At 40.4% G+C, this 72,089-nt stretch overlaps 2 protein-coding genes across 2 annotated transcripts; both read right to left on the bottom strand.

The window, feature by feature from the left end:
• Nucleotides 1-12,513: 12,513 nt before the first annotated feature.
• IL22 (interleukin 22) lies at nucleotides 12,514-14,636 on the bottom strand (the record flags this gene model as incomplete). Its single annotated transcript, XM_082489535.1, has 5 exons — nucleotides 12,514-12,638; nucleotides 13,057-13,122; nucleotides 13,341-13,484; nucleotides 13,569-13,634; nucleotides 14,433-14,636. 5 exons carry the CDS (start codon nucleotides 14,634-14,636, stop codon nucleotides 12,525-12,527), a joined length of 594 nt encoding a protein of 197 aa, XP_082345661.1. The 3' UTR covers nucleotides 12,514-12,524.
• An 11,212-nt stretch (nucleotides 14,637-25,848) lies between these two features.
• MDM1 (Mdm1 nuclear protein) lies at nucleotides 25,849-52,802 on the bottom strand. Its single transcript, XM_082479804.1, has 15 exons — nucleotides 52,638-52,802; nucleotides 51,242-51,347; nucleotides 48,370-48,731; nucleotides 47,777-47,911; nucleotides 45,524-45,679; nucleotides 43,372-43,505; nucleotides 41,089-41,188; nucleotides 36,113-36,151; nucleotides 35,576-35,751; nucleotides 33,883-34,161; nucleotides 32,006-32,154; nucleotides 31,759-31,889; nucleotides 30,556-30,814; nucleotides 29,365-29,433; nucleotides 25,849-27,143 (listed from the first exon to the last, which is right to left on the bottom strand). The coding sequence occupies exons 1-15, from the start codon at nucleotides 52,791-52,793 to the stop codon at nucleotides 27,037-27,039; spliced, it is 2,358 nt and encodes a 785-aa protein (XP_082335930.1). The 5' UTR covers nucleotides 52,794-52,802; the 3' UTR covers nucleotides 25,849-27,036.
• Between the last annotated feature and the right edge of the window lie 19,287 nt (nucleotides 52,803-72,089).

A 72,089-nucleotide genomic window follows, 5' to 3' on the forward strand; every position in this document is an offset into this window, starting at 1 on the left:
GGCACATAGATAAGCACAAAATACCCACTGGTGTTTAAACACTGTTTCTTGTAACTTTCTATTATTATAATAGGAACCTTTGGAGCTGCTATAGCTTTTGGACAATCACTGAACTATTATGAGCCAATTTTTCAGACACGGGTACCTAAATTACACATTCAAACTCAGCACACAGGGCACACGACATTTCACTGCCATCAGCTTCGATAGTCATAAAAGGCAGGGAACAACAGAATAACATGAACAGATGGTACTAGCAGCTCCTGCTTAAATATTGTACACACACTGTTCTGGTTGGGAAAAAATCCTACATAACTGAAATTAGGACAGCGTAAAGAAAGCTAAAAACATCGGATGCCTAGGATTGGATGTCAGTCTGGTGTCTTTCTCATCCCTAACTACAAAATCCCCACACTTGTTCCCATGACACACCCACACTACGTGGTCCCTGTCCAGGTGCTCCCTAACTGCATTTGTTGAGGAGCAGCAAAGGTTGAGTTTGAAAGGGACCTCTGAGGTTATTGTGTCCAACACTTCTGCTCAAGCAGGGCAACCTGGAGGCAGTTGCCCAGGGTTGTGACCAGTCAGGTTTTGAATATCTCCAAAGATGGGACTCCACAACCTCTCTGGGCAACCTGTGCCAATGTTTGGTCACTCTCACAGTAAAAAACTGTCTTATTGTGTTCAGATGGAATTTAATGCGTTTTAATGTATGTCTATTGCCTCTTGTCCTGTCACTGGGTGCCACTGAGAGGAGCCTGGCTCTCTTCTTTACTCCCATACCCTCAGGTATTTATACATTGATAAGATCTCCCTGACCCTTCTCTTCTCCAGGCTGAACAGTTCCAACTCTTGCTGCCTCTCCTCAGATGAAAGATGCTCCAGTCCCTTAATTATCTCTGTGGCCCTCCACCACCAGGGCCACATATCCATCACACTCAGAATTTTTTCACTCTATGCCTTAGACCAACTTCATGAAAATTTTAAGGCATTAAGTAAAGCAGAAATCAGACTCAAACCTAGATGAAGAAGACAAAACAAACAAAACAAACAAAAAAAAAACCCAAACCAAACCCAATTACATTTCCTCTGGGCATTTGCATCTCTTTGCTCTTTATGAGTAACATCTTTTGAGTAAGCCTAAAACGTGAATTGCTATAAAACATACTGTTAATCTGCTCTCATCTTCAAGAAACAGCACAGACTGGTTCAAGCGGTGGATCTCCCTGTTCTGCTGTCCTGGTTCTATGTTTGAGTTTAGTGACAGATGGCTGATAATTGTCTGTGAAGCCAGTTTTACTTCAGCCACCTGATAGGAAGGTCTCAGCACATTCAGTCTTTTCAGAGACAGATTACAGAGTATATTCAGGGTCCAGTTTGAAACCACCAAGGTACTAGAACTGAAATATTTCCTCTGTGCACAGAAAATAGACAACAGTTTAAGTTTTCAAAGCAGTAGTAATTTTTATGGCCAAGGATTAGCTGCTTTGAAAGAATGCTCAGCATTCCCTGAATATCTCAAGATGCCTTTCAAATGTCTCCAGCAGTGTAATTAAAAATCAATAATTACTTCTTGGCTAGACAAGGAGCCAAATTTGACATAAACCCTTTATGTATATAGCCTTTACTAGTCACATTCTTGTAGTCTTGTATTTGAGAAAAGAGACTATGAAAGGAAGAGATGTGAAAAAGTGTTAGAGCATGTTCACATCGTTCCCGTGAACCAGACAAGTGATCTCACTTAATGACAGTGATTCAGTCCCCAAACTCTTTAGAAAACATTCATCTGCTACCACCAAACTCACACTAGGAAATCCCTGTACAGCGGTGTAACTGCGGAGTGTACAGATGTGCTCAGCAATAACAGACAGCTCAGCTTGCCCACGTAGGCCGGCGGCTATTCCAAACGCTTCATTTTCTCTTGCGACGTAAAGGAGTATTCAAGAGTCTGTGACCTGCTTTTTCTTGTAATTTCATCATGGCTTTATAAAAAAGTTGCGCTAAAATTATGAAAGGAAAAAGCAAACCAAATGGAAACCCTGGCCCGGTTCTGGGGGAGGAGGATGCCCACAGCTCCGAGGCTGGTAGAAGTGGGTCAGTTTGCATGGCACCACTCTTCTACTGCAAAGCTTCTCTCTCTTTCTACCTTTGTGCAGCATTTTCTCTGTCCCCCTGATTTTTTTTTAGCCTTCCTTCTGGCTTCTCTTTTTAAATTTAATTTTTAAAAGTTTTTCCCCTCTTTTCTCTTAACCCAGGACATCCCTGAGCATCTTGGCAATGCCGACACAGGGTGCCCATACCGATCTATGAGTAACATCTCCTGGGAACTGGGATAAAATATTGTGAGGCTGCAGAAACTACAGCCTCCATCCTGGAAGGATTTCTTGGTGCTGGAAAAGAACATTATTTAAGACGACATGAATTGAACAGACAGCTCGGAGGCGGCTGTGTCCTGTGAGAAACAAATTTTGAAATGTAATTTTAAATAGTAATTAAATTGAATTTCTGGACAATATTCAGAAACTACAATGATAAGTTAGGACATATGGAGGTATAAGTAACCTCACCAGACACTGGTGAACAATACTGGGATTGAATCTTTCAGCTGGCATGGCCGTGTTAATGGCAGGCAGTAAAACAAACCACATTTCTTAATATCATTGTAGTTGATCTTTACTGGCAAGAATAGTCTTTCATTTTAAAAACAAACAAACAACAACAAAAAATATGTAGGAAATGTGTTCTTGCAGTGTTTTTCCATAGTTTCAGTAAAGAACTGAAGTTGTCCAATTGATTTGGAGCTAGAAGTTTTCTGTTTGCTGAATCAGTTTTAGCCCACCAGTTTTCAAACACCAACAAAAACTCATGCACAGTAAAATGGGAAATACTTGCTAAGCCATCTCTCAGGACACCTCTCTCTCTCAAGCAAGATTTGTGCCAAAATCCTGGCTGCTGTTGGACTCACTGCTGCAGAACGGCTGCAACCTTGATTCTCCAATGGTAGTACCAGAGAAGAAAAGCAAGGGAAGCAACAGCACAGTAGGGAACAAGATGGTATCCCAGAGCATTTTTCCATTGGAGTTGCCATTCTCCCGCTGGTAAACTTAAACCTGTTGGTAATTAATGTGCTTCTCTTTGTTACCTTTCCCTTGGAAGTAGTCCTCGAGCCCTGAGAAGTCTGTGACCATCAGTCAGAGATTGCTGGCATGGTGACATCTCCCCAGCTTTCATTCAACAACCCCTTCACGTCCCCGGACTTCTCCGCTTCCCACTATGTACGTGCCTTCTTTGTGAAGTGCTGCTTTCAATGAAACAGTAAGGGCATTTTTATTTTCTTTTAAATTTACTTATTTAATTATCAGAGAGGATAACATCTGGCACTTTTTTTGTGAGAGGAGATATAGCAGCCAAATAACGAATTACTTTTGAGACGTTCATTTTCCAAAGCATGCAAAATCCTGTGGCACAGGCCACTAGAGAAGTACCTGAGGGTGCAGTAAAATCTGAGTTTCTTTTTGGCAGTATTTATAAAAAAGAGATTGTATTGTAAAGACTCCTAAAAGTTCTAGAAAAATAAAATTTTACAAAATAAAAGTAGCACTTAGAGAGAAAGAACAGCTGCCAGATGTCAAAATATACATTGAGATTATCACTTTAGATCAAGAAATTTTTGAGGTTTTTCCAATTAAAACTACGGGGAAACTTTGTGTTACCATCTGAAAGACAGCATTCCTTATTGCAATTAAAATAATTAAATCTAATTCAGTAGATATTAATTATGATAGTGGTTAGATCTAGGAAACAAGGAGATAATAATGAAGATCACATTTCCTACATTATGTGTAATTTAGAAACTAAGAAAAAAGTAAAATACTGGTTATATCTAACTTGGGATAGCTTGCTTGTCTGCAGTTTCACTCTTTAGCCTATTTTTAGGATTTACTCTTTACTTTGTAGCACAATACACAAAAACATGCACAATGTTTTAAATTATGGAAGAGATGTTTTAACAAAGACCTTCTTTAAGAGCTTCTTAAACAAATCAGAAGTATTACATCTCTTACTATTTGTAGATTTAGTAAAGTTTTTAGGGAATTCTTATGTGCAAAATTGCAATTAGAGACCTGAGCAGTGACTTTACAAACTACCATACATCCGATTAATTTTTTAACTGTGACTGAAGTTTAAATCATCTAATATGCTTGTAGGACTGAAGCGAAAGTAATTAGAAATTTGTTGGGTTTTTTCTGTATGAAAATAGCTAGTTTTCATTTTTAAAAATATAGACCCATAGTTTCCAGTGAACAACCAATAAAATTTGTATTTGGTTTGGGTTTTGTTTACAATTTAATATCAGTACTGGGCTTTCCAGGTTTTGAGTTTCCAGGAGAAAATCAACACTTACGTAGGAAAGCAGTAAAAACATTGATTTCTTCACAAAACCCATTATCTACCAGCAGAAAAAAAAAAAAAATCCAATGGAAAAAGGCATCCAGTCTTAATCAAAGTTTCAGAGCTACCATTTGCTACAAAAAAAAAAAAGGAAAAAAAATTCCTTTGCCACCGTTCTTAGGATTATTTGTATTTGTTACATCAGCAGAAAGAGGTTATATCTATACCCCTCTGTATGGGCTGGGAAAAGCACATGGCAGCCTTGATTTTAATGTCTTTTTTCCCATCTCTAATAAAAGCTTTCAGTACTTGTGCCCGTTTGAGAAGTAGCTCACTGCAAAATTAAGTGAATTTTGACCCAATACAATACCAAATAGACTTTTCACGGGTTTTAAAATGTTTCCTCATGTTTCCAGGTTTAGGTTGGATTTTTTGAAAGCAAATTTTTCCACATAAGAATTCCTTTCCTTGGGAAGGAGCATTTTTCTAGTAGATTTCCCTTCATTCAGACTAGCAGTTCCATAAAAATTGTTGGAATTGTTGCCTTGATATTCAGCCTACTTCTTTCAAAACTCGCAGGCAAGCCCTGAATAATATCCCAGGTCTGAAACGTCTGCCCAAACCTCTGAACATATTGAGGTTTATTTTCACTAATCTGTGACTTCTGAAAAGCAAAGCTTTTATTTATCATATGCTCCCGTAACCACACAGCAAAGAACAAGAGATAATTTATCAATCTGCAACCTCTCTCTTATCTCGGTTCTGATAATGAGGTTATGGCATAAACCTAACCCTCCCAGCCAAAACTTCACACTGCAGCTCTAAGAAATTCTCTGTTTTACTTTTCAGAAGTGGAGAAAAGACGAGTTGTTCCCTTCTTCCTATTTTCAGAGAAACTTCACATTCGTCTCACCTAAAACACATTCTTTAGTATTTATTCATTTCCATTGTTACTGGGTTACCAACAAAAAATGAAGTACCTAACTGCAAGTGGTGTAAAAAGTAGCAATGGAAAACAGTTAAGAAATGAAAAAAGAAATCTAAATTTACATTCTTACTGCCAAAAGCTTTCCAAAGTAGAATGGAACAGACAACGCTGGTTTTTCCTGGTTTTTTTTTTCTTACCAATGTCTTGACTCATGGGCAATGTAACACCCTGAGGTCCAGACCTGGGATTTTTCACGCTCAACCATAGACAACTGGAGGATGGATGTCTGAGTCTGTGCTCATCAGACGGGGCTGATGGAAGGGACCAAACCCTCAGAGGACACCTCCCCTCATCTCCCTAACGTCTTTGCTCCTGACAGAGCTAGAGGCAGGCTCTGCAGAGACCTGTGGGCAGCACCTCAGAATTTGCTAGCTAGTTTTCTGGCACCAAAGCTAGGGCAGATGACTCATACAGGGCAATTCTCAAAATGAGGAAAATTTATGGTGCTTTATCAATTTGCAGGGTCGGAGTTTTGGTCACTGATTTATTTTGTGTTCCCAGTCACTACCCAGAAGTCCTTGGCATGTAACAGCCGAATCATTGACAGATTAAAAATGAGAGCACGATGCCAAGGCTAAGCAGGTCCCTGTTTCGGAGGCTTCAACCTCACCTGTCGAGTTAAAACAGACATTTCAGGTGCAAATAACTGTCTTGCATTTTCTGGGACACTCATGGGTCCTGTTAAACCAAGATGCTTTTCTAAACTTAATAAACCTCTGTTACATGCAGTAGCAATGATCACTCTATTGAAGTTGACAAGCTAATGCCTACAAAATAATCATATTGTTTGCCAAATGCTGTGCTCAACAGACAAATATTTTCCTTTTTTGAGTTACCAGAGTAAAAATGAGCATCAGAGTTGATAATCCCTAGATCTGGGATTATCTACCTAAAATCTTGGTTACGTTTTCTTTTTTTTTTTTTTTGTGATAAAAGAGAGAGAATCTGAATTTTCTTCTGCTGTTCAAGACTGGAAGGAGTCACATTATAAAGGGTAACTACTAAAGGAGAAAGGTTGGTCAAAGGAGGAATTTGAGAGACATGTTTGATAAGAGGTATTAACCTAAGACAAAGCCTGGATAGTTTAAGATAGAAAAAAAAAAAAAAAAAGGTCACTGCAATGACAAGCAGTGTCTAATCTAATCTCTGCTTCCCAAATAACTGTCAATACTTTGGACTTTCTGGAACAAGCCTTTCATCGGAGCAGTGTAATTCATCACTTCCATCTTAACAGCTGTGTTGAAATCTTTCATCTTTTTTTTGTAATGTAATTAACTTGATACATGCACAAACTACCAGCCTGATCTTATACACTTTGAAGTCAATAGGAGTTTTCTCTCTGTCTTCTGTGGAGCAGGACCAGACGCATGATGAGCTAATCCATTGGTGAGACCTTATATGTCAAGGCCTAATGTAAAAGACAAATCAGAAAGTCAATCTTCACTATTGCATAGCTTTTAGACTTTACCACAGATATATGATCGCCCCATTCTTTTCACAGTTTCATGAACATCATCACCACGCTTTAAATGTGCAGTAGGAGTTGGAAGTTACCCTCTTCTGGAAAAATATAGCACAAAATAAACTTGTAATTTTGCAGTTTTTGGAAAACAGTATCATTTTGCATTCAGTCGTTTGAAACTAGGGCTACAACTTCCATTGAAGAACCTTACTGATTCTTGCAGAAACAATCATACCACAGTTTCAAGTCAGCTAGTCAAAGACACATTTTTCAGTCTATTTTTTCAAAATATTTCTGTTCATGTTGCCCTGAGCAAAACAGAAAACATTTTTAGTTTAGAAGATTTGTCTTTCCTCTTCATTCAGTCCTAGAGAAGAAAAATAGCCTGATCTTGGAAATATTTAATGCTGTGCCTTAATCCTTCATACTCAAAAAATGTTTACATTTGGGTCTCATTAGTTAATTTGCTGAAGATAAATGGACAGTTCTTCTCAAAATATTTTTTTTAATTTCTCCTTAGAGGAGGAAAGATGTAGGAATATCTTCTTTTCTCAACCATCTACCTGTGACTTCCAGATTAAATTATACCAATTTTTATCTATGAATTTGGCCAGGGGGTTGGAATTTAAAGGTAAAACAGAGAGAGTGATTTCCTAGACTTCAAAAAACCTCTTTTCACTTACATAGCTATTTAACACTTTTGCTAGTGGTGAAATTCATATAGTTCATCTGATAAGGTCTGCAGCTGTGTGTTAACCAAGCAAAAGGTATTACAAATGGATACGTGTTAAGAAGCATGTGTAGCCCCAGAAATGCCACCAGCCTTAGCATAGCATGCATTTTGTAACTTACCTCACCCAAACTTCCTAACAATTCTTGAATGGAATGGGATCCTGGTCTGGATCCCCTGAGATGTTGCATTACTTTCCATCCTAAACATGTTACGTAACATGTCATTGGGTAGTGGACTCCCCAGGTCTCACAGAACTGCACTGTAGGTTTTCCTTCTTTCCATGGTCATTGTCCTGGCAGCATCACCATAAGCCTGAGATTGACTGTAATGTCTCCGACACCCCTGCTTTCCATTAGCAGGCCAGTTCTGCTCCAGATTACACCAATTTTACAAACATCCATTGGGTACTGACGATGGCTGTGGCTGAAAAGGTTATAAGGCATTTACTGTTGTTCAATGCAGTCCATACCTTCTTCAACCAGCTAATCATTTAGCTAATTGTGCTTTAAATCACAGGCTGACATAATCACATGCTGCTGGTTTACCATCAGGACAGCTTCATCTCTTTGCATTGCCTAGAATATACTTCCAGCAGCAAATTGGAAATATCAAGCCTCTATTATTCTAGGTCACTTAAGGAGTATATAGTCAGACATTGAATATGTAAATCTCATTACCGAGCAACACTCCATGCAATGTATTTAAGAGACCTTTCTTAAACTGTCACCAATACTTACTCAGCAGGATGTGGAAACTTCTATTCATGCTTTGGGTTCCTCTGTCTTCACAATATGAAGTTTCAGAGGTAGTTTAAATGTTTTATAATTATGCAGCAAAAAAAGTGCCTGTTCTGTTTCGCTCACCTAATGTAAGCGAAAGGGAGGAAGAGCCAACAAAATACAAATTTGGCAGTAAGAAGCTTTATCAATTTTTGCTCAGGAAGGGGTCCTCCAGCTTTTACAATGGAAGTGTCTTCAATGAAGGATGTGGAGCAGGTGCCTTCCCTAACAGGCCGAGGACCTCTGGGAACGACAAATAGTCCATGACTTGGAGGTGGGGTGAGGAAAGGAAAATAGGGCAACGGAAATCAGAATTGCGTGAACAACAGAGTTTCTCTTTGGTGACCCAACCGAAAAATTAAACCAAAAAAATTAATTTTGGGTCAGCCCAAAGCTCTTGTCCAACTCAAAATGAAACAGCTCATTTTGCTTTCATATCTGTTTTCAACTTTTGAAAGAAAATGTACATAAAATTCTAAACCAAAACACTAATTTGAAGTGTAAAACTGAAATATTTTATTTCAAAAATGTCAGAACGAAACATCTCAGCATGATTTCCCTTTTTGGAGCTGTAACTGCTGACTGAATTGAAACCCAGCTTGCCTGGCTGAAAGTACATCTTTATTTTCCTTTGGTCAGTAATTGTTTGTCCCAGACATTTCCCCTGGTTGTAAGGGAAACCTCCTCTGACTTCTACTTCCTTTGTCTGTTCAAAACTGACCATCACCCACCATCCTTCACACACAAGTCGCACGTGCCCTGCAAGAAAACCTATGAAGGAAATTCTGCAAAATTTGCTGTGTGTCATTTCCAGGGCTCCAGCTCTTGAGGTTTCCATAGTAGAGTCTTCCAGCTGGTGGTTTTCAAGGTTGGAGAAGTTAGTAAATAGTTGACCTCTTTTTTACATTTTTGTGGACAAATAGGGTTTCATCTGCGTTTAGCCCCAGCGTGGAAAGCTTGAGAGATTGATTTGACATTTCTGGGTAGGGCAACTCAACAAGGACAATGTGGAAGGAGCCTAAAGGAAGTAGAAGAAGGAAACAAGTTAATTATCTGTTTGTGAAGAGATGGTATCAACAAGGAACAGCATGTGTGGTTCATGGTCTAGTTTCTATTTATAATCAAGGAAGAAAACAGGTACTTTTAGGGCAAAGTCATGTTATTCTGTCCAAAGGCACAAGCTTTAGAAACCTCTAATGTAGATCAGATGAATGACACCTGGATAATTCTTATTCCCTTCATTGACTTTAAAGGGAGCTGGGTGTAGCTTGTGACAGTGTCTGTCAAAGGTCAGTGAGATGAATTCCCCAATTGGTGCTTAACTTCCCTCCCTTTGCTGTCAGCTGTCAGAATTTCGAGTGACAAAGACAAAGGAAGTCAGCCAACAGCTCTTGAAAACATCATTGCTTATGTCACAGTAAAGAAAATAAATATCCTACTGAATATAGAAACATAGAATCATAGAACGGTTTAGGTTGGAAGGGACCTTGAAGATAATAGAGTTCCAACCCCCCTGCCATAGGCAGGGACACCTCCCACTAGACCAGGTTGCTCAAAGCCCCATCCAGCCTGGCCTTGAATAACACCAGGGATGGGGCATCCACAACTTCCCTGGGCAACCTGTTCCAGTGCCTTACCACCCTCAAAGTGAAAAATTTCTTCCTAATATCTAATCTAAATCTACCCTCTTCCAGTTTAAAGCCATTCTCCCTCATCCTATAACTACATGCCCAAGTAAAAAGTCCTTCCCCAGCTCTCCTGTAGGCCCCCTTTAGGTACTGGAAGGCTGCTATAAGGTCTCCCCGGCGTCTTCTTCTCTAGGCTGAACAACCCCCAACTGTCTCAGCCTGTCCTCATAGGAGAGATGCTCCAGCACTCTGATCATCTTCCTGGCCCTCCTCTGGACCTGCTCCAACAGGTCCATGTCTTTCCTATGCCGGGGGCTCCAGAGCTGGATGCGGTACTCCAGGTGGGGTCTCACCAGAGCAGAATAGAGGGAAAGAGTCACCTCCCTTGACCTGCTGGCCACACTTATTGAAGCGTTAAGTAAAAGATTAAACCCCAATGCTATAATATGGTACCAAAGCCTGGCTGGTGGTCACCATTGGGTCATTTCTGCCTTGACTGTGAACGAGCATGCAATTCATATGTTGTGAGATGCAAACAAGAGCATGGAGCAAAGCATGTTAACTACATCTAGTTTGACAGATAACAGGCATCTATCATCCAGATGGATTGCATCCAGATGGATCGCATGCCAGTCTAGAATATGAGTTCCCACAAAAAAAGTGTTTTAATTTCAGTTCATATAAACCTTGTTCAAATTAGGTACGGATGGATGCTCTTATCTTGAAATCCCTCTGGTTCAGGACCAACATGAAATATAGTTCAATCCCGCTTCAATGCCATCTGACTTCAACAGCTGATGTAAGGCATGTTGAGACTAACTACTTCTGGACTAGCTTTGATTTCTCTTTGAATTTAATTGATGAAGCTACCAAGGTTGATCAAGGTAGATTTCCTGTCAATATTTTTCCCGCCAATATTTTTCCCATATGACAGTATCTATTCATGGGGTGTCTTCTAGATATCCTTTTAGCAAGCATTTTTGCATTTGTATGTCCCTGAAATGCTGTGTTTGCAAAATTTCACCCCCCTCATCTGCACTGCCACCCTGAGTCCTTTGTTTGAGGACACTCATAGTGTGAGGTTTTTTTATAAGTGGACAGGATGTCAGTGGCCCTCTTAAATAAATGGTAAAGCCTTGCTCAAGAAGTTTTCACCAGTTGCTGACAGTCCACTATTACATATTTCCTCTGGCTTTCTCACTATTTGGATGTTTTTCACCTCTTTAACCTTGGTCCAGCCACCAACCTCCCTGGCTGCACCAGAGCAACTCCTCTGTCTTTGCCTAGGGGACATTGCTGAAGAACGTGACAATGATGGATTAACTGCTCTTCAGTGACTTGATTTTTTTTTCTGTCTGGGAGCTTGTGTCTAGAGTAGGCACCAAGCACTTCTCTTCTGAAGTGCTCTCAAATTCCTCACGCTGAAGAGCACCACTTGTGCTCAGCGTGCCCATGGGGCAGTGAGAACAAAGCGCTCTGGTTTTTTGGTAACAACTGCTGCCTGACTGTCTCCATCTCATCTGACCCAAGGGGGACTTTTCACTAGCAGCTGTTCAAGACAGGATCTTTTCTATGGGCGTACTGAGGCAGAATCAATGAACCAAACCAATGGCTCTGAGGAGTGATGCTAATTCCCACCACCCCTCACAAGAAAGTCTGACCCACATGCTCGCCACTAAGCCCTGGCCTGTGATAAGTTGAAATTTCAGCCTTATGGTGAAGAAGCACGTCCCCAGGCCAAGCTTGCATCCTTTCGGGATACAAGAATACAGCCACTGGCCCAGCAGCCCCACAGGCACAGTGTGTCTCATCTCCCTTGCATTTGAGTAAAAGACGAAAGTTCTGTAAATGGCACTATTTGAGGATCAAAATATTTATTATAATAAATTAAAGAGTAACCATTTATAAAATAATCCATCTGCATATAAATATCACACAGCATTTTTAATTTCATAGTTCATTTAAAACACTCTGGTACAGCTTCATAAATACATTTCCTTGGATATTTTTCAATCAATCTATATAAATAAAAGTACTGTATAATTATTACCTTAAAATAAGTTACCATTAAATACGAATGACAAAAAATATTTCTGAATTAGTCTGAAGTAACAACTTTTCAGGCAAAGGTCAGAAGGGGGCAATATATACAAGAGACATTTCCAAGTAAAAGGCTCACAGCATCCTGGCTAAGTATCACTTGCCAACCTTGACCAAGGCTGATTCATAGGTGTCAAATCTCAGCTTTTAAAACACAGAAGCAGTTGCCTTGTTCCTGTGGAGATGAGGAAGACAGGAGAGTGCCTTTGAAAATAACTAATGCCCTGTGTTGAAATGAAGCTGCAAACACTGTCCTGGAGTTTTCATTTTCAAAGGCGGCAGCAATATGCATTCTGTCTGTGCCCACTTTGTTTGCTATTTTTGGCACAAGTGAAAAATATACTGTATTTTGGGGTGGGGGGGAGGTCCGCAATAGTTAATCAATTTGAGTTATAACAACAGTTTTTTGGAGACATCTCTTCACGTCTGATCAGAAATTCTTTCAGTTTTTCTTCTTGTTCCCTCCCTTCTTTGAGGCATCAGTACAGGCATTTTCTATGTAGTCAAACAGTAAATCCAGTTCTCCAATGGCTTTAGTCTTTCCATTCTCTCCCAACTAGAAAAGAGCAGAATGTAAGTTTTAGCATCTCGTTATTTCTCAGAAAATTGAAATTAGGCTCATCACAGATACTGAATCAAGAACTTAGTCTCCTTATTCTTTCAAGTAGTTCTATTAGAGTCATTATACCATAAGATATATACTAGCCCATTATACCATAAGGTATAAACTAGCATATACAGTTACCTGCAATCTGACATCTGAAGGTTTAAATTACCATAACATGTGCAGAGAGTTAACAGGACAAGCGAAGGAGGGCTGGAAATGGAAACATCACTAATCCCCTCTTTATTGCCCCTGCAGGCTTCACCTCCTAAATAATCTCCAGAGTTTGCTTCATAATTAGGTCAGCCTTAATCCAACTAAATGACTGGGGTTTGGAACTGTCATTTTTAAATGGTGGGAAAAAATTTACCTGTTTCATTTTGGTCTTCATTTCTTCCAGGTTCTTTTCAATGTGCTCTCTGTGTCCTGAGAATTTCTAAAAAAAGAAAACATCCAGACGTAAGACTGGCAGCTGTATAAAACGGTGTTCTTTTTTTTTTTTCTTTTTCACACCTTTCTATCAACCTCGAGTTTGATATCTTTGATCTGAGGTTTCCTTTCATATCACTGCCTTTTGCTGCTGTTTGCAGCATTCTGAGATTCAGGAGCAGCAATGAGAGTCATGAGAAGGGAAAGAAACCTGGTGCTACTCACACATCTGCTCAGCTCTGAGGTCAGAGATGCCAAGAACTGTGCCACCTCCTCAACGTATGGGTACTGGTCCTTGGCCTCGGTGAGGAGGACATCTTCCACTACAATCTCCGCAATCCTCTTCATCATGTAGCAGCGGTTGTTTTCCTATATATGCAAGTAAGAGGTCATGTTAAATCATGGCAGGACATCAACAAGTGCTGCAGCAGGATGCAAAGATGTAAGACTTACCTTGACGTTAACATAGATCTGCTGCCCAATGAGCCTGTTGTCCGTGTCCTCATCCGAGACCCTGGCCTGAGATGACAGAAAGGAAATGTCAGCTGGGGATGGAAACCTTACCTAAAAATTAATAATAAACCCTAAGTTTTTCATCAATAATAGTGCAGGTAAAACGAGGGAATGGACACCATAGACAGTCTGTTACAGGTAGATAAGCTTGGACATTGTGTCTGTTTTGCCCCTTAATTGGGTGGGATTCAAGCTCAGTATCACTGGAAAATAAATAAGCAGAAGTCCGAATTCCTGTCCCTCTCTTAAGCGTCAGATGTCATAGTGGTTACGATGACTAAACCAGATGCCACAGGTGGCCGACCTCATGGTGGCCCACAGCGCTGCTGGGAGGTGCTGCAGCACTCAATGGCATATAGCAAGGGGGACCCACCCATGGTAAGAGCAACCACGAATCCTGCCCAAGCAGAACACTCTAAGATGCCTAAGGAACTGCTTGGCCATGGCTGGAGTCACAGGCAGGCCCAGCTTCAAATGGACTGGGCAAACAGAGAAATTTAAGCTCATGTTTCCCAATTGCCCCAGTCTAGTGGCAGCCACTCGAGAGAAGGAGCTGTGCAGTGCCAGGGGCTGCCTGTTCCTTGGGGAGCAGGAGGAGGAGAGGCAGCAGCTTCCCCAGCTACACAACCAGCGGGCAACTGTCCCACTCCGCACACCCAAGCTCTACCTTACTGCAAATGCGTGGGGTTTTTTTCTGGAGAAAGTCATGAGAAAGAGAGAAGAATGCCACAGGGAAGAAGCCAGGGCACTGGCAGAGGAGGAGGTCCTCAGACCCCGCTATGAAGGACATGTGGGTTACTGTACCATTTTAGCCAAGGTGTAGGTGCGATTCCTGATGTAGGGCTGCTGGAAGTTTATCTTCCTAAGCTTGCAGGCGTGATGGGTGGTAGAAGCCAGTCCTGTCCCCTTTGGAGGCAGAGGGCTGGTGAGAAGAAGAGGAAGACAGCAACAGCAGCAGAAGACGACCCATCCTGAGAAGGTTTTGGTCAAGGTCTGCAGGGAGGCCATGGCTCACGATCCCAAGTTGTCTGTTCCAGCAGGTTGCAGCTACAGCAGTCAGCACTGATGAGAGAGAGCAGTGTTAGCATCAGGGAGAGAGAGCAAGGTAAAGGGGGAGAGGCACAAAGATGCGAGCCTTACCTTTGCTGTGATTCTTGATGTGCTCTGCAGGAGGTGAGGTGCACCTTATATAGGGACGCCAACATCTCTCTCAGCTTTTTTTTTGGGTGCTGGTGGTGAATTAAAAATGACATCAGCAAGTCTCTTACTTTCCAGTATCCTCTTCTGAGAACTACCTAACCACTACAAAACCCACAAATACAACTTCAAGGCCACCGTAATCTTTAGTTTCTTATAAAATAAACCAAATTTTAATGCAGGGCAAAGCAGGGACTTTTACTGGGGCAGGAATCCCGAATATTTTTTGCACAAAAATATTTGAGAAGTTTATGGGTTTGTGCCTTCTGTCCTGATTGTAACACACCAATTGGATTGGCAATTTGATAGTAGATAATGCAATTTACATAAATTTTTGTTCATCTTCTATAGTAAAAGACTGGTGCTCCACTGGTGCTGACTGGTATACACAAAAGGTCAGACTGCACCAGACCCAAAGCACTGACCACCCTGCCAGCACCCTTTCCCACACAATGGCCCACTGGAATCACCAGCCACTGGCCCATCACCGTGCAACGTTCTCTGAGAGATCAGAAACTGGGTAGCACCAACACTACATTTATCGCATCCTCAATCTCCAAATTCCCTTTTTCCAAAAAATTATCTGTATTCCAGGCTGTAACCAGGGGTAATCAGAAGAGCTGTGGTCATGCACTTACTTATCCAGGTGATTTCCATGTTCCTGACCCTGTTCTGCTAATGTAAAGGCAGTGCTGCACCTTCTGTCTGAAATATTATGCAGGGTGCTAAAGGGAAACTGTGCTCCCTTTAGAGAGTAATTTGCAACCCAGCTGACATGGTAATGCAGGAGGACACAGAACTGGTACAAATGCAAACTCCTGGTCGTCTAATGCCCTCAGGGCACACAGGTGAGAAATGCAAGAAATCTGACCTGGAAAAACAAGGCTCCAGCTCCATCTCTGAGAGCGAACAGGGGCATCCCTGGGACTGGGCTTCACCCCTCGTGGCGGCTGCTCTTGTGGCAAGAGCCGTAATCAGCCTTATCTTGTGGGCTGAGACACCCAGCTCTTTTGCTTATACCCAAAAGGAAGCAGTTAAAGGCTGGCTGGCACTACTTTCATGCTTTAGCCTCCCCTGATGCATCCGCAGCATGAATTCATCTCTCCATGCCTCAGTCGGTCTCGGATACCTGCCACATCAGCTCTGCACAGCGCTTGAAGCTGCACCCCATCACTCTGAGTCATCATCACCGCATCCCTTTCCATGCCTGTCTCAGGGTATCCCACCCATTCCCATGCCCAGCCTCCAACAGCATCCTGACTGCAGCGGGCAGCAGCAAGCAAGTCTGGACCTGGATGCTGACAACCTAGTTCGCACCCTAAATGTACCACAAGGCTATTCAATAACATATTTATATACTCTTTTCCATAAATGTTTTGTTTGCCAGGCTAACAGACCCAATGGGGGAGCTGGTTGATAAGAAGAAGGGAGGCTGAGTTACACTTAGCCAAAAGACAAACATTTAAAGACCGAACTGGAGAAATCCAGACAGAGATGCTGTTTTGAAGGATTGGCCTCCCCTGAAGTGCACTCCCACAAACGCCTCTCCAGGTGTTAAACGCAGTCTGATAAACAAAGTCTGCTTCTAACTGAGGTTTCTCACCTTTCTCCACCAGCTCGTCCAGCAGAAGTCCCAAACCCACAACAAAAGCCAAGAACAGCGTTTGGACCCTCCCTGGTCCAGACCCCCTATCCTCCTGCCCTTCTGGCAGATCCCAACTCTCCATCCTGTTGGCCACTTACTCTTATCAGACATGGATCTGGCCCACCTTACCTCTTCTTGAGGCTCCAATCCCATGGAAAGGGTTCATGACCTGGGCAAGCAGGTGCTGTGACACTCACATCTGCTCAAACCGCTGTGAGGAGCCCACCTGGTTCCAAGCTTCCCACAACCACTTGACAGATATTTAAACAACATCAGGCAGAGGGATGAGGAATTAGATGCTGAATCTTTCTTTGCAGTCATTGCAGCATCTCTTCTGTCTGTCATCTCTACTATTAGAAACCTTACGCTGGGACGTAATTATTTTCATAGAAAACATTATTAGGCTTGATAAGGCTCTCTTTCTCCCATCTATATTGTCAGCCATTTCTCTCAGTCATACTGGTTTTTGGCTGTGCCATGATGTGTTCCTTCTGAAGCTTTAAAAAAGCTTGGTTTCATTTTTTTACCTCCCTGCCTCTGGTATTCACCTTTCATACACTGAAATGCCGAAATGCCTATTGTAAGTTTGTTAATTCCTATTTCACAAATTCCCTTTTTATGACACGCCTAAAGCTTTTGCATTATTTAACCTTTTGTTTGTAGTTGTGAGTTATAATAACCTATCTTCCATTCCTCTAGCTTGCTGTGAGTATGGTCCAGCCCAAAAATGAACATTCAAAATCTTGCTGGATGCTAATTTTAGCAGACTGTATGGTTCCGCTGCTCACCAGCCCACTCGTGGCCTCTTCCCAACCACCTTCCATCAGTTGACTGCTGGTTCTGGAAGTACCACTGAGTTACGGTATAGCCACAGTTACGGCTGCAGCGATTCTCTCTAAGATCTCAACCAAATTTCTTTGAAGTGGAGATATGCCTCCCATTCCCAAGGTCTGCTATTTCTGTCATAAGATTGCTTTGAACAAGGATGACACTGCTGTCACCTCTTCTGACTAGCTCCCTGGGGGGGAGATACATGTCCAGCATTGCAGCCTATGGAAAGATGGGGCTGAAAACCTACACAGTCCTACCACTGCATCTTATTCCAGTCTGGGAGGACAGAATTGGGGGCTTTTCTGCTGCAGTTGAGGGATAATTCCTCTTTCTTCTTGTTTAAGGAGGACATACAATAAAAAATAAGGGCTTGAACAAACACTGTACATGAACCTCAGGGAAATTGCTTACCTGGACACCCCTCTCCAAACAGACTGCTCTGAACTGTACAGCTGCAGAAGAGGTCAGCAGAAAGAAAGCTGCATTTAATCTAAAATGCGGTACTCTGGCTGAAACCTACTCTGGTGAGTCTTACTTCAGGAGGAAAGAATAAAGTGGAAAGAACGTGTCTGAAGAACATGTCTTAAAAGAGCAGCCTTTCTCACTAATTCTTTCCTACGCTGACATTGTCAAGTATTCTAGCCAGTGGTATGGGAACTGGTAATTTCTCTTTGAGCTTGAACTGCTGATGATGCATGATGGTCCCAAGCTTCTCTTTATAAAACAATGTTCTCTTGGAGAAAAAAAAAAAAAAAAAAAAAAAAGAAAGGAAAAAAAAACAACAAACAAACCAAACCAAAATAAAACTGGGGGGAGGGAGAGGAGGGAAGGAGAAAAAGTAATTTTCCTTTTTAATTTTATGACTTTTTCTAGGTTTAAAGTTATTTTTAATGCTTGAGGTTGGTAACACTGTTTAAAATACAAAAACCTTACAAGAACACATACCTGCTATGCTTTTATTTCAAGTAAAAACTACCAGACCTCTGAACTTCTATAAAGTACCTTCCGCATTGTGTTTTTATGTATGATTAATTAAAAAATAAAGTTTTTGAAATTGTGCACAAATCGTATTTTCTCCCCAGTGCCGTCCCAAGAGTTAAACATCGATCCTATCACTGACCTCACCAATAAACTTTTAAAGTGTAATTACATGGAGTTTCCCTAATGCGTTAAGAAACCATAGCGGTTGAATATTCTCGACAATGACTTCTTGACCCATATTGAAGACAGAGGATTTTGTGAGGAGGACTGGAACTCTACATCACGTCTGCCTCAAAAGCCACAGACACTTCCTTCTTACTTTGAATGAGGCCACAGGTGAATAACCAATACTGTACTTTGATGTTCATCTGTTGTGTATCACCACCGGCAGGTTGGCATGCAGGAATTTTCTTGAGCTTTAATACATTTTCAATCAGCTAGAATTATATTGCATTATTAGAAACATCCTCAGGATCAGACACTGGGCTAGAAACACTGTCAAGAATAGGAATGTGGAAGACCCAGCCTGTGCGTCATCCTCTTGGGTCTTTTACCTGACAATGAAATTCTCCCCCCCTAAATATCTGTACGCACAGACCACAGGCCCCATCGTACCCAAAACTGAACAGGCACTTGATCTGGAGACATGTCTTTCAGGTCACACTCATCTCCTTCGCTTTGTTCCAGCTCATTTGTGAGCTGCTCCATTGCGCTTCATCTCAGTTCTTCTCTGCTTTTGCCTAGACTTTCAAGCTTGAAAGGATTAAAGCAGACTCAAAAAATCTTTCAGCTCAGGCTCCAGTGGAACCTTATTTTAGTCGTCCCTCCGTCCAGCGATGAAAACATCAGTGATGGAAGCTGATTCTTCTTTATGAAGCTTGAAAATAAGCTTTTCTGTAATTCAGCCATTCATTATGGAAACATCCGAGTACATAGGCAAGTGTCTTCTAGGTATGGTGATCAGGAATGGCAGAAGGGATTAATTTTCTGTGGAGGAAATTATATCAACAGAGATACTGGGCTGGGAGAGGACATACAGCATTCAACCATTATAGTTTTGTTTTTTTTCATCATAGGTTTAATGCTGTGTAAGACACTGAATCTTTTGGAAGGAGAAGTAGTATTATCATTGAAACTGCTTAGCCCAGAAGTAAGGGGTGACTTTGGGACAAACTTGTGTCAGACCTCAGCACAGACACTGCTGACTCAGGGTTTTGCAGAGGATGTGCAATTCACCTACCTCCCCTGACAGTAACACTTTTATTACACAGTGAGCAACGCATTTCCTCTGACTGTAACACTTTTGCTTATATCTCTAATATTTCACCAAACATCTTTGTTTCTGACCTTCTCTTGGTTCTGTTACATAATTTCTATGTCTTCTAAGTGTAACATGCTATATCATAAACTTCATAAAATTGAGAATTCTAAGTGGAAGGGAGCAAATAGTTCATCACGGTCTCAATTTTACATTACATTCTGGGACAAAAAAAAAAAAAAGGGTTAAATAACTCTGTTCTCATCTCAGAAACATTCACATAGTGGAGCTCCAAGAGAAAGCCACCCAGAGACACGCTGAAACTCCATCATACAGCTGCTACCAACATTACCACTGTTACCCCAGGACCGCTGATGTGGTAACTTTTATTGCAGTGCCAGGAGGATTCAGTGATTAATATGAAAACAAACAAAAAAACCAAAACCAGTGTCAATGGAAGTGCAATAGTCCAGTGGTCCTACCTCTGCAGACAACTGCTGCTGACATCAATAATGCATAAACAAAAATTTTAATAAGGCTTGTCGATAGGAGCCATCACTTAGCTCACGTAGATGGGAAAAAAGAGAATTCAAACCATCTCAGAGCATGCAGCCTCACCCCACCAAACACATTGCTATTAACCCTTCCACCAGATGGTTAGTTGTTTTAATTCAGAGTGTAAATTCACACATGTATTATGAAACTCTGACACTTTATATAGTGACCTACATACATCCAATGATGTCTTGCAAATAGTCAGATCAGGTGAACTGAAACTTCTGTGCTTCCTGTTAATGTGGTGTGGTTGCACAGCAGTGACTCAGTGACATGGCAAAGTGGAATTACTGACATAGTGTACCTCAGAGAAAACCACTCTAACTGGGAACAGAATTTTGCAAGCTGGTTTATAATCCAAAATTCAGTGACAAACAGTTACTCAGGTTAAGAAATGGCTCCTGCCTTATGCACCTTGATTTACCAAGTACCATCAGTTCTATCATGTAATGAATCCACACCCTCTTGAGTAGTCAAATAAAGCCATTTTGAAGGGAAGCAACGTTATCTAAGGTGAAGTACTTGTGTGCAGACACTGCCCATGCACCAGCACATCTACTGAGGCTCTGAGTTCAGCATAGTCTCCTGAAGGTAAGGCCCTGGCTGCTCAGTTCCTGTGTATAATAGGGCTGCTAGAGAAGGAGGTGACAGTTCCCTTGATGTTAACAGTAGTCTTCTAGTTAGTATCCATCCCTAGAAGGTCAACAGCCCATACCTCAGCCCTTCCCCAGCCCGAGGTTATGCTATTGCCCATCTCCCAGGAGAGCTTCTGAGTCAGCAAGTTTCCTGTTGCAGTGGGACTATTGTCAAGAATGTGAGATTTATGGGGCCAAAAGGAGACCAAACAAAACAGCTAGAGCCTAGCAATTATGATGCTGTTTTCCCGGGTTATCTGTTTTTAGCCACATGTCGTGTAAGCTAAAATAGGCAAAAAGGCTGGAGCCAGCTTCCCACTAGAAACACAAAGAGCACATTGCTCACGAGAGCACTGTTCTGGGAACTCACCGACCCACTCTAGTTGGGGGGCACCGAGAGTTGGCAGGTTTCCCCTGTCTGCACCAGAGACCTTGGGGCGAGAGATGAGTGCTCAGCTCTCCAGAACAGGGTGCATCCGCAGATGCCTGTACATGTGTGTCACACCAACCCAGCAACCAGAAAGGGACTTAGGAAGGGAGAAATCCAGAAGTATGGGTTTTTCTGGGTCCTGTCAGCCATTCCTATTCCACTTGAAGTAGGTACTCTGGAGACACCCAAGCACATGACAGTATTAAACAAAGTCACCTGGAGCAAAAAAAAAAATTATATACACACATATATATACACATATATACACATACACAAAGACACATAAAATGTGTGTATATCACATATAAACACAGTTAAAAGGAAAAGCTTCGAGGCCCACTTGAAACCTTCACAGGTCACTGGCCTTAGTTACCTCAGGAGAGGTAAACTGGCATAAATGTCAATCAGTCGCATTTACAAAGCTGACACGGGCTTTACCAGAAGACTTTATCAAGACCTCTGAAGAAAGTGGGGAGTGAGAAGCTTCAGTTGCCCTTTTCCCCTCCACTGAAGAATTGTCTGCACTAAGGAAGATTTGCTGTCACAACTGTATCACCAAACTCTCCCTGCAAAGAGCAAGCTCATACCAGCAAATGAGTACTTCTGCTCTTACACTTTTAATCCAGCCCCATGAATGGAATAAACAATCCAACAAAAGGCGTGTAAGCTATAAACACTATCAGGCCTTGCTCGCCTTTCCAAAGGACTATCAAGTATCCAGGTGAATCTTCTGCAGTTCTCAGTCCTCCACCCTAACAAGACGCTGCAGGACCACCAAGCGCCATCCTTCAGAGTTTCTCAGGACTCTTCCCATGTGCAGCATATTCAGCACGCTGAGTTCAGATCTGATAGGGAAGGCTCAGCTGCTTCACGAGCTTCTCTAGAACAGCCTGTGAAACAGAAACCTCACAAGGTCAGCTCACATCCGACACACATGAACTGTATTAAATATCAGAATATTTAGGAAGCTCATTCACATTTTTAACGTGGACCTCCAGATATCCTTCTCCAACACAATATTATACTCAGATCAAAAAGCAAAATGAAACTTGGATTTTCATGAAACTGGAGTTTTCTGGTTAGCTACCATCCACTGCCCTCTCTCCAGCTTTTGGTGCTATCACTGCTACGTCAATAACACTTTCCCACTGGCTTTTGGTGCAGAGCAAAGCCAAAGAACTGACTGCACCCCAAAGAGTTAACTGCAGCTCCACCATCCTCACCTCTTCCAGAGGCTCCTGTCTGCAAAGATTTGAATAATTCCTGGAATCAGGACATCAATTTAGGTCACTTCAAATGAAAATTATCGTTAGGTTTGTTTTCTTAATCACACATTTGTGTGCATCTGGGTAATGGAACAATTTTGTTTCAGGCTACGCTAAAAATTGGTCAACGAGGGCAGAGCAAAACTTCCACTTGCATCAGATGGTGATGGGGCTCTTTACTGACAAACGTTACCAGACGGTAAGAACTGCTCTCATACCAGAACATTAGGTGACAGCTCAGCCTTGCAGGAACAGGCAGATGTAATGAAGCAATATAGCATTATGCAAATAAGCACACACAAATTTGTTCAAAGAAGCTGCGCTTCCTGACCCATTTTCAAGTACTACAAATTTGCTCGTCAGGTATTATGGATAATATTGGGAAATCCCTTTTTCCTCCACCGCTATCTGCCAAAAAAGCTGTGACACCAAGAGTCAGATAAGGAAGACATTTCAGTACCTGGACTCGAAGAATTTGTGAGAGGAGAAAGCTGATGGCTGGTAAGTGATTTCTCTTCCTTTCACCTCTCTGCAACATACCCTGGGTTTCAGGCTGTGGCCCTTAGGTCCAGGGGGATCTCGGGGTACTCGCAAGGCATCAGGAAAGGCAAACCTGTTTTCAGGACATTGTTACTCACTACATAGGGATCCACATGAGCAATACAGAAGACATGTGAATCTATTAATCAAAAAAGGCTAAAAAATCCCTATACAATAAACCTGTAGTGATTTAAGTATCACTGGAAGAGCACCCGATAGCTGTGGGCCTTAATCCAGACTCTATGTGTCCCAAAAACATGCCTTGTTGCCTACACCTTCATTAAAAGCAATCTAGCTCTGATGGCTAAAGGAACTTGACCGCTTACATTCGTAAGGTTAACCACATTTCTATTCTTCACATTATGTTTCAGAACTCCTCAGTAAGGCATTCAAATCTGAAAGTAACAACAAAATATCACTGCAAAACTAAGGCATTTTAGCAGGATTTTTTTTTAATTGGATGGGATTATCCACAATCCCAGATGTTCTCCCAAACTTCCCCGCAGAGCTGGAAAGCCCCAACCGATTCTTCTCAAACTGTTCAATCCAGGGTTTCAGGGGGATTTTCAGCATTTTAAGTACAGAAGGCTGATGCATCATGAAAGACACTAGAAACTGAGACTTTGAAAAGCAATGAAAGCCCAGAGCCATAAAAGGATGCAAGTCCCTAAATACTACCTTGCTGGTACTGTAAGCATTAGGTAAATCCTCAAAACTCTCCTCATGCCCAGAGACATCCAAACCTCCATAGAGAAATAATCTAAATGCTGAGAAAGGTGCTTCATCCCTTCTGCTGAAGTCATTCCACCCCAAGTGATTTGGCCAGAGAGCAGGAGGATGCTGCTAGAGTGAGCCCAGCTTTGGCAACAGGGAGATGTTTGTTCCAACCCCTAGGCCACCAACCATTTTTATCCAAAAAAAGATTCAGTAGAAGAAACTGAGAGATCACTTCTCACTTCCACAGACAGGCAGCAAGCTTACTGTCTGGCAAGATGGGAAGTTTTTGAGAAGTGACAGACGGGAATCAAGTCTGGTCTTTGTGGACTTGCTGGGGGAACACTTTTCCTGGCTGGAATACCACGTAAAGGAAGGCATTTTCCCAGCTGGCAGCAGTCAGCAACGAAGAGCCAGTTTATTTACGTGTACAGATGGTTGAGAGCTGTGAACCCTCAGCAGTGAGATTTACCCTGCAGGTATACCCAACTTGGGAACAGCAGCTGAAGACATTCAATTCAACACTTACTGACTGGGTCCATTATTAATGTGCTGGTTTTGTAAATCCTGACCTTAAGCCGACAAACTCCCAAAGCTGTTTATTCCTCAGATACATCTCCTGTTGGCAACTGCCTTCCTCCTTGTTTATCCACTTGGTCTCTCCCCACTTCAAGGCTTCTAAGATTTCCTTCACAGAAAACAATACACATTCACTGTACAGCACGCACTTGTAATTATTAATAAAGGGTGCACTTTTGAACCTTTTTTCCATGTTCAGCTTGCTGGAAAACACAACAGGATACATGTTTGAAGGTTGGTCTGAAACATTCAGAAAAACAAAAAGCCTCTTGAACTAGATACACAATAGCAGAAAGCAGGCATAAAGAATTTTACGTCTGCCTTGAAGACTACAGAAGAGTACCCTTCAGAAGCTTGGCACTAGTGTTACTGAAAAATGGTGTTTTGCCTACATTTCCCTTAAATACTTCTGTCCAAAAGTAAATTCAATTAGAATATTTCAGGCAAAAGCTAAAATTTATTCAGATGGGAAATAACGTCATGATGCACGGGACACCAGGGGCTTCCATTTTCCTCTCTAAATTGGATTTGTATCCCCATGCAACAAAAATGTCTCACTCCTTTACCACGTCTATTTTCTCCCTGGCAGAAATCAATATACATGTACCATAACAGCACACATCTAACACTCAGAGCTACCCAGACGCACCAGGCTCATGGTTTCAATACTGTAAGCAAAATTGGCACATATGCCATTACAATGTCTATGACCTGCAGGCCTCAAAATCAGGCCTGCACCAAAACTCTGACAGAGCTGTTGGATAGCCAGGAATCCCAGGCAAACCTAGAAAATCAAAAATAGAAAATTTTAAAAGAGGAAACAGTTCATAAAACTCAAATTATAACTACCACACAGGAGAAGTAATGGATGATGAGAGCTCTAAGCCATAAGAACCGCAAGAACACATTGAACCATATGAACAATGTGGACAGAAGACATGCAAATTAATCCCCCACAATACATTGCGGCAACATTCCCTCCCAAACAAAAATATTTCCATTTTTAGCCACTAAGTTTTCCACTAGAAAACTATCATTCTAGAGGAAAAGTGGGAATTTTCATAAAGGTTGTTGCACACAAATAGTTTCCCTTTCAGTAGAAACTTTATGACCAATTATAACTTACGTATTAAGTGTGTGCCACAAAATAATACCCAAAGGTCTTGAGATAAAACAAAATAACTTGATTTGTTTCAAACAACACCCCTGGTAGGAAGCTACTGCAATGCACAATTTCTGGAAAAAGTGGGTGCTGTTTTCTAACATGATCAGCGCTGGATAGCACTCACTCTTTAAATCAACACCTCCTTTGTTGGGGACTGGCCCTTTGGGCATTGCAGCCTTCCCGCCTGCGTAGCGCCCATCTGCTCTGGGTCACAATTCCAAGTATCACTAGCCCCTCACGATTCCAAGTATCAACATATCTAGGTTTAGTAACGTATTCTTTCTGAAGACCAGTTCTGAGGTAATGTCTTTCAAAAGTCTGTACATGTTCCAGCTAAACAGGTAAAACAGAACTAAACGGATAAGTGCCAACATAATAAGCTCTACCAATTTATCTGGCATAACTTGAATACAAACAAATCAAACAACCTTTTTTATTTCCAGTAATACGTGCACATAATTGTGTACAAAATTATAATGTAAGCAAACGTGTACAAAATTCAAATTGTTCTTATATAAAATTTCCAAATGAAGTAATATCAAAACTTGAAGCCACACAAGAAGAACCAAACTGCCTGCTAGCCATCAATCTCCTCTACTTCAAGTTAACTTGTTTGCATCTCTTGGAAAGACAAAACAAGCTGTCAGCATAAATCACAAACATTTTTCACTGTGAGAATCGTTAACAGTATGCCAGTCTCCCAGAAACAGGAAACTAGGAGAAGAGGTAATTAAAATGTCAAAGTCAAGAAAAAACATTCTTCTGAGTTTACTTTAAGAGATCAACTACTTCTAAATACCTGAGTTTGAAGTGGGGCTGGGAAAGGCCGCTCTTTAAGGTGGCTGAGGTTGCTTTTTCTAGACAATTTGAAATTAACACTAAAAACGGGTCTTGACGACAAAAAGACAAATGTTCACATCAGTACATCCCATGAACTGCACCACTGTATACATTGAACTCTAATAATCACCCTGGCCAAAAAACTGTGGACAGTGAACAAACCCTAATGCTTAGCGTCCTTTTCTCAGACTCCTGTATGTTCCATGTTAGCTTCATTAAGAAATAGTAAGAATTTTTTGGTAATAGGTTAAAAGCAGTAAGTAGTAAAAATAACTTTTTGTTACAGCACTGTGTTGTACTGACAATTCATACAGTAACATAAACAAATATACCGCAGTTGGCTTTAAGATAGCTGGTTAAAATCAAGCAACTGAGGTGTTTGGTGAATGACAGTGTTGTCCCTGAATACTGTCCCCGGGCACACTGCATGACTGCAGCAGAATACCTTGAAAAGTAACACACAGGTTGCATAAAAAAACATAATTATCTGTTTCAAGAGGTGCCACTGTGGAAAGAAAAAAAAATCCCACATGGCTGTTGTGACACAGTGAATTAAGACATAACTCTCAGATATAAAGGACCTACATTTTCAACACTGGTTTAAATATTGAAATTTCAAATTGGGATGGCAAGTCCTAAACGTTGGGCAATATTAGTGATTAGTGAAAGGAAGCTGCATGATATCTACCATCACATTTTTTTAAAAATATGCACTACAAACTAGAAAAAAAAATCATTTTACAGAATAGTTTCTGTACAACAGGTGGAAGAGATTATTTCTTGCCCCAGAAATCCTTCCTCTTCTGAGCTCGTTCCAATATCTGAGATGCAAGCGAGCTAGATGCTGCCGAGCGAGCAGAAATCTGAGACAACCTGTCATCTGTGGAGAAAGCAACAAGGAGAAAAGTAAACAGAAAGATTAAATATACATATTAAAATGCAGCTGACATTCATGGCAGACTTTGAAAGTGCAAATATTTTTATTCCACTTTTCACAATGGATGCTAAAATAGTACCACAATACACTAATTCTATTGTTTGGTAACTGACATGCTGGAGAAGAATCTCACTGGAAAGCTCCTAGGATGCTAGGTACGTACAAGAGAGATACATGCCCAACCCTTGACAACCTCCAGAATGAGATCCCTACTGTCACCTGGGAATTGCCCAGTTCTCCAAGTTATCTTTACATTTACTCTCCTGTGGCAGAAGACCTCAGAAATCATTTCTCCGCCACTGAAGTCTGTATAGACTAGACTCTGATAATAACATACTCATGAAAGCAATCCACCACTTCCAAGCAAAGCAGACAACCTTAGAATAACACGACTAAAATATCAGACCTTATGTTGCCAAAAGACCCGTTCTGGGCCAAAACCAGCTAGTGTGCCACAAGCTGTTAAAAGAAATGTGTCTTCTGAAGAAAACAGGAAGTTTAACACAAAACCAACAAGAAGCATGCTTCAAAAATGTACTTTTGAAAGGTTTTCCTTTTGAATACAGGGTCCACTTCACACCCAGCAGAATTCTTGAATTTAAGCAGCCTAGACGCTGCTTTTCTGATAAAGCACAACATTATACTTCTTTAACATCATTATTAAAATATTGCTACAGCTCTGTCAAGACGCTCTCTACAAAAAATGACCTTAATTACACCCATTCTCCTGCAATAACTAAAAAGAACTGTATCACTACTTTCCAGCCCCTCTAACAACAAAAACACCAACAAAAATTTGCACAACTCAGTCTTAACAGGACCTGTACTTTGTCAGTGTTTCAATTAACTTTGCAGTAGCATTTATAAGTTCTTGAAATACAGTGATCCAAACAGGCCGTAACAGGCTCACACACTATGCATAACAACTATATTCCTATGTATGAGAAAACTGCTAACTGCACTTCTGCAAACAGACATGTCATTGGAATAACTCCCAGGTTTGTATGTACATGAACAAATATGGGCACATGAACTATCTGTGAGCTGGCACATTACACACAGGAAAAAAAAAAAGAAACAGCAGTTATAGCATTTAATCTGTGTGCAGCGAGCCTGTGGGAAGCTGCAGAGTACTACAGGATTTTGCATGTTTTATGTAGATATACAGATGCTTGGCTGAGCCATCTGCACAACCCACACATTTTCCAGCCAACTGCAATGAGTAAAACAGAGAATCGGGCTGAACCTTGGTTAAAACCAAGGAGCAAACAAGCACAAGGGGTATAGAAAAAATCTTTTGGTTGCTCTGGGGTAGATCTATAAATAAACTGCCATCAGATATAAGCTTGCTCTGCCTATACTTTACTCCAAACCAAATACAGGTGATTGCGACTAGCACAGCACAACACCAAGCTCAACCTCATACACCACGCTAAAAAACAACGTATAGCAGCTCAAGCTAATGAGGCTACAGTGCCTTTGGTTGACTCACATTACTGAAAGAGTTTACTTGTGACTGCCCACAAAAGGGCCAAGAAGATGCACTGGCAGACTGTGCACTGGCTGTTCCCCCAGATTAACTTCACAGTAAACACAAAAAAAAGGTCAAAACAGCAATCAGAGTAACAGGATGCCATAAGTACCCCTAATACATTGAGCAGAGGAACAGGTGTGAAAATTAAAATTAGAAGAATCATTGTATGCTGATGCTGAAGTCACACAAGCAAAATCTTTATCTTAAGATTTTTGGTACTTTTTAAACTGCATGCAAAGTTACTGCAGCTGCAACCTGGGCCAGGATCATTTTGCAGATCGCTCCTGTTGCTATCATCACAAAGGCTTAAAAAAAAGCGTAGGGAGGAAACAATTTTGGTTATGGAACCAAGCAAGCTGTAGTAGACCACTGTGGTTCAATATGGTTATTTAATTTTTAGCTACATTTAATGGTTTATTTATACTAGAATATACCTTCATATTCATACTTCAGATTATTAGGATGAACAGTTTCAAACTATTTTGATGAAACAATGCGGTAATTATTCATGCAAACACATAAGCCAGTATTACTTATTGCATTCAGAGACCTCTCATGTTAGCATAAAAGTTAAAATTAATCTAGGTAATATACACATGATATACAACAATAATTTGGGACAACAAATACCTTCATCATTATAGTTTCTTTCCTGGAGGGGTAACTGGAAAGATCTAGGTTTTGGATTGCCAACATACCCTAAGACAAAAAGTTAAAGGCACATTTTTGAATAATTTCAAAATAGACAAAGGATAATATTTCTTTTTAGAACATTTGAAAATGTTACATTATTTCCAAAACATGAGTCTTACAAATAGCAAACATACCAAAATCTCCAGGAGACTCCTTTACTCAAAGCTGAGTTAAAATAAACTTACTCCACTGTATTCTTCTCAAGGCACCTATCTTTCTAGATGATAGAAGTTACTTAGTGAACTGCACTTGAGGTGCAGAGCTTGAACACAGCACCGATTCCAACCTCTTTCCAAGGACATTCTCTGGATTTCACCATCCCACTTGATCTGACAACTACTTGTTCCATTCTAGAATGGAAATACTACTTCTGTTTAGCTAATCTTTATAATAAAAGGCCTAAGAATCATGGGACCTTAAGCAACTATAGAAAGTCTTTCTGGAATGAAGACTTAAGCACATAAACTTTATTTTGACTAAGGGGTGAAAGCCTCTTTGCTTTATCAAATTTATGCCCCCAGTACCTCTAAATTTTGTTAAAAAAAAAAAAAAAAAAAAAAATCTTTGAAATGCTCCAGCACTCCTCCTCAGCCAAGAAATGGCTTTTCTCAATATCCAATCAATCTTTTCTAGATGGCTTTTTTGTTTCCATATCCTGCAGAAATATTTAAGGAGCTTCTCTCTCAGAAATCCACAACTCCTGCTAACTAATACCACACTATAAAGGTCCACAATTACACACTGCTGTGGTAATTCTGGTAATTCCAGCTGGAAAAGTGTCACAGCATCCAGTCCAGGTGTAGCCTAAAGACTAAAAATTACAACAGCTCATGCTAAACCAAATTATTCTCACAATGAGTAAGTACTTATTGAATTTTAGTAAGGCAAAATTAGACAACAAACCACTAGAATATAATGATATTAGTGGAATCCAAACTGAGGTGGAGAGTTGTGCACATTTCCTCAGCAAGACTAAGCATATAGTAGAAAAGCTTTTGTTTACAAATAACACATTCTTTGTAGAGCCTGTAAAGCAGCAAGCTCAGCACTCTCTTAGCCTGAACACTGCATGGTAGCCATTTCCATCCTGCAGCACTCTAAAACAGCCAGTTAATACACAAAACCCACCATTATGCTGGAATTCTGGATCTTTGAGAGTCCCCTGAATACGACGAGAGGGACTCCAGCAAGTCATTGAGCAGTTTTTGCTTGACTTCAGCACAGGAGGTGTATGGGAACGCTCTTGATGGGCTGAAGCAAGAGGAACTTGCTCATCAGAAACTCTGTTAGGAGGCCACTGATCCCGCCTAAGTGGCAGAGGATCCAAAGTCCCCAGCCCAGCAGGTGGGGAGGTAAGGTGTGAAACAGCTTCCACTTCCACATCAGCCTAAAACACAACCAGGAGAAAAATAAACATAAACAAAACAACACACAAAACCCCAACATCTCATATAGAGCCTTCCAGTACAGATCCTCATATAGGCAGCAAATGTTGGCTTTACACTGTTACACTTTTCATGAGGGTACTGGAAGTATTTCAACCTTGTGAGACAGCTTAAAGAAAATCTATTCCTAATAACAAGCGTTTAACATGGTCTGAAAGTAATCTGGTCAGGTCAAACCAAAAGCTTATTTTCTCCACAGCAAAAAACTGTGATCTTAGATTTAAAACCAACACAACCAACTTCTCATGCAATTGTGTCTACTTCTATTGCAGAACTTACTACAGAGCACGTATGCAGTGAAATGCTAGCTGTCTTTGTAGAACACAGACTAAGCACAACTTGACAAAAAAACCCACAATTTTGAGAGGAAAACAGTTAAACAACTCCTAAATGTTTCTATTTTTCTTTTAGTAACTGTGCAAGCTGCAAAATGAAAGAAGCACATAAGTAAAGGGAAGGGAGAATGAAAGTACTATGGCACGTTCACCTATCTTGTACATAGGCAATCAAGCTCTCCTTAAACTTCTGTTAAGTCAAGGAATCTGGAGCTGTGCGCTATGTCAGTGGCAAGCTTTAAAGGGGAAATCAACAGGTCCTGATGGCAGATCTTTAAAAAACAAAAAACCCCACACAAACAGATCTTGCGCATTTAGCAGAAAAAGCCAAAATGGAGCTCACTCAATCTCACTCCAATATCCTCAACTCCTTTGCTTGATACCCCAAATAAATGACTTAGTCAGACATCAGCCTTTTTCAGTCACGGATGCTGAAAATTTTAGAATAGTAAATGACAACTGAAGAAAAAGAATTATCAATTAAATTATTCACAATCACTTAAAAAGCACATTCCTAAAATGCATAATGATAAGTCTCTTCTCTGGCTCACCTGTAAGGATCTTCTTTTTGAAGCTCCTCTTGCACCTTGCTTAGCTGAAGAAGGGTCTGTTCCTAAACTTTGTGTTCTCTGCTGTGAAGATGAAGACTTGAGTTTAGGAGGAGACACTAGAACTGCACCTCCTATTGTAGTGGGGAAGATGAAAAATGCTTTATTACATTAAATAACCTACTAAATTAATTCAGATTTTTTTTTTCTTTAGTTCTTGAAGTACTACTTTGCATTTAAAAGTTTTTACCAACAGCTGGGGTAGTGAGATCATGATGAGTCCTCTGAACTCCACCAAGCGCCCTCAGCTTCGGAGTAGGAAGCCTGCCACCTGTCCTTGAGGATACAGAAGAAGAATCTGATACAGCTGGAGAAGAATTCAATACTAAGGCATTCTCACTGCAAAAAATGAGAAATGATTAAAGGATTAGCTAAGGACTCAGGAGTCTTGCACTCAAGGTTTTTGTTTCTAATACATTCCCACAATGAAGCCTAAGGCAAGACAGTTAGGGCCATAAAACACTAATAGCCTGTAGCTACAACATCTGCTTGCAATGGGGAGTCCTGGATTCCAGCCCCAGGGCCTCAGTTTCTGGGGTTTTTTGTTGTTTCTTTTTTTTAATGTAACTGCATAAAATACATAAACAGTCTCAAACTGCAAATTCAGGCTCCCTCCGTCCTAATAAATCTTGAATGTATTGCTGCAGAGTAGCAGAGACTCAACAGGAGGGCTGGAAAGAGCACTCACCCAGAAAAACTTTGAACCTGGTTGCCACCTTAGAGGTGGGAATGTGGGTTTGACTCTTTTCAGTCAATGTGGTGGAACTGAAACCCAGTATCCCACATTTATGTAACCGCTCTAGCCCCCAGGTTATTAAATAAATCAGCACTGCCACTTCTGTCTTCTTCCTCCAGATGCGTTTCAAAAGGAGGTGGCAGCAAACCCACACTCTGCAAGGAACCTGATCCTATCAGTGCACGCTAGACATGTAGGCAAAGAAAACCTCATTTGTAGCTCTCAAGCAGGCTTAGATAACATGCAAGTGTTAAGCTGCTCTGCATGGCCAAGTCCAGAGCAGATCTCAGCACACACACAGCCACATTGCAGGATGACAGAAAATCTTCAATGTCAGTCAGAGACACATCTAGGAACTAGATAATCTCCAGAATTAGAGATAGAAACTTAAGAAGGTTTTCAGGATGACAATTTTGAAAGCCTGCATTTAATTTCTCTTTGAGTCTAGCATCTCATCTCAACCTTTCTTTGCCTACACACAGGATATTATCCCCAAAGGAGACAATCACAATTCCTTGCCTTAGATTCATGTTGCAACACCAAAGATAAAATTCAAGGAGGAATACAAAATGCTTTGATGGTATGGTAACAAGAGCCAAAGTTATTCAGAGTTAAATATCTATCAAACTAGAATACTGTTCTACCAAAAAAAGTATGCAAAACTTACACAGTAAAAAGCCAGAGACTTCTGTAACTAGATATAATTTGGATCTTTCAACTACCAAATATAGTCCTATGCATACACTGAATTGATCTCTCCTTATATCTAAACATCTCTCCACCTTTTTCCCCACCTGTGCTCAGTAACATAATCCCCAATGACTACTGGATGCTAATTATATTTTTCTCCCAAGTCCTTTATCTTTGTCCATGATTTTTTTTAAAGAAAAACACACGCTTAACCACAAGATTAGCATGTATTCTATCCTTTCAGTCCTATAAATCCTATGCTGTCAATTTGAAGCAAATTGTAAGCCTTAATTTTCACTACACTTGGCTACTGTGTAATGAACAGTCTGTTCTGAGAGAACCATACTGTTTTTAGTTTTCAAAAAAAAAAAAAAATTAGAATTGTTCATGCTTCTACAAATTCTTGTCTTGCAAGTTACAAATCCAGTAATCTTAATGATAAAACCACTTCTACCAACCAGTTCAATGTCTTGAACTTTCTCATTCCTTATCATACTGTTAAAACCAAAAGCAGTGTCACACCATCCTAATAACTCCTTAAGTAAATCTGATTCAAAACCCAAAATTAGTTAACCTACAAATTTCTGAGATGTTAGAGGAAAAAATTATATATATACACCACAAAAAATGTTCAGTTTTACCCTTCAATTTTCTTATCTTCATCGGCAACCTTATTGTTTTCTTCCAACTGCTGAGTCACGACTGCAGCCTGTTCACCTTGGTTTTCTTCCTCTTCTGTTGATTGTTGATTGTCCCTTTCTTCAGTACCTTCTTGTTCACCCCAAACCAAACGCCTTTTGACTGGAACAGTTAAAGCATCTGACATGCCTGTCTTCTCAGTGCTGTCCTGGTGTGGCTGTTCTCTGGAGTCAGGTTGCTGCAGCATTTTGGGGCTTGGTGCAGTCTCTTTTTCAGAAACTCTAGGTAACAAAGCAAGCAGTGTTTCACACTGTTGATTTGCATGATGTACGCACGTCTATGTAGAACACATTTATCCAGTTCAGTCCTTTGTCAAAAGTACAGATCAGATATTAAAAAAAAAACTTTCCACTGAAGTTTTAACTGATGTTTAAGCACAAGGTATTTGCAAGCGAAATTCTATGAAAACTCTTTCTAGATTACCATTTCCAAAAATGTAATGTAGAATCAGGTCTCTATTTCCGATTTAAACAGCACCTTAGATTATCAGAAGTGTTAAAAAAATAACTAGTTCCACACATAGGGACTGTCTGATGGGACCATTTTGACAGCCAAGAAGCTTAAAAGACTCCTCTTTAGGCACAACTTTTGAAAGTCTTTGAAACTCTCAACTGCTCACAGAAATCAGTGCAAATTAGCCCAGTGCACAGAAATGAGATCAGGAAGAGGATCTGTATTTCACAGGCAAAAAAAAATGAACCAGTAAACCAAAAAATTTACACCATACTTAATCCCACATGATAGTGTAATAAATACTCTTTCACGTGTCATCGCCCAACTCTTATTAGAACTACAGTCATACAAATGGATGGATATCTCCCCCATGCAAACAACACAAGCAGTGTGCATACAGCAGCCTAGATGGACTGCAGACAGAGGTATCCAAGGCACAGTTTTTAAATATCAGATCTCAGAGAATTCACAAATGGCTTTTTTTTTTTTTCCTCCTTGCTTCAGCAATAGCTGAGGTACATTTTACTAAAATACTCATTCTGAATTTTCCTAGCAAGGGATTTAACATCTACCAATTCCGATGGTCTTCAAAGAAAGGAGACAAGGGATGTACACCATTCCAGCTCTGAAGTCTTCGTCTCAGAACTAAACAGTGTCTAAGACTCCACCACAAGATTAATTAATCCTGAGAAGAACACTGATAATATCTGAGTAGGCAAAACATATTTCATATCATTCCAGTAGAAAGAAGCATATTACTTCAGTATGACTCAGTGTGAAATTCCTCCAGGCCTGATAGGACTAAGGTTGCCACACTAAATATGCATTTATGGAGAATTATAAAGGCATAACTTTCTCTTCTTTCAGAAGACTGGACTGGGCCTCACTTTTAATTTGAGCAGATATCAACCAACGTATCTGTGAAAAGGTAAATGCCCTCATCTGTTCTTGAGAATTTACATATCACAGAATCATAGAAGAGCCCGGGTTGGAACGGTCCTCGAAAGACCATCTGGTCCAACCCTTCATGGGGAAATGGAGCCCAGATGAGATAATTGAGCACCCTGTCCAGTTGCATCTTGAATACAGTCAAACATCCAAGATCTCACAGCTACATTAAGCCTATATTCTTCATTTTGCTCTGTTTCAAAGCCACAGAATAGGCAGGAATGACGAACTTACCCAGCAAGATCTAGTGCTCTGATGTTTTTGCTGATGCCTTCTTCTGAACTGGAATTTGAGGACACATCCCAAAGACTGTTATTATCAGACAAGATCTGATTGAGATGGTATCGGGAGAAGTGTGTTCCCTCTACTCGCTGCCTGTAAGTCTTTGCTCTTTCTCGAAGTTCTCTCACCTGCACATCAAGGTTTTGTAAGTTGCACATCTGTTTAAAGTCCATCGATAGGTGCTATCATAACATATTTGCATTAGCTAAAGGCAGCTAAAGGAGAAAGGAAAGTTACTCATAATACAAGACCGCCCACAGCACAAACATTGCATGCCGCAGTAAATGCAACAAAAGGAAAGCAAAATTAACAAAAGTGTATACTTAGTAAGCATGTTTGAGCCATGAAGCCAAAGCAAAATTGTCAATTACTCATTCCATCAGAACAAAAAGTTATGCAGCAGCTATTAATAAGTTTAGTGTTGGATTCTAGTTTTTCCATCAGCGCTGAGACACAGAACATTGAAACAGGAACTTAGAAGCAACCAACCTCCATATACCACATGGAATTTAAGGTGTTTTGAGATGCCTAAGGAGATGAATACAGAATTATTTTAAAATTTCTTATTTTTCTCTCAACACTGTATTGTTATTATCACCCTTGTAACTTTATTTCAGTCTAAGTAAGAAATGAAATACTAAATACCTGTCAACATAGCTCTATGCTGCCTCCCTGAGATTCAGTTAAAAGCTGTAAAACAAACACATAAGCACTGGTATTTCACCAGTTTTTACCAAGCTTGAGGAAATTAATTTAGATTTCTAAGCCTTAACACTCAAAGATATATTCACCACACACTAATTTATGATTATTTCAAGTCAACAGATCTCTGTGCACGTGTAATACTGAGTATGTATGCTGTGAACACTGCAACTGTCTCTAGCTACATTAATCCTGTGTCAGCAAGGAGCTGATGATTACAGGAGAACTCTTGGTGCTATTGTGTGTAAGACATAATATCAAAATCACTCCTTCTACACTACCAGTAACTGTAGAATAAGATGTCAGGTTTAGTCTTAAAAAAATGAAAGTCATAAGCCCTCTCTTTAGACATTGCACTGCTGATGTTACACTATCATTTTTGTGACTAAAACTATTTCAACTCTCATGTGTCTTGTGTCCTTCACCCAAACACAATTAAAGTGCAGGAAGAAAAAGCAACAACAGAACTTTTACGTTTATGTGATTAAAAATAACTCTGTGATATTGTTGTGTGAATTCTGGCTCACTAAAAAAGTGGTTCACAGGAAATAAGTATTTTGTCAAAGAGCAGGAAAGTAATACTGACACTTCCTCTAACACATTTTCATAGCTTTTCTTATTTACTCTTCTTTCATGATAGACTTTGCATCGTTCTCCCTGCAAGGAACAGAGTTAAGCGGGCCAAATTCCGCTAAACCCACTAAAAGTAACTGGATGCAGCAGATGGAAATCCACTTAGTCCATACTAACTAACATCCCACAATTTGACCCACTAAACTTCCAAAGAATAGCCCATTAAAAATATATACTTGTCCTTTTAAGAGGAGAGTTTAAAGTCTGAGGTGCAAGTGATCTACTGGATTATTCACTTTAAGTAGAAGGAGGAAAAATTAATGATGATAGCCACAACAGAAGGAATATAAATCCAAAGCAACAGGACACTGTAGGAGGAGGAAGAATACTATGCCTCCAGTGAATTGTGAAGAAGTACAAAGGACAACCATCTCCTTCAGTGACTCAGCGGGCAGCATTATCTCAGCAGGGCACAGGCCCCAGGGAGTCCTACTGTGATTATGAACTGCCCGCATTAATTTTTCAAAAGCATAATTCAAAGAGATTTTTTCATTTGAATCGATTTTTTCATTGCTGAAAAGCAACCCTTAATAATATACTGTAGAGCAGCAGTCTAGGAGTAATCACTACAGCTAAGGTCATATCAGAATTCTATTACGGTCCTTGTTTGGGCTCAGAACTTTGGAAAGCCTGCTTTGGACCCAAAGTTAACCATGTCCAGTCACAACTAAGGGAGAAAATAGGCTGGATCAGTCAGAGCTTATCATCTAATCACTTAAACCAATCAAGAGGCACCTGTGGCAGGGGTGAGTCTCAACGATCAAGCAGAGGTAGAGGTTACATCCAGCTTTGCAGAACATTGATCTTCATGTCAGTGAAAAATATTGGGAACAGGTATGGAATAATTTAGAAACCAAAAGGACTGTCAGGCAGCCTATATTGTGAATGGCCAAAGTACCTGTGTTGCTTTATTATAAAACTAATGCACTTGACACATTTTTCAAGTTATGCATACTTATATTAACCTGCTGTTAACATATTTCTCAAATGGCTAGATTCTTTCTTATGTTTCAACTGTAAATGAAATACTTTATTCAGTCCTACTATTTTAGCCATGCTGGATCCCATTCTGTAGTTGTTATAACAAAAATATTGATGGATGCTACCAAAAAAAAAAAAGGGCCTGGGCAAGAATCAGGTCTAGCAGGAATTTATTCTTGTATTAACAGAGGTTTTAAGAATTAACCTTGGTTTTCTTCCAACCTGTCTTGAAAACCAGAAAATTCCAAGCTTTAACCTTGCTCTTTGCTTTCACCACACCCACAAAAAGCTTCTTTTTAAGAATTATAACCCACAATGATACCTATGGAAATAGTAATAGGAAAATAGCAAATTAAAATAACTCCATAAAGAAAAAATCCCACACAGTAACACATTTACACAAGCTGAATATTATTCTTTATCTACTCGCAACACTAGTTTGATACGCTGTCCTGGTTTGGGCCAGGATAGAGTTAAATTTCTTTATCGTGGCTCCTATGGTGCTATGTTTTCAATTTCTGCTGAAAACAGAGTTGACATCAAAGGGATTATTTAGCTATTACTGAATGGTGCTTACACAGCATCAAGTCCTTTTCTGTTTCTCACACTGCCTCGTCAGCAAGAAGACTGGGGTTGCACAAGCAGCCAGAAGGGGACAAAGCTGGGACAGCTGACCCCAACTGGCCAAAGGGATATTTCGTACCATATGATGTTGTGCTCAGCAATAAAAGCTGGGGGAAGAAGGGGACATTTGGTGTTCATCTTCCCAAGTAACCATTAAGCGTGACAGAGATGTGCTTTCCTGGAGATGGCTGAATATCAGCCTGCTGACAGGAAGTAGTGAATGGATTCCTTGTTTTGCTTTGCTTGTGCAGACAGCTTTTGCTTTACCTGTTAAACTGTCCTTATCTCAATCCACAAGTCTTCTCACTTTTACCCTTCCGATTCTCTCCTCCATCCCACTAAGGGGGAATGAATGAGTGGCTGCGTGGGGCTCAACTGCCTACTGGGGTTAAACCACAACATACATTCACAAACATGTGATGTAAAGTCTAACAGAGAGAGGAAAAATTCAGGTAATTCCAATTATATTTTTTTTTTATTATATGTACATAATCAACAAAAGGTCACCAGTAGGGTAAAACTAACTTGTCTCACAACGGTCTAATCCCAGTTCATGGTCCCTATTAGTGGGTGAACAACCCAACTCTTGGTGAATTCTGCTTCACAACTCATACTAGGATCTAATGTAGTTACACATACATAAAAATGTGTATGTAATCAAAAACGTGTATGTAATCTAAGCACATTTGTCATCAATAAAACATTTGTTATTACAGTCTTGAAGTGAATTTGGCTCTTCCAGCCACGCAGCACAACACCTTCATTCAGAAGGCCCTAAACATCCTAATAATTCTTCATGCCTACTCCGAAATGACTTCTTTCCAGTTTCTTCTGCAATTCCCTTGTACAGCAATAAAATCTTCCTGGAAAAGTCAGACACATCCAAAACACGTATCTACAGTGTGGGAATTTCTTGGTTTCTCATGCGCTGCAATTAAATGCCGCATATATTTACTTCCTACATCTCTCAAACCTGACCCAAAAAGGATTCTTTCCCATCCTCCACTTGCAGTCTCCTCACTCTTTCCCTTGACTCTAATGCAATGACTCCTCCCAGCTGAGCCACAGAAACAATATACTCCAAGGCACTGTGTCCCTTTCCCTTTACTTGCCTATTAGTCAGTTGCTCTTGAAGCTGAGCACTGCTCCTGACTGTTTTGCATGTTACTGACGCAACATCCACTCTCCAAATTAAAGACTTACATGCTAGAAAAATGACATAACATTCCACATAAACATTCTGTATACCACTTAGTCAGGCTGCATGCGATAGTTCAGAATATTCTACAGCCTTAGTTACAGTAAATCTAATGCATATATCAATACATATAAAAAATAAAAATAGTTTGGTTTTAGTCCTCTAATCCTCATGAGGCTGTTTTCACAGAATGGATTCTCTCATGCATGCACAGACAAAATCTGATTACGAATCACCACATACTACGATATACTTTAAACTTTGAGACCTATTTCTCATCGAGTATTTTGTATATATTCAATATATATTTATTTTTGAGTAAAAAGAAAATTACTTGCTAGATTAAGTCCAGTGAGGAAACAGAGAACTGAATGCTACCACACTACTCCTGCAGTTTCCAAAGAATGTTATTTTCAAAATCTCAAAGCCCAACACCCTAGACCCATCCGCTCCAATTCTATCTTCCACATCAGCTTGGTCACAAATGATGAGGAAATTCACATTTCCAAGTATTTGCCACACATTTAGTAGCACAGTGTCACACGAAGGTGCTATCAGCTGGGAGAAGACTATCCAGTGAAATCCAACTGTTGCAAAACTAGCTTTAGCGGTTTCTTAGCATACTGCTACAGTTTTGATTTACTTGACTTAAGTCAGGAAATCACACTCAATAATCCTGCTAAGAAACCCTATGGTCCCGAAGCTATTTAGCATTTTCAGAGTTCTGCCAAATGAGTTCCTATACAGTGTAATACTGATCGCAGTTACTGAATAAACTACAAGAAAATACTTAGTCTGGCTGAAACTTGCAAAAGAAATTCTTAGTTTTATGTTGTGTATGACTGAACTCAGCTGATTGCTTTGAATGGATTCAGCATGGCAAGCTAATAAACTGATTTTGACTATCAAGCTGACCTAGGCTGACACATATGTTGGCCTTTTCCTTTTATTCTCTTGGACTCTCCTATCATCTAATTCTACATTTTGAAAACTTAAGCTTGTTACAACTGGGCTGAACATCAACACTACAATTACCTGCTCCAAGAGACTCTGTTCTGGATGATTCTGATTTGTAAGGGAAATAAGTTCCTCCCTCACTTTGCATGTCACATTAATATATTCTTTGAGTCACACTGTCTCTTTCTTACTACATATTATACTGGCTTATCAGAACTTAATCTTCTTTGTATACTCACCTTTGGGAGCTTGAGTCATTATCACTACAATGTCAAAACTGTATCTTATAAACACCACAATTCAAAGATTTTGTATATAAAAATCAAAATACAAAGAATACTCAGGCTTCAGATTTTTTAAGAATACTCACCTGGCTGGGAACTTTACTCCTAATACGAGACCAAGCTCCATCTTTGTAGAAATACTGGGCTGGAGACAAAAATTTTGACCTGTATTCAGTGTTCATCCTCCTAAGAAATAAAGAATGAAGCAGGTAAAAAGAGACAGAAAGAGTAAAGCTTGACATCCAGAAAACTCTTTAAAAGCACTTTTAACATTGTATCAACAATGATAAGTGTATTTATACTTAAATGCCAGGGCTGATGTGAAAAACACATGCTTTGAAACACAGCTCTTACATAACAACACAACTAGGAAAGCTGTGAAAAAGCTCAGTTGGTGGCTCTTCAAGTAGTTACTCCTGTTGGTTTTTCCTCACAACCCTTCTGCCAGAAGCTTTTGCCCTGACAGCCAAATCAGCAGAACATACTACACACATAAACCTCAATTACTTCAATGCAAAGTGGAGCATCTTGGTTTAAGTCACTGATGAAGGTGCATTCAAGGAAAAATGCCTGGTTTGGTACTAACATGTCTAAGACATTTCCTTCTAGGAACTCCACTCTAAAGGCATTCTGCCTATGGGTGGGGTGAACTGCCGGGGCTAGAAACATCCAGCTACCAGAACAATGATCAGCATAATTCATGTAACTGTGTCCTACTGGCTTTGATCTTCAAAAGGCCTCGGTACTTGAAAAGATGGATTCATTTTCCCTCCTGCCATACACATACAGACACAGAAAAATTAACATCATCTAACCTACAGCAGGCAATAAGCAATACTTCAAGTCCTTAAGCACTGAACTGTGGATTTATCAGCTTAAATTTAAAGAGGTTTTTGATTTTAACCTTGCTTCAGAACATTACTAACTTTATTTTAATGTATTCAGCACCGGGTGAAAAGGCCCTCCTTTTCAGTCCTTCTTCAGAAATAGAAGCCTGAAGTCACAGAATAAAATGCACCTTGTAAAAAGAAAAATACCAAGGAAAAAAAAAAAACAAAACAAAACAAAAACCCCTTTACATTCAAAATTTCTTTCCATATGTCCCCTTCTTTGAAACTCACAGAATTCCTTCAGTTTTGGTTGCAAAACCAATAGATTAGCTCAATAAACATATCACTGCTGTGCCTTGATTCCAGTCATTCTGCTGCAAGCACAGACCATGCAATGCAGCTTGCATACGAAGCGACAGTACTGTCTGCATATTGAGTGCTTGCACATTTTGACCGCTATTTGCTCAGTGACTGTTTTGGAAACTTTTGCCTTGTGCTACCACACTGAATGCATGAGGCAGAAATTTGTCCTTAAATAAAAAAGTCATAGCAAATGATCACAAATTTTACATTCTACTCTCTGCAAAATTTACTACAATCTACTACGTCAAACAGCTATAAAAACCAAAGAGTTAAAGGTTTTAACTACAGTATATTCACTCACTTTTTCGTAAAACAATTTTATTTCACAGAATTTTAAGTGATGATTTTGTAATTATCTCCCAATATCCAAGAGCATTCAGACCTATGTAGGTCACATCACCCATCTATAATCTAATGCCTTAACACTGCCAGAAAGTGATGTCAATGAAAGCAGTCACTGGGACATATACATTAAGCACAAAGACAGCAGAGATGGACTAATATATGCATTTGAAAACCTACATCATTCTGGACTTTTATTTCTCTTGGCATATCTCAGATGTGTAGGAAATGGAAACGAGTTCAGTTCCTGCAATGTAGGTATGTGGCAGAAGAAAAAGATACTTTGATAGCACTCAATTTCATTTTATTTCCATGCTTGTCTGATTACCAGATGATTATCAGTGGTAAACAGGACAGATTTCTTTACTTATTTATCTCATGAGTTTGCTTCTGTTACTCTGGGACAGAAGGTGGTACGGACTAGAAAAAGCAGACATCAAGTACAATCATCACAGTATGGAGCAAGCACAGGAGAGCAGTTTGAGAGATGACTACAACTTCCAGAGTACTCACTGAAAGTTTAGGAGCAGCATTGCACCAATTTAATTTCATTTATGTTAAATCTATTAATAATATTATTATGGCACCAGAAGGTTCAACTGAACGAGCGTCATTACAAAGCTTCTATTTCGGCTGCCCAGAGAAGGGGATGGAAATTAACACCAGGTTTAGATGTACCCACAGGAAGCTCAATCGCAGCCCTGCAAGGGGGCAGACATCGCATTTGCCCTTGCAACTGTAAAATGGTGCAGTTAAAGGTCATCGTCTGTGACTCTAAATATTACACTGCTGTACACCTACTCACTAGGCTAAGTTTTCCTATTTTATACATACCCACGACTTGTATGTAAAGAGAGGGGCTTTGGACTGATATGTTGCTTATTTTTTTGTTTAGGATGTTTCTGTTCTGATTTCCCTTGTTTTGCTGCATCTTCTGCTGGCTTTTGAAACGCTTCTTCCCTTTTACTCTAAGGCAAAGATAATTTTAAAAATATCGTATTAGCTAAAAAACTGAAAACCCTCATATTCCTTTTGACATAAAACTTTTGCAAAACGTTAATGTTACTTTAAAACGTCAACTGTTTTGCGTATTTAATACAAACAAGAATATTATATTCCTTTGCTAATACACCAGCAAAATGCCAAAGCTAAGATTCTGAGTGCAACATTCAGTTAGTTAGGTGATCCATTTTGTACGCTTTACAAAACAAATTTAACATGAAACACAGAAATGAAAGATTATGACACCTGCACATTCTAACTCTAACTTGAGTTTTGTGTAAGACTCAACAGGTATATTTCTGGAATTTGTAATAAATTAAAAAATAAAAACTCTTATAGTCAAGCAATATAAACCAATTTATAATAAACCAAAAGGCAAATTTTTAATTTGCTGCCATTCCGGTTTATAAAGGGTCAGACTGACTTGTTCAGTTTTGACATCAAAGGGGTTTTTTTCCCTGCTTATTTTATCCTCTTGGAAATCTCATGTGTGATTTCTGATCCTGCTAGAGATCTTTACATGTATTGTTCAAATTCAAGAAAAAAAAAGAAAGCAAGAAAAAAAAAAAGCCCACCAAAATCCCCCAAAACTTCTTCAAGATATTCATCAGAGAAGAGATATCGGTATAAACAAAATGTGTTTTAGACACGTTCACTAAAATTCCCTTCTCATGCCTTCTCTTCCTTCAATTTATTAGCTCTCTTGGGAAAATATAACCTGAATTTCCAATATTAAAAACAAATGCTTCCTAAAGGCCTCATGCTTTTCAAGCTTTCTTCACATCTGTTAAAAGAGGCAAAAGAGCACATAAAATTCCTCATTCCCAGATGAGATTTAAAGCACAGGGCAGGTCTGGGTTCTAAATGATAAAGCCTCCAAGCCAGTAATCATCATTAAGAACCTCAAAAGTATGAACGGCTAAACCGAGCCACAGGCACTCCATGTTAAGTATGCATTTGGTCCTAGTGAGCATGTCTGACAATGGCTGTTTCTGTGAGACTCGTACGTGGCCGGATGGTTAGCTAACCTGCAGAACTTTAAACAACACTACGCTTGGCAACTTGCTACAAAAACAGACACTTATCTGTCCACCCTGCAAAATAAGTTAGTTGCGAAGCAGTCTAACTTGCTATCACCTTTTTTTAGAAGGCCTCAGACTGAAACAATTCCATTCTATTAAAAGTATCTGGTAAAATGGCTATAGCCATGTTTCCTACAAGCCCACTTATGTTTGTCCAAGCCAACACCAAGACAAGGAAATGCAAGGCCTCAGCCAGCCAAATAACTTAAAAGACATTTTAATGTTTTGAACTGAGTAACAGAGCTTACATAGGCTACACAATGTCCTGTTATAGCCCTGCACTTACCTTTCAACTTACCAAGGCAAAGGGAAATGAATTGTAACCCTTCCACCATGTTTCCTCAAATTACTGTTGGCTGAAAATCAGTTCCAACTGTGGCATCTTCTATATATCAAATTTTTTTTCTTAATTCACACTATGTCTGATTTATGAGATCAAAAAAGTTCCAGACCTCCCATCCAGCCCTCCTGCATAGCAAGAGACTACAGTGGCACCAATGAGAGCATAAATTGGATATTTAGATTTCAAAAACTGTCCTAATGACTAAAAGCAAAGTTTCAATTAAAAAAAAAAAAAAACAAAAACAAAACAAACAAAAAAAAACCCACCACTTGAAAACTCATAAATTAAGGTGACAGGAAAAACACACTTAACATGTCATTGTAAACTGAACAGACACTACAGAAACTACAGAACCCACTACAGAAACCCGTAAGAGCAAACAGAGCTGTACAGTGATATTTTCAGTCTTTTACAGCAAAACCACTACTGAGTCCAGTGTCGTTAGCTCAGCTACAAAATATAACTAAAAAATTTCAAAATAAACCCACACCCACATTAGAGAAAAGAACAATCAAAATTATAGAAGTGTAAAATGCCTTTCTTTCATGGAAGTATTTACTTGTTCACAAACTGCTAATTCTTTCTCTTCTGAACCACTTCTCTCTTGTGGACCCTTAACAGGAGGAGACTCCTTGACTCTTCTCTCATACGCAGTTTCAGAAGTAATTGCAGGAGATTTAAATGGAGGTACAGATTTACTTGTGTTGCAAATAACCTTTGGAGGAAAGAAAACAAAACAAAATAAAACAAGAGTGATTTGCTTACCTCCAGGCTAAATTTTCAAATTCAGTGGAGCAATTCATGCAAATACAGTCACTGATGAGCAGAGCCATGTGTACAAACACAGCATGTACAGACTAATTAACTTCTAGGACAAATTTAAGAGAAACTTAATCTGATAAAAATACATTTAAAAGTGATCGAGGCAGACAATTAAACATATGGTCCAATGTTGTTCTTACTGAAGTTCACTAACAGAGGTTTTGTGTATTTGGGAACACAGTTTACCTCCAGGGTTGTAGGTAGGATCGTATTTTTTTAATATATAAGCCATAAAATTTCCCTGAGTCCTTAGGACACGTCTGTTACTTATGGACTGGACAAGTGTTCTGTGGTTTAGAACTGGATGCTTAGGTCTTGGTAATTTGAGCCATCCACTATTTTCCAACCAACGCTGTATTATAAACAATGGTAGAGAATTTGCCTAATACATGGTCAGGTATCATTTCCTCATGGGGCACTGAATTAAAAGACCACACCGTATGTCACAAGCATACATTTTCCCCAGCTATGCTATGAGAATTTAGGTCTGACATAACCTAACTGGATAACTTCAGTATTTTCACAGAATCTCTTCAAGGGAAAGGTATCATCATTATTCAGTATTCAGGTACATTCTCCATCATACCAATCAAAAGAATATCAGTTTGTTAATATGTATAATTTTTATCATTAAATTCTAATCTTATGTTTAGAACTTACAAACATTTATACATATTTAGATGTTCTCTAATTTCTCATTATCTAAAGATTTGTAGTCCCTACAGACTTATTCTTATGGCTTCTATTCTGTTTAAGCTGTGAAAAAGTTTGCTATTTTAGATTTCACAGTCTTTCTTCTGAAATAGCACAATGTTCACAAGTATCAATAATGAAATTATCAAACTGATTTCTAATAGAATCAAATGGAATTCTCCATTAAATTTTCCGTAAGGTGACTTTCCAGAACCTGCCTCTTCCTCAAATGGTCCTTTGGCTTCTACACTATTGTAATGTATTTCAGTGAGTCTTCCTTGGATAAGAGAATGTTGGGAAACGGATATCTCAAAGTAAGTCCACCTGCTTGGCATTCCAACAAGAAAAAGACAGGAACAGTTTTTATAGTGGTTGATCCTAATTATCAACATTTATTGCCTCTGAAAGCTGTTACTGAACAAATCTGCTACCTGCAGGTAAAAACAGAGAAAGCACCATCTGTAATAATCCCATTAATCCATATGCTCCTAGTGAAGAAACAGAAGAGGAAATAAAAGCAGAAGTGCCTATTTTATACTGTAAAATGACCAAAAGATGGAATGAGTCTCCTAAGTCCTGATCCCAGTAACAATTAATTGAAAACACAAAGCAGTCTCACAATTAGAGTTACTCTTTGTGGTCTGATTAGAAATAGCAGCATTTCCAATCCTACAAAGTCCAAAAACTCATGAGATGTATTAAAATGCTGCAAGAGTGTCTTAAAATCAGAAGACTCCACTTTTAAATACAAGCAGTTCTCATGAAACTGAAAAACACTAGAGATGCACTTTAGGGCTTAGAAGTATACATGCACAGAGTCGGAGACTGAGAATAAGAATCTGTGGAAACCTATAAAAGACCATGAGAATAAATAGTGAAACTTGAATGATTTCAGTGGCAAGACATGTTGTTACAATACAGAACACCTGAACATTCCTCTGCTGATTAGCTATATACTAGATAACATAAAAATGTTAAAAATCAAGGGTAACATTGAGTAGGATCTTAGAGCTCCTAAGGTAACTTAATGCAAACAGAAGAAAATGGTCCTGTTAGAAAGGATGGAATACAACCAAGGATAAGCAGACCAAGTAATTAGACCTGACTACTAAAGAATCACAGGGAAACAAATCTAATTATACTGCAGTTTTGTATATTGAGAGAAAAAAAAAAATCACATAACAACATTCAAGTTTGTCGTTCCCCTGCCAAAAGAAGAAGAAAGGAAATCTTGGAAGGTAAGCAACTTCGTTGATACACAAAGTATTCATTTACTTTTTGGATTCTTTAAAATTACCTGTTCAGCTGCAAGTATCGGTGACTTTTCATGAGGACTCTTCCAAACAAATTGGCTTCGATATTCAGAATTTCTGGGGAAAGTATTGAAATGTGAAATATTCATGCCTGCTTTCCTCTGAAGGACTCTGTGAAGCTGACAACATACAAACGAAAAAAAAAGTAACACTGATTGTTCCTTTTCCTACAATGTTTTGCAAGTCAGATATCTTTCAATGCACACTTTCAAAACAATTATTTGGGTTTTGGTTGTATGAATTAAATGAATGCAAAGTACATTTTCTCATCATAGCCAACAACCCCGAAAAGCCTATATATTATTGGCTAAATCCTTGTTTAACTGAAATCAACAATGATGGCAGGTGAACAGGAATTTGCGCTTCATTTAAGCAGAACCAAAATCTGGTCTCAAAAGTACTGTTCTCCCAACAGAAAAGCTACAATGTAAATATCAAAACACCAAACTAAGGAGAGAGTTAGACAGCAGAGGCTGGTGTTTAATTTAATGGTGTTAAATTACTGTATATATCAGATTAGTAATTTTTATACTGGTTAACTAAAAAAAAAACCAAACAACCAAAACTCTTCCCTTACCCCATTACCCATTTTTTCTAATTCCTTTCTTGGAGATGAAAATGCTTCATTTTGATCTGGTGGAGCTGCAGAGGGTGATCTCTTCATGTTGTTTTCTGCAAGAGCAAGAGCTGTTTCACCTCTAGAACCCACCAAATGTGGCTGAACTTTTGGGGGTAGTCTGAGTCCTTCTGGCATTTCAATTTTTTCCTGATTCACATCATTATTGTTGTGGTCTGTGTGCAACTGTGCAGTCCTAAGAGCTTCAGTTTCAAGTGGGTCATTCAAATCACAATCTGCTGGCCATTCAAAGGACTTCGAAATCTGTGGATTATGATGAGGTACCCTTCTCTTGGAAATGAAGTTTGGTTCTCTTGTGATTCCTGAAAAAGGCATATTAGTTTCAACAGAAACGTTCTACTGAAGGTGTAATATCACTCTTTACAAGAATAAACCGAAAGTTTATCATACAACTGATTATTAGAAAAAAAATATTTTAGTATCGTTGAGCAATGACAGCCTATGAATTACTGCATGGCTGTGAAATTCTGTCTTCTTTCCTATCTGTGAATGCCTTTCCTTTCCACTAAAGAGAGATGGGAACATGGTGCTCCAGGACCATGCTGGATAAAACCACGTAAAGCAAATATGTCCACAGGACAATATTTTGCAAGTTGATTCTGGGCGTTGAACAACAACAGCAAAATTAACAAAGCTGGTGAAAAGAATGTTGTTAACACAAATACAAAATGACCAACCTGCAGTGATAAAGTACACCACAAACCCTTCTCATTACACATGCCCAATATACCTTGCTGAACAGGTTCTCGCCGATTGTGACAGGACAGCAACAGATCCCTGTTCATCTAATACAACCGTGATTTAAAACCATCTCAGATAGCTGGTGACTTTTTACAGGACAAACACAAAAACACTTCCAAAATTGTAAAAAGACCATGTAACAAAACAAAGTACCAAGCTCTTTAAAAGAATTGCTGGCCTTTACACATGCAGATGAAAATAAAATTACCCCACTGTTTTAAGAAGAGGATTGAATGACTTAACACATTTAAAGCAGTAATCCAACTGCAAAGTAAGTGCTCACATGCAATGGACAAATAAGTGAAGGCCCCTAACTGTCTGAAAGAAACACTTTCTAGGAGACAGAGAAACTCCTATCTCATGAAAAAAACAACATAGAAAGAGAACAACCTACAGTGAAAGGTATACAGAATATCTGGATGTCCAAATACACATACAGGTGGTAGGAAGTAATTCTAGTGGAAAAACACTGGAAAAGTAGCAGGAAGGAACTCGGGGCACCTGCAGCTGTTAATGTTTTGAGGTGATGTTCCAAGTCATTCTTAAAACTGCCAACTATGTGTTCCAACAGGAAGAACCATAAATTAATTATCAAAAACAATCTGCAAGTCCTATTAGGTGTCAAGAGTGACATTTGAAGATGCATATGGTTAAATGGCCAGAAAAGAGGTAGGAGTGAAAATGAATGCAAAGGTGTAGGAAAACTACACCAAGCACACACAAAAACCCTGCTATACCTTGAGAAGGAAGAGAAACTCCTCCATTACTAACTCATGACTTTATTGCAAGTCTTGCAATATTTGCAGTTTAGTTTGATTGGAAAAGCAGCACAGTTTACAATTTTTTTAAAAAGTTAATGTGTTTGGATGTTCAGGTGCTTCAGAATTCATGGAAGCTATTCTCTTCAATGCAGGTGTCCATACACAGAGCCATGTGCTAGGGAAAGCAAGATTAAAGAAATATATATTTTTGCAGTAATGGAAGAAAGCAGTAATATATATAAGGCATAACCTTTGGCAAGATTAAATTATTTATTAAAATGTCTAGTATTTCAGCTGAAAACAAACCATACTCCCAGTAGTTGTTTCTTAATGACTATGCCATAATTTAGAACACGTATCATATTGCAGGAATTAATATATTGGACTCTAATTACACAGACTGCATAGTATGGTTGCACTGAATTACACAATTTTGTTAATGTCTTGTGCTACTACAGTAATTCCTATTTTCTACTGCTCCTTTTCAAAACACTGCACTTGTCATCACTCTGCAGCTTACTCCTTTTCCTCAGCTCTCTATGGGCCTTTCAATCCAGATGCTTTTCTTTGTTTTCTACTTTCCAATCCCACATTTTCCTGCTCTAATAATCTCTACAACCCCTAACTCCTAGTCTACAGTATCAAGGCCAGGCTGGATGGGGCTTTGAGTAACCCTGTCTAGTGGAAGGTGTCCCTGTCCATGGCAAGGTGGTGGGAACTAGATGCTCTTTGAGGTCCTTTCCAACCCAAAACATTCTATGATTCTATGATTGATCACAAGCTTTTCCATTTAATGACCACCTTTTCTTTTTTTTTTTCCTAGTTAGCTGCCTCTGCAGATCTTCACAATAACTTCACTTTGTATCAAACTTTGCCCTAAATTAGTCTCCTCTTAAATACAGAATTTTACTTACTGTTTCCATGTACCACAGGTAACCCAATGCTTCCTTCTGCACACCCTGTATGGGTTAACACTGCATCTGTGCTTCATGTTTGGGACTCAGCTTATGCTGCAGGTCAGAAACCACGTATTTTTCACATTTTATATAAATAGCACTAACATCAAAAGCAAGTTTCAGCGTAGCAAGAAGGAATACGGCATTCAAAAACACATTCTAAATGATGACCACGAAGATACTTTTAACTGTATAAAACATACAAACTGCAAACACTACCAGTTCACTGTGGCCATGCACTCAATCACAGCAAACCTCTCCAGACCTTCTGCGGGCCAGGCTTGTCCTTCCCAGAGCTGGCTTGGCCAACATTGGGGTTTGCACTCAAGGGGGTAGCTTCCACAGGATGCTTACCAAACTGATCCGACCGAAGTCCTGCCCACAAGGATTTCTGTTGCTGGGACGGGCTACAAAACTCTGGGGTTTTCCATTTGAAGTTTCTCTTATATTCACTCAGCCCCTGCAGCAAACAGAGAGGTGTGCGTGGAGTGACAGGTGCCCATCCCGCACAGGAAGTCCCATTCAAACACAGGAAAAAACTTCTTTACAGTGAGGGTGACAGAGCACTGGCTGCCCAGGGGGGTTGCGGAGTCCTCTCTCTCTGGAGATTTTCAAGACCCGCCTGGATGCAGTCCTGAGTAATGTGCTCTGGGCAATCCTGCTTTGGCAGGGGAGTTGGACTAGATGAGCTCTAGAGGTCCCTTCCAACTCTGAAAACTCCGTGATTCCGTGATCCACCGCCCCTGTTGGGAACAGGTCTCCAAGGGGAAAAACACCAACCGGGCTGGGGCTCGGCTGTCAGGGTGCTCTGCACCCTCCAAACCCACCCCCAACGAAGAACAAAAACTACTTGGCTGCTCTCCCAACAGCAGGGAAAAGCGTCGAATAATTTCACGCACCAAAAAATCAACCAACCAAACAAACAAAAAAAAAAAACCACCTCAAAACTTATTTATATCTTCAGGTGAGTAAAATTTCAGGATCAAGCACAGCCCGAACCCTCTGTCACCCACACGACTGAGCTCTTTCGGTCTTTATTAGCCGGCGCTCATTAGTGCAAGGATCTCCCCACTTTGCCGCTTCGCCGGTGGCACCTCAGAAACCACTGTACCCCCCCCTTTGGGCCCGCCCCGCCGCCCCCAGGCCCGGGCCCCGTCGGGCCGCGCACCCCCCCGCACCCCCCGCCTCCGCCGCGGCCCAGGCAGCCCCGCGCGCCGCCTCACCCTGAAGCGCACGGGCATGGCGGTGCGCGGGGCTGCCGGGCCGCTACCGTCAACACCGCCGTTCCCCTGGCAAAGCCGCAGTGCCGAGCCGGCCCCGCTTCGCCTGGCCTGGCCTCGCCGAGCGCCTGCGCGGCGGCCGCCCAACGCGGGGGCGGAGAGCGGCGGCGCCCTCGGCCGCTTCCCCTCACGGCGCTGCCCGCGGGGGCCATATTGGCAAGGAGCGGCGGCTGCCGCCTTCCCTCGGGGGCTATGTTGCCCATATTAAAAGCCTTTTTCCCTACCTGCGGCGGGGTAATGGCGTTATATTGCTAGCGCTGCGTGTCTGGGGAAGGATGAGGGGGAGGCCTGTGCGCCCACCGGCCTGTCAGTCAGTGGCGCCATGCCCTTGGTGCTAATGCGGTACAAGGCCAGGGGAATGTTGCACAGCTGGTTAAAAAAAAAAAAAAAGAAAAACACACGCCCACGCCCCCAGCGTTATGTTGGTACAAAAAGAGCATGTAGAGAAAGGAAAAATGAAGTTCCCTTACTTTTCTGGAGCCTGTGTGGTGGCGTGCCAGCAGCCGATCCTCCTTTGCCACCTCACCCGACCTCGCTGCACGGTCAGGAGATCCTAATCCACCACCTTCTTCAGATCTTCCCTCCGGGCTCGCTTTTTTGACCGCCTTCCCACTGCTGATCTCCATCGTGACTCTCTTTGACCATATCAAATTAAGAAGAACTGAGAGGGAGGTAAAAAAAGGGGTAAGATAAATATACTAAACAAAATGGCTTTGGCAATCTGCGCTCCCACTGCCCATAGCTGCTGACCCTCCTTTTCTTCTTAGTAGGGCCTCTTGCTGGTCACTGATGCCTCAAGTGCAGCGTAAGCTTCTTGAGCAAAGGGTTTGTCACCTCTGTGTCTGCAAAGCACCCTGCCAGACATGTAAGGAATGATTCTATGCCAGTCCCACTGACTTAAGCGGAGTTTTAGGTCCAGTCGGAGCCTGTATAAAAGGTGAGCAATAATTTTCTACCAGCAATGAGAGGGAAGAGAGAGCACTAATCTGTAATCAAAGGCTTGCGAGCAAAGTGAAATGTTCTGCAACATAAATCAGCCGGGGGGGCGGGGGGGGAGAAATGTGCTGCATTGATAGTGTTTCCAAGTTTCACACATCGTTATTAATGAATTTAAAGATCAAGACAAAAAAATATTATAATTTGCTTGCTGATTACACTTGAAGCTGCTAGGTCTACCAAATAAAGTAGCTTGTTTTGTTATTCCAGTGGTTTATTTCGTAATGTTGAATCAGGTCTAGTTCAGTGCATTTTCTAAAGTAATGCGTAAACTTGTTACAGAATGTGAAAAGCCAACTGGCAAACTCCTTTTTCAAAATAGAGATTCCAGGTTTGCCAGGAATCTCTCCTCTTTGATATGTGTGGAAACCAGGCCAAACATAATTTCAGTATGTTTTTAGGGTGTTTTCCAATTAACCAAACTATAATAATGCATTTATAGATGGTTTGGGGCTGTCTGGATTCGGAGATGGGTTTGATTCTTTAATGCAGGAACATAACATGACACCGCACCATCTTGAAATGGAGGATGTTACATTTCTTAACAATGTCTTTCCCTTTTTTTAAGATAAAGCAAAATAAATTGTCCTGAAACAATGGCATTCACATTCTGCTATATGCACTGATTGATTTAAATTGCATTTTAAATCTTCTCCGTATAGCTAAGAGATATGAATAGCTGATGTGGAGGAAGCACTTTAGTAAATATGTTAACCACTGAGCTACTAGGATCTTTACCTCATGCTCTTTATCACTGCTGATGTATACTAGGTACTTCAAGTTCAATGTATATACATTACTGAACACACAATTATGCAAGGTAATATGATGTAGAAATGCTAAAATGCTTAGACTGGTAAGAATATTTTCATATGAGTGCTGAATAGATAATGACATCATAAAAATGGGTCCATGTGTAGAAAAAGTTACAGCACATTCACAAACTCATGGTCCTGAAAAGAAGGAAAATATTATTTCCAGTTTTCTGGGAAGTAAACTAGCTGGGATATTTTGATTATAAATGTGCATACCTCAGTAACTGGTCTATATTATTTATTGGATCCCATTGTTCAAAAAAATAAGCATTTAAAGCTTGTGTTGCTACATAACACATTTAAATAGTTTTGAGTTCAAGTCACTTCACATTTCTATAACACTTGAGAGACTGACCATGTGCCTCCTTTATTTCCTATAAAGTAAATATGTGTTTTATTTTGCCTCACTGATACTTACTCCAGATTTAGATCTTGTTGTTGTTCTTCAAATGAATCAACAGATGTGGTTTCTGTTGCTAAACCACATATGAAAATTCTTTTAATTTTTTGTGTGTATAATTTCAAATGGATAATTTGTGACCCATATATTTTTCTTTTCCCGTCGTTTGTTTGCCTGTTAGCTTCACTACATCTAGCTGCATATCGTGACACCCTTATCTTTGACCTTCTCTCTTGACGCCAGCCCTCGAGTCCTGACTTCAAGTGCTTGATAAAGTTTGATTTTCCCTGAACAACATTCACTTGAACATCAGCCTGTGAATAGCTGTCTGTCTGTTACATCTAACTAAATGGCGACCTTTTTATGACCCATTTCTCATGCTGCTTCTAAACTTGTACCACAGGCAACCTTGCCTTAAAGAGTCAATAACCTAAAGTTTCTTTCTTTTCTTTTGCTTTAACATCGATGGTCTCTCCTGACAAAACTCAAAGCATGATGTATTAGCAATCCTTCCTCCAGCCAAAGAAGGCTAGACACAGCTTGCCGTGGAGCCTGTCAACCCCACTCGATGTGTCAGCCCGAGGGAATCAAATGAGAGCAATGAAACGTGTTTTCTACCTCCAGAGACTGTAGCCTCTGGCACCTACTGGTAAAGGAGCAAAGGAGGAGCAGTAGTACAGCTGGCCTGGCTCAAGTCCCATGGTTTTACTCTTAATAGCAAATGTTTCTCATGCAGACTTGTTCCAGCTTATTTTACAACTCATTTAGAAACTGCAGCGTTAAAACTACTTTAATTTTAGTACTCATTTCAATCCCTTTTTCAAGCTACAGAGCTGATCCAGCAGTCATTAAAGGGCAGCATTTTATTGCTTACAGGGATCTGAATTCAAAGATATCCTGGCTTTACGCCTCAGTAATGGTTCTTGAGCTTGGCAAAAGCATTAGTTGTTATCATCCTAAACTAGTCTGTCCCTCTGATACAATTTCATTCTGAATTGCAGAGAAGCCTATGTAGTTCATCTTTCTAACCGTAAAAGAGATCATAAAATAAATATGAAATGTGGATAGACAGGTCCAAGTCTCAGCTCACTATCCACATTTTTGTGCATTGTGCATTATCTCTTAGGGCAAAACAGTGTCAAAAGTGACTGCTGCCTTTGAGAACTTCATCTTTTACCCACCCAAGTCCAGGCAAATACTGCAGAGCTTTCCATAACCTAGGACTGTCAGCCTCTGTGGCAACCCAGGGTGATGTCCAAAGTGTCTCAGATCAGACCACTTTTGATCAGCATCTTGTCCTTTTTGTCATTTCTCCCTCTCTAAAGTGAAAATAATAAGAGATTCATAACCGTAGTTTGGTATCTGCTAATCACAAGTTTATTTTTATTATAAAAGCGTAAGATTTTTTTTTAAATAGCATAGAAATCAGGTTCAGAAGCAGAACAGAGTGTCTCAAATATGTGAAGCTGATGCAAGAGTGACATTGGCTAACTTCATTTCTTAAATTAGAAAAAGGAAAGTAGGAGAGCATGTGTCATTTTGATCTAATTTTGATCTAATGTTTGCCTGGAGAGCAGAGTGAAACCACAGCTGCTCATCCTTTAGCAAAGAAGCATACACCAAACTTGTAGCTATAAACAATAGTGATCTCTGGGCACTACTTCGTGATATTTGTGCAACTCTACATGCTCGTTCATTACCAGTTTACGCAACTGTTCATAATGTAGAAATACTCTCCTTTCTGTTTTTAAAGGTGTGTAAGATTTTCACACTGCAGTAGCAAAATTGTGCAAAGCTGGCATAAATAATCTGTTATGACAACCCCTCAGGGAGTAACTCCTGTTGGCAGGATGTGTGTAATCCCAGCATGGCCTGATGCATTGGTAACTGCACTGTATCAATGGAAACATGAGCTTGGCCTCGGGTATCTCACGGCTCGGGTTGGTGGGCTCAGCTGTGTTGGCAAGGTAATGCAGTTCAACTTCAAAAGGGTAGGAGAAAAGACTGATAGTCACCGTAGAGGGCCATCTGCTAGATGGCCAAAACTATGATGTATTAAGAAAAAGTTTTGTGAGAGGCATGAGGAACTTTCTGTTAAATGAAACTTTTGTAATTTATATTTCTTTCTTTGCATGCCGTCTGTAACAATAATCTGCTATCACACTTGGTGCTATAGACATACCTCAATAACAAATCACACTTTGACGATGCTGACTTTAACAGACATGTAGCCATTTGGAAGGGAAGGCTCATTAAGGGAGTGGGAATTAGCCACACTGTTGGAAGGAGATTGTCCTTTACCTTTTGGAATCCAAATGTGAGCAGCTCTCCCTCTTCCCTGGCACTCCTGGCTGTGTCCTGGAGGTGGGCAGACAGAAGTCTGTTTCAACAGCCCTGTAGGTCAGAGTGAAAATGTTCAAACAAGTTCCAAGTTTTGTATGTCTAGGTCAACACAGAAGCAGATTTTTTTTCATCTGACAACACTGTGGTAAAGGAACCTCTAAAAATTGTTCTTGCTCTAGTAATAATGATCTATCAGTGCAGTTTGCCACGGTGTCTGTCATCTGTGCTGATATCTGTATCTTAGCTGCTTTCAATAAAAATACGATAATGCAATAGAGTCATGTTTTGGAAAAAAAGTATGTAGAACTGCTGTGTTTTGTAGTACAAATATTGAAAGAGACATTATTAATAGGTTGAAATACACTGTACCTGTAGCTCTAACAGTGTTGAGGATAGACTGGGAAGGGGATAACATGATCAAAGGGGAAACAACTTTGGCACCCAGCTGCAGGAAAAGCCATTAGTGGCATTTGCATAGATCATATATTCCTTCTTATTATCAGGAACTCATTTGCCATAGATACCAGAGGTAGCTGGCTCCCGACAGATAACTTGTTACCCATTTTCTCGCTTACTGGTGGGATCTGGAGAAAAAGTTGCATATTCCTCTGTAGTATGCATCTGGCCTTTGCCGATTTCTTGGGTCACCAGAGCAATTTTTGGTGATGGCTTTCCATCACAGAGATGCGCAGAATTATTTTTATGAAGTGGTATTAGTACTCACGATTCTGAGTCATATCAACTTTTTTACCTGGCATTTTATCCATTAACCCTCCAGTAACTGCAATGCAAATGTCCTTGTTCTTCTTGTTTTCATGTTTTGTTAAACAAAATAATAGCAGATGGGAAGCCTTCACTCGTACAGCTTGATAATATACCTATATGTCGTGGTTTAGGCCAAAATCCGCTAGTGGGGACCAGGGGGACCCCAGATGTGACCGACAGATGGTCCCCTCTACCCCTCTTCAAAGAGAGGGGCGGAGGAGGAAAGAGAGACTTACGAGTTTAGAAGGAACTAAACTACTGTAATGACATATCAATAATAAAATAAAAAGAAATAATGAAAAATATACAAAACCGTATCAAGCTCCCAAGATGACAATCACATCACCGACTGGCACTGGGGCAGTCCCAGGCTGGACTCAGTGATGAACGGGAACTGGATTCCGGATCTGGATTCAGGATCGGGATCACAGGCAGACTAACAGAGTCCTCCTCAGACGTCGGCCATTGAAGGAAGAGCCCGTGACCCTTTGATCCCTCAGCTTTTATACTGAGCATGAGGCAGATGGGATGGAATACCCTGTTGGTCAGTTTTGGGTCACCTGTCCTGTCCGCTCCTCCCTGCAGGTGGGACCCCACTATGCTTTTCCGCTTCCGACCCTCCAACGTGGCAAATAACAAAGTTGGTCGGCCTTGGGGGTTATAGCAATAAGTATAAGCAAGAGCCTCTCTGCATACCATGCCTGGGCATCAGCTATAAACAATTGGTGTTATCACTCTGAGGGAGTGAACTTTGTCTTCACAATATGGTGTTAATTTCTGTAGCTAGAAGAAGCCTAGCTAAGAAGCGAAGTTACTGAACAAAATTGGCTCTGTTTTACCTCAGACCAGGACACTATACTAAACACAGACCAGACTTCGATTCTTTACCCTTTTTCAATGAGTGCCCCTTCCCTCCTGGCAGCCCACAGGATTAAGAATAATGCTCCAAAGTAGTTACATATACAAACCTACATTTATGCACAAGCTACAAAAATTGTTAGATATTACTGTGCCAGCTACACTCTGTCTAGGAAAACTAGATTTGATGCACACAATTATTTGCCTAGCTCCAATGCCTTCTAATAAGGTGATTTGGAGGCGCTGACTATAGTAGTGTTGCAGAAAGGCTCCCAAATTGTGGAGAAAATGCGTTCTCCTCAAGTATGTATACTTTGCAGCCAGATATAGCACCTGCTGTCACTAGCGGTGGCCACCACCACCCTCCCCGTGATGGCACCTGGCTTTAAAAGTTTGTGAAAGCCAGATTTAGAAACATGTCTCCCCTCAAAAGAGTTTCGGTAAATATAGTAAACAGGACATCTGAATGAGCCCTGCTCTAGCTGTCCTTTGTAGATGGCTCAACGCTAATCTGCAAGTAGGCAGGATCTCACAGCCCTGGACAACCGCGAGCCTGAATAGCTCCTTGTTCTGGCATTTGTCTGCACTAGGTACAGACAGCAGCTGATATAATTATGTCTCTTAGCTGTGTTTAGGTGTTGCAAGGAATCTGTTTTCACAGTATCACAGTATCACAGTATGCTAGGGATTGGAAGGGACCTCAAAAGATCATCTAGTCCAATCCCCCTGTCGGAGCAGGAACACCTAGATGAGGTTGCACAGGAAGGCGTCCAGGCGAGTTTTGAATGTCTCCAGAGAAGGAGACTCCACAACCTCCCTGGGCAGCCTGTTCCAGTGCTCTGTTTTACTGTGTACCTTCTTCTGATGGGCTGTTCACAAGGCCAAGAGCTTCTGAACTCTGTACAGACCTTTGGTTACTGCAGCTTAGCTTTTCAGTTGGGATTATGTCAGGAAGTACACAAGAATGTTTTAGGGCACTGAATACTGCACCAAAACACTGCAGCTTTATGGTGCAAAGTGCCACAGGCATGTGATTTGAATGTGCTAAAAAAATGTTGCAGTTTATGTTGGTTAGAGTATATTCTGTCCATACCACACCAGTTTTATGCCAGACTGGATATTACCAGTTCCCCCCAGACGATATAAAGCCAGTACAAATACCAAATTGCATACTCTGGATAATTCACCAGAAGTGACATCGTGTGCTTCTGCCCCATCCATTTGGACTGGTAGGTCATCCAGTGCCACACAAATCAAATCTTAATGGTCTTGTCAGCATGTCCTTACTAAAACTGAGGTTCTTAATTGTCTCAGCCTCTCTTCTGTCTGGCATACATATGAACACAAAGAAATCTAATATTTACCAGCGCAGCGGTTTCCTACCTCCTTCCCTGTCTGCAGCCCCCTGGGATACCATTCTAATAGAGTTTTATGTAAACAGCAGTTGGCACAGAATCCTGAAGTCCCTTCAAAGGCAGATACGACATCACTGTGACACACGTATCTCAAGTTTCTTCAAAAAATTATTTCATGGCCCTACCCCTGGTGGTCCTGGGGAGAGGCTCGGTGGTCCCTGTTGCTCTTTGTGGGCTTGCTAAGTGGGATTCGCCGAAGATTTGTGCAGTTGATCCTGACTCCGGACTTTCCCAGCGAAAGGAAAGCTGCTGCATGGAAATGGGCTGAGGCTAGGCTCAGGCATGGCGGGAGCTGTTGCTCGCACAGGGAACAAGCGAGCCAGGAGGTGGTCCCGGTTGCAGCCTCCCGGTTGCAGCCTCCCTGTAGCGCTGCCTGGGGATCTCTCCCCACAGACACCAGTGGGAAGGGCTCATCCTTGGCTGCACTGGCTTTGTGGTGTCCCCAAGCCCTGGCAGCCAGACCTCCCAGTGGGGAGATGCTCTTGGGGCCTTTACAAAATAGGCACAGTGGGCCTTGCCATGTTTACAGCTGGTCTGCACAAACGCCATTCTTTCTAGTGTTTTCTTTCAATCTGTAGCAAAATCTAAAGTTCCCAATATTGTTGGAAAGGAAAATGCCACCCAACCAGCAATCTGGTCCTTATCGCAGCTGCTCAGTCTCAGTGCCCAAAAGTCAAGTTTCAATCAATTTAGTCTTGGATGCCTTTTCAATTTCAGATAAACCAGAGCCTTCAGTACTTAACAGCTTTTAGAAAATACATGCAATTAAATATGATACGTTGGATTCGTTTCAAAATACCTGACTTGCAGTGGTACAGTTCCAAAGATAATTTCATTATGGTTTTTCTTTCCATGACAGTACCTGGAACAAAATCCTGCAATTTCCTCCTCTTAAGTAGCTCCCACTGAAATCAGTGGAGCGACCTCAGAGGTACAGTCTGCTGAAGGTATCTCTTTTCTTTCCACAGACCAGATTAACTGCTTTGCAGGCCAGATCTAGTCACAGGGTCATTGGCTGATCATCTCTGCTAAGACATCTAAAAAGGATTATGTATTACAACCTTTTATGTTCTAGTCAGTGGCTTGAACTTGGCCCGTGTGAGCAGTGGCTTGATGTCATTCATGGGAGCAGTCTGTAGTTGTGAATTCTGGCAAAGCTGTTTCTCAAGTAAAGACTGTCCCAGGTAAAATCTGAATAAATTTAGTCTAAAATCTGGAATGGCAGCAAAAGGTTTTGTGACCGAAACATATACCTCCCTACCTGCAAATGTTCTGGGTCTCACCATCACTAGTTGGAGCAAGCTGTCAAAATCCAGCCCTCAGTTACAATATCCAGTGAAGAGATAAAGTGGTAACTATCATGTCCAGAAAGCCCTGATGATGTAAGGAACGATATTCCTGATGACCTCAAGAGGAGGAAGAGCTATCCTGTTCTGAAGACAGGGATGGTGAAAGCATTAATGTAGAGAGCAATATCATAGTGAGTTAAAACCAACAGTGGTGATACCTAACTGTTTTTAAAGGTTAGTTCAGGCAGGTGTTCCACCACTTCTGGTAGCATAACTGGGTTGAAATGCTCTCAGCAGAACAGAGCAGTTCTTTATCATCCCCACCAGGATGTAAAAGTTGCAGGAAAGAAACTGTGAGTAGTAGGTACATTTTTAAATACCAATTTTAAAATCAAAATGCATAGGGAAAAACTCATTCTTTTGGCTGACTTATGCTGGAAGTTTGCATCTGGTTTTGGATTTGCATGTACAAAAAAGGTAGGGTTAACATTTTCAGAATAACCCATTGGTCCTTTTTTTTTTTTTTTTTTTTTTTTTAAATCTGTGAGTACCTCCCTGACTGCACAGTCTCCAGTGCAGCAGCATGGTAAGGACAGGTTGTTTGTGACTAATTAACACCCATTTGCAAAACTGCTGGGGCCACCAAGGCAGGCAGGAAACTATATCCCACCTTGTATTTGGAGAAAACTGTCCAGGGCAAAGCATCGCTGAACAATAGTAAATACTTAGCTATGTATCGACATGTAGCCTCCAGTATGGCATTAACCTCCCAGGGATTATTTTCTCTGGTGGATACATTACTATCTGGAAATAATAGGAAGTTAAGTTTTTCATGTGCAATAACCTGATGAAAAAGTCTAAATTTTCCAATTGAAAAGCTTCAAATTTTCCAAAACCTTTACTTTTTTTGTTGGGGAAAAATTAAATAGGAGAATCTCTGTCTGCTCTGGTCTTACCAGAAATTAGATTTTGTAGAGGTAATATCAGAAGTTTGAAAATCATTGGGCATGTTAATTGAACAGTAGCAACAAGATCTAAGAAGGAAATCCAGCTTGATTGCATCATCACAGGTGGTGTATTGGCCTTGCTTTAGAAAGTGGGTATTTTTGGTTTGCTCTCCATTTTGGGTCTCTCCTCTAAGCATGGGTCATGTTGGCAGTTTTTGTAAAGTTGTTGCATTTTCAAATTTAGAAAAATTATTTGAGAGTTAGTTTGATATTTTTTTTCTGCTCACAGCATTGTCTCCCTCCCAAACATAGTCATCATCAAATAAACAATTCAGTGTTAAAGAAGATGTTACATTGGTTACTGTTAAAACATGCTGCATCTGTCCTTACTTTAACTTGAAAATGTAACTCTAATGCAGCAGCTCTTCTGAGAGATTTTTCTCCTAATCTTTTTACATCTGCACTTGCTCCACCCCTGACACTCACTGAACACTGAAAGCATGGTATTAAGACAGCTTAAAGAAGACATATTTCTCACATTTCTTCTGTCTGTACAATATTTAATCCTCAATAAATGATGCTTTTCTAATCCAGTTTTTACATTCATTGAGAACCATGGCTCATCTCTCAGACATACTTCTCATTGTGTTTTGAATTGGATTATTTAAGAAATGCCTAAAAAGCCTTTATTGGCATAGTATCACTTCTATTAGACTCAGAAGTTGTATTTGCTTCTTGGCACTTTGGCTAATCCCAGCGGCAGAAAGGCTCGCTGGAAGAAGGATGCATGGCAGAAAAAGAGACCAGGGACCACACATCACACAGAGAGCAGGACCAACTACTGAGGTGCTGCAGTAAAGGTTATGTGTTGACAAGAGCTTTTATCAACAGTTTTTGTCAGAAGAAGTCAGAGGGGATGCCAATATTAATTTAAAGCTAATCTCCTAACAGTTTCCAGAAAAGAGTGTCAGGAGCACCATATTTCTCTGTCCACCTGGGGCAGTGACTTGTGAAGCTGCTCAGGGTTTCAGATTGCTTCCTACCTCCTCACCAGGTCAAGTCAAATCTTCCATCTCTGAATGGGGACAATGCAGATTTTATGGCACGAGGGTTTCTCTGAAGACTTGAGTGCAGACTTTCTTTTCAGAACTGGCCTGAATCTATTAAACTGCACATGAATGCACAACACTAGAAATTTTCCACTGCAATCTATTCATTAAAACTGCAGTCTGTTCTGTGGCTTGCTCAGTACAGAAAGATTGAAGTCAACAATTTCTTCTGTTGTGTTTTGGTCAATAAATCTGCTGGTACAGATTCATTCCTGGTACAACTCCAGTGCTGCAATGTGGATAGATGTTGTCTTTTTTCTCCCTCCCTGAATTAAATTGTACAACCAAAAAGACGAGAAATCTTCAAAAGTCTTTGCTTAAGCGAGGCTGAAAATGGCACTGAGCAAAGACAAATGGAGGAATTTTAATTTAAAATTTACTGCAGGTTTTGTGACAACTGGTTGTTAAGCTGATCTATTCTAGGTTAAGTTTAGACAATAATAATAAATCAAAATGAAATACTAGATCAGTTAAATAAAGCTATTTAGAAACATTTATTTTTTAAGATATGCTTTTGAGGGCTTCCAGGCAATGCACAGACTGTTGACAACTGTATGATGAGTTGGGCAGATGAAGAAGTGGCAATGAGTGAGAACTGCCCGAGTGAAGCACTTCTTTATTCTTCTGCTTTATTACTGCATTGCTTCTGGCTTCAAGACCCAGGCAGAGGCCAGCTGGAGTGGACAGGCAAATTTACAGATGTCAACGCTTGCCTTTGGCATTTTCTTTCACCGAAGTCTGGGATATCATCTGCAGTCATCTCAGGGCTGATGTGCAGTCTGGAGGTGAAAGACAAAACTTACCTGAGCATCCAGGGTATGGATTAATAAGCTAGGACATTGTGCTTTATCATTTGACAGTATAGTCTGATTATTATTGTTTTTCATGAAGAGGTGTGGAAACCACCGTCTGCATTATTGTTGGGATGCGGTGCGGTGGGATTGTCACCACTAGGTGGCACGAACCTGATGCAGCAGAGAACGCCTGAAAAAATGCTGAAACATTTAATACTTTGCTGAACAACTGCCATCCAGTAAGTGAAAAGACTACCACCACCCCCCTAGCCATCAGCACAGGACTCGTCTGGGAAGTCCACTTCATTCTGGTTTGCACAACGGTCTTCTAGATAACGGGGGAAGGAGGATGTGTTTGGAACAGAACCGCTGTGTTGCCTCCTCCCCCTGGGCAAAATGAAAATCCATTGCTACTGGTAGGGTGTTGTTTCTGGTTTTCTGCAGCCAAGTATTTAAAGCACACACTTTTTTTTCCCCCACTTGGAGCTACAGTGATGTGGGCAGCTAAGAACGCATCATAAAAATGAGGCTAGCTGGCTGCCATTTCTCTCCCATTCCCTTTGGCCATGGCCATGCAGTTTACTCCCTGCAACCTTGCTTTCAGACCTCAAGGTTGTAAATTGCAGTGTCTCAGCACTGCTTCGCCTCCAGGCCAGCACTGACACTGCGCTGCAGGGCTGGGGAGAGCTGCTGTCACAGTGTCCTCTGAGTCGGATCTCAATCTGGAAGCCTTGGATGGCTCTCCAAGTAGGTATTACAGATCCCAAGATACTTGTGGTTAAAGCGAGTGATCCTCAAGATTTCTTTAGGGATATGCAGTCTAATATACTGCTGATTTTTTATTCAGATTTGCTAATACCTAATCCAATACTTTAAGCAGCATTTTTAGATCTTATGGTAATTGATCTTTCTTAAAATACAGGAAAGCTGGCCTTGCTGTTTACAACAAAGGAGACTGAGAAATACAGAAATACGTTCTGATTAGGCTTACAACTCTTGGTTAAGCTTTTGTAACTATTTTTTATTTGTACAGCATCATAGATGTGGAAAGAACTTTCAAAAAAGAGAATGTGTGCTTTAAATGTGGTATCATATATGCAGAAGGCACTCAAAATAAAGAAAATGGAAGGTCCTTGTACTAAAGCACCTATGCTTTAAATGAGATTAAGTGCAGGATAAGATGACAATAAACAAAGGGCTGGATGAAAGTCTGGCAATGGTGAACAGTCAGACTTAATAATACGACCATATCTTATTTCCTCCTCAGATTTTTTTTTAATACAGTAAATTTATTGTAATAGGATTTCTGGACAGCATCCACTTTGAATGCCTGCGCAGAGGTTAGCAATAGAAGATTGGATGAAAAATAATTGAGGCATGTCAAAGGATTTTAAGGGAGTCTGAGGTTGCAAGAAGCAAAAGATCAGAGACTACTTCTTTAAAAATACTTTTAACAATTCCCATTTCTTATACAGACAGTATGTTTTAATACATTACTCATATAAGTTCCTGAGTCATTCGTGTCAAATGTGAATTTGGGTTGGTTTCCTGGAAATGTGATGTTACACTCAGACACTACGGTGACGGAGGTTATACACGTGAAGCCAGTCAGAAACTGCGTGCAGGGGTAAGAAAGAGTTTCCTCACAGGAAACTTGATTTTTGGCAGAAATCGAAGTTCTCAATTTTGGCCAATGAGTTAAAAAAAGGGGGGGAGAGGGGTTCTTTTTTATATAACCTAGAGGAAAACAAACTATTTCTGAGAAAATCTTAATTTTGCCAAAACCTGATTTTTATCAGCACAAGTTTCAGTCAACAATTCTTAAACATTTCTAAAGTACATATGTGAATTCTCACACTGTAAGTCCCTTGCTTGAGAAGGGCTGCAATTTACTTGCACTTGTCAATTGTAGGCAATTTAACTACAGATTTACTGTGGATATCATTAGAAACACATGATAATAGCCATAGAAGCCCTGAAGCTTGAGAGTCTTTGCTTGTAGCAGTCTTTCTGCTCAGGCAGAAATGCTTTGCCATCCTTTTTCCCTGTTCTGTGGAGCCAGAGCTTGGTCTCACCCTATTTCCAGATGGCAGCACCTGGCACTTCTGAAGAACTGGGCTGCTGTGGCCCAACAGAAGTTACAGGGGAACAGTCCAGGGAGCAAACCTTGAAACAGTACGTGCAAAGGCAGGGAGTGTCTTGTGGTTTGAGGAACCCACAACAATTTATTTTCATTCAGACAATTATTCTATCACCCTATGACCCCTCCCCACCAGGGAAGGGGAATCGGGGAAAAAACAAGGAAACCCAAGGGTTGAAATATAAGTATGTTTAATAGAATAAGGCTAAATAATTAACATTAATAACACTAAAGAACCAATATTCATCCTAATACCAATATAAAATATACACAGATTATACTCAGCCCATTCTATCAGTAGGAAACTGTGCGCTCCCAGCATTGGACAGCAAATGTCAGACACTGTGAGCGTTACAGCTTTGGGAGGAAGGGAAGGGCTCAGGGATCCGGCACCAGGGCAAGAAGTTCTCAGGATTGCAGCCATCAGGGGAGAGAGAGAACTTCTCAGCAAACATTCTAATTTACATTGAATGCGACATTCATGGTATGAAATAATCCTGTTGGCCAGCTTGGATCAAGTGCCCGGGTCTCGCTCCTCCTCATCCGAGTGCCTGGCTAACTCAAAAACACTCAGACCTTGAAACCCACATACCATAGCTGGCTATAAAGTAAATATTTTCACAAATTCAGGCACCAGAGTCTTCTAAAAGTGCAGTTTTCCCAAGCATTAGAAAAGAAATTAGACCTGTGTTGCTCAAACTAGAACGGAGTGAATTACTGGGACTCAGTATTTGCCAGATAAAAACAGAATGAGCCTACCAACTCACATCAGGGACATACAACCAAAACTCTGCAAATTCAAAACCTCCAGTATTCACACTTTTGCTTTCTAAAGAGAGGCTGGAGTTCAAGCTACTTCACAGACAATCGGTGTGTGCTATTTCAGAGGCCAAAAGAGTCAGGGAGAGGCACTCCTCATTGCACCTAGAGCCCGAAAAGCACACAGCCCTGGGCTGCCTCATAAAAATCTTCTTTGCCCCTTTCCAGCCCAGCCCTTCACGTGCCCCCACCCATACAGCATTTCTTTTCTGCACAGCTTTCCTGAGCAAAACAGCTCATTTGTTAGTGACGCGCCTGTTGCATCTGGATCTGTGTTACAATCAAAGGAACTAATTCTGACCAGATCTTCCTGGGAGAATCTCCCAGCTTATTAGGTCTTTTTCTCTAATGTCTGTTCCTTCTAAAAATGTATCTAGACATCAGCAACTGGAAATCTGTTGTCCTAGGAGCAGCACTTGAATTATTAGTATTTTATTTTCCTGAAGGAAAGTGTTTTCTTATGTCAAAACGTGTCATGATAGTGCTGTCTGAGGTGCTACGCGAAACATTTGTACTCATTTCCATTAACCACTAGTGTGCTGGATCAATATTCAAATGCGGTAATTTGTTCTCTGCGATACCACCAAGCATCTAAAAACTGTCTCTAAAAACTGGGTGGTTAATGTGAACCAGGCATTTTTAAACAGATCAGCCGGCCCACCCATGATTATAAGCCTGAACATAAGGGAGCGTGTTTTACAAGGTCAATTCCAATCAAAGCTCCTCTCCCAAACCAAATATCTTTAATCTCCGAAGACTACTTGTATGCATCATTTCACTTATGTAAGTCTGTTTTGTGATTACTTCCAATTACTTCCCTGCCCACGTAGCTTTCTCGCCCTCATCTGCCAATGGTTACGAATACACATGTAAAGATGAAACTGGCCCTAGCGTACTACAGCTGCTCTCCTCCCGTGCTTTTTTTGTAGGGCAGCCTTCACATTGTGATTTAATCCTCGGGAACAAGCCAGCACGTGGGGGAAGGGGAAAGAACTGCTCAGGTGATGATGCATAGTAGATCATGTTCCTGCTAATTTGGTTACTAGTTTTACTTTTTTAGTCTACGGTTTATACACAAGCATAAAGTTGCAAAGATGCTAAAAAGAGTACAGGAGAGGGGTTTTGATAGCAGAAATAGAATTAAATTCTAGTCTTAAACATGGATTAGAGTCAAAACTCCTGATCTAAACTGGAGGCAGACTCAAATGTCAAGGGCAGATTTTGATCTTAATTCTCTGTGTGGAAATCTGAAGTAGCTCCACACTTTGTCAAATGTAGTGTTTTGTTGGAAACCTCACTGAGAGCACAGATTGAATCAAAGTGTGTGTATTTCATCTTCAATGTTTTGATTTGGTTTGCAAAAGAAACCCACTTGTGAACTCTGGCGCAATCCAGGACCAAGAACGGAAATTCATTCCAGCCCGTTTTAATTAAAAAATATGTTTTAAAAATGTTAATACTGCAAAGGTCAGTCAGGACACAAACCATTGTATTATTTGAACAGAGTAGAAAGGCATCTCTCTCCAAACTCTAGAAAAATATACTGATTTCTTTCTTACTTTTCAACAGGCATAAGATGGGCTTCTGCAACTCTTCTATGCCAGGAAAGGGGAGTGATTCCGTCTGATTCAGTACTTGCTTCCCTGCTTTGCATCAGCCTGGTAGTACAAAGGGAGGTGGGAAACAGCCTGTCTTCTGAGCTGGCTGCCCTCTCCCTGGGGAGCTCCCAGCCAGCACCGAGCTGCCACGTACCCCTCAGCGCACGGGAAAAGGAAAGGCGGGGAGGGATGTGGCTGATCCCATGGTGTCCCATCCCGTCCTATCCCCAGCTGCCATCCAGTCCGGCAGGACACCCGCTCCCCAGGAGAGCAGAGCAGTCTTCGGGCTATAACTGGCTTTTCCAAGACATCCCTTCCCAGCTTGGGCATGCCAGAAAACCGGGCTCAGTGGAGTTACACCAGTATGCGTGAGAGCGAGTTAGGGCCCTGACTCTTTAGTTTCATTGTTTCGTGTTGATGATGCAATATGAATAATTTGTTGGAATAATAGCACTGCACTCAAATATGCCCCTCTCAGAAATAGCTTCCCTGAAGGCTTATTAAGAGTAACCTTTTTGAAAAAATGAATGTGTTTGCCTTTGTTCCTGAGAGCAGAATGGCTCTTTAAAGTCACAAATACCCCGTTCAAACTGTACTGTCTTGCTGATGTATTGTATAAAATTGTGAGGTGGCACCATGCTTCATTTGGATGGTGCTTTTGCCCAGGCCATTTCCCCACTCCTCCCCCAAAAATACATCTAAGATAATGTTTTTTAATGGAAATGGCTGCCTTTCTACCAGCCATTCACTCCAGTACCGAGGCTTGGGGTTTGCTGGCTCGGGACTATCACTGCGCAATATGCTGATAGTGCCAAGACCTTGAATTAAAGGTCTGAATTGAAGAAAGCAGATATTTAACTAAAAAGAGATCCCAAGCATACACAGAACATTTCTAACCAGTGTCCACAAATACAACTGATGGTAAAGGAATCCTGCCTTTGAACTGATTGCTCCAACTAGATTTGGTTTTAATTGAGTTCAGATGTAGTTTTTAAAAAGGAAGCAGTACTGTAGAAATGATTGGCATTTATGTACTTCCAGTTGAGATCGGTGGTGAATTTTGACATTCCTCTTCTACATCTCTCTGATGATTGTGTCCAGTATGTGAATTTCTAGCATATTTTTCTTTCTTTGGTGTAGGAAGATGAGAACATCTATACTAGTCCATCTCACCCAAAGCACAAGAGGCCAGAAAGGCCTTACACAAGTGTCCTCCTACAGGTTCAGTCTCCGCGATTTCTGCAGGTCTGGCAAATCTAGCTCTAAGTGTTAAGCATGGGTTTCCTAGGAAAGCTGGTGATTGGATGAACATGACGAAAAATGGCATAAAGTGGCAAATGTTCTGTTACAATATCAGCTTCAAGATAAAAGGAATTCCTTTCAACATGGAAATATTTTGGGAATGCCTGAGACATTTTCCATTGTCATCATAAAAGTTAATCTGCCTGACTGCTTCCCACCATATTTCAATTAAAAAAGTGTATACGGTCTTATTAGAAGACAAGAGGTACTAGGAAAAGATACCATATTAAATTGGTGTATCTATTACATATACCTACCCAATGATTTCAGGTTTTGAGGAGAAAAAGAACAAGTATATACATTTGAATGAAGGAAGATAGCATACATTTATCAGCAAAGTTTGCTGCATTGAGCAAATATTTTCTACTTCTTACAGAAAATCTCCCCAACAGGTCTGATCTTTGCAGAACTTACTACAATAAGTGGGTTAGCAGACAGTATGTACCTGAAATGTTATTCCCAATAAGCACAGCTGATTGGAGAGCATTGAGTCTGTGCTCAATTTCTCCAGGAGCTGCCCATGTTCTGAGGAGTCAGGAGTTATACCTGTTTTGACTAAGGTAGACCTTTGGAGCAGATGTTGTATTGATCAAATTTTGAGGACACACATCACTGTAGAGTCCAAGTCACCTTAGGCAGCATATTTCAGAGCTATGTATAAGGAATATTGATTTTCAGGTGTCTATTTCTAAATGGATAAAATGCAACATCTGCATCTTTCTTCTCCCTGAACTTGCACCTGGCATTTTCAATTCTTTCCATGGAGACTGGGTGTAAAGCACTTTCTTGTATTATTCCCTCTGCATGTTTCTAATACCTGATCCCACTGAAGTCAACAGCAGCCATCTTCATGTGGACAAGATCAAACCTTGAAGATGTAGGTTAAGACTTGGGTGAAGGAGAGAAGCATACACTACAACTGTTCATGGTTTCACACCAAAAGCACCTTTCTGCTAGTAAACTGTATATGTGCTTTGTGCAGATAAAAATACTTTGGAAGAAGCCATGCTGTTGCAAAGGATCGGACAGCAAACATCTGTTCTTCACCCATTACCTCTGCCAGCTCATTTCTAATGGAATCTCAGATTAGGAAATGGGGCGTCATCATAGAAATAGAGAACACAAGGAAACAAAATAATGGTCCTGTGAGAAGAAAGAAGATGTTTCACAGCCCAATCACTTAGATTCCAAGGCAGAAGCAAAGGATTACCCTATTGGTACCCTCATCACCTTGGCCACCAATATTTAAGAAGGCCTGCCTGAAAGGTATTTTTTTCACACATTTCTGCAAGTGCAACTTGCAAGTGCAATGAAAAACATGAACCCAGAATAAGTTTAGGTTTAAATTAGCAATAACTGTTGTGGAATGGAGACTGTTGTTACATGACGGTGCACAGTGACTCTTGTGAATTAAGATGGTCCCTGCAGGGAGCAAACATTGCACATGACCGCCTGTAACACACTGTGCTTTGCTCCTTTGAGCAACATAGGCATGGCCAGACTCTCTAATTAAAGTCCAAAGAGTGGGCTCAGCTTACCACTCAGAGGCATACAGCATATTTAAACTTCCATCTCAAATTTTTATCCAGTGTTGAGAACTTTAGACAAGCCACTCGTGTAAGCTACACTGATAGATACAGGGGACTTGCATTAAAATCTTGGCCTCGTTGACAAATATAGGCTATTAAAAAAGTCTTGCGTTAGTAGCACTAGAGTTACATGATGTATGACCAAGTCAGGTGATTATGGAGAGAGAGAGACTCTTTATACTAATTGATTGGTTATGTTCTCTATTAATGTAGGGAGCTCATCCACTATGCTTTAGCTAGACATATGGAAGGTTTTTAAAATGCCTTTGGCATTAGGAGCTAATATGAAATATATTGCAACATAACGTTCTTTCAGAAAATCCAGCCCTGTTTATCACAGTGAGGTTAGGAAGTCAGTAAGGATTATTTTCATGAGCAAAACATGCAGAATTCGGCCCAACTTTTGATATAATGCCTGAATGGATCTATACAATTGCTGCTGCATTTATTTCTGTTTGTAACTAAAAGCAAGTTGCTTTCTGTGGGAATTTGAATTGTGTCCTGTGTATTATTTACACGTGTTGAAAGAAGCATTGATGTACGATAGGAGCCAGTATGAGACTGTAGCAGGGGAAAGCTATTAAAACATATACATGCTGAACTCATTAGCTAAATTTATCTTGTATTATTTTTAGTAAAAGTCCAGATGACTGTGTATCCCCATTACATCTCCCTGTGCTTGTAGATGATCTATTTGTGGGGAAAAAAAAAAAAAGAAAGAAAAAAGGCTTAATACAAATTTA

This window comes from Vanellus vanellus, assembly GCF_965231255.1.
Source record: "Vanellus vanellus genome assembly, chromosome: 1".
In the NCBI taxonomy this organism is placed as follows: domain Eukaryota; kingdom Metazoa; phylum Chordata; class Aves; order Charadriiformes; family Charadriidae; genus Vanellus; species Vanellus vanellus.

Bases quoted from the DNA above. Each gene is read 5' to 3' on its own strand.
- MDM1 (XM_082479804.1), bottom strand. From the start codon at position 52,793: ATGGAGATCAGCAGTGGGAAGGCGGTCAAAAAAGCGAGCCCGGAGGGA. The intron at 45,680-47,776 runs GTAATTTTAAAG...TTTCCTCCAAAG, and splicing joins CGATACTTGCAGCTGAACAG to GTTATTTGCAACACAAGTAA. The intron at 29,434-30,555 runs GTGGGTTTTGTG...TTTTTGTCTTAG, and splicing joins TCCAGAATTCCAGCATAATG to GGTATGTTGGCAATCCAAAA.